This window comes from Acomys minous (assembly GCF_964271855.1).
Source record: "Acomys minous genome assembly, chromosome: 3".
Lineage (NCBI taxonomy): Eukaryota > Metazoa > Chordata > Mammalia > Rodentia > Muridae > Acomys > Acomys minous.
Genome location: NC_140485.1, coordinates 97,316,831 through 97,386,015, shown reverse-complemented (window position 1 = coordinate 97,386,015; position 69,185 = coordinate 97,316,831). Strand labels below are relative to the sequence as shown.

General features: G+C 48.0%; 1 protein-coding gene and 1 long non-coding RNA gene across 5 annotated transcripts; one reads left to right on the top strand and one right to left on the bottom strand.

Annotated features, from left to right (window-relative positions):
* Positions 1-13,352: 13,352 nt before the first annotated feature.
* Positions 13,353-26,372, bottom strand: LOC311595350. Of its 2 annotated transcripts, XR_014778410.1 has the most exons (5): positions 26,283-26,372; positions 18,186-18,278; positions 17,344-17,405; positions 13,799-13,999; positions 13,353-13,580 (listed from the first exon to the last, which is right to left on the bottom strand). It is a non-coding gene; the product is annotated as an uncharacterized lncRNA (long non-coding RNA). The 2 variants fall into 2 exon arrangements; XR_014778411.1 differs by lacking the exon at positions 13,799-13,999.
* On the top strand, positions 25,805-68,743 carry TRAF3IP2 (TRAF3 interacting protein 2). 3 transcript variants are annotated; one of them, XM_084777972.1, is made up of 9 exons: positions 25,805-26,386; positions 38,204-39,001; positions 48,233-48,419; positions 53,906-54,084; positions 56,011-56,099; positions 59,855-59,923; positions 60,987-61,103; positions 65,408-65,482; positions 68,237-68,743. In XM_084777972.1, the coding sequence occupies exons 2-9, from the start codon at positions 38,212-38,214 to the stop codon at positions 68,381-68,383; spliced, it is 1,653 nt and encodes a 550-aa protein (XP_084634098.1). In that variant the 5' UTR covers positions 25,805-26,386; positions 38,204-38,211; the 3' UTR covers positions 68,384-68,743. The 3 variants fall into 3 exon arrangements, with proteins under 3 accessions (XP_084634098.1, XP_084634099.1, XP_084634100.1); XM_084777973.1 differs by lacking the exons at positions 25,805-26,386; positions 38,204-39,001; positions 48,233-48,419; positions 53,906-54,084; positions 56,011-56,099 and adding an exon at positions 58,312-58,439; XM_084777974.1 differs by lacking the exons at positions 25,805-26,386; positions 38,204-39,001; positions 48,233-48,419; ... (1 more) ...; positions 56,011-56,099; positions 59,855-59,923 and adding an exon at positions 60,644-60,739.
* Positions 68,744-69,185: the final 442 nt, after the last annotated feature.

Genomic DNA, 69,185 nt, shown 5'->3' with positions numbered 1-69,185 from the left:
TGGAAAGAAACCCATGTGTAATGCATTTCTTTTTCCACCCATCAACATCCCAAAACAGTCCATAGTGGGAGGTTTGTCTAAGGAAAATGTGCATGTGTATCCGATAAGTATTTAATGTAGACGCATGTATTTTATTTTAGTTTTACTTTGGTCTTTTGGGACAGGGTTTCTCCGTGTAGCCCTCGCTGTCCTGGCCTCACTTTGTAGACCGGGGTGGCCTTGAACTCACTGAGATCCACCTGCCTCTGCCTCTCCAAGTGCTGGGATCTACAGGTGTGTGCCACTGAGTCCAGCTGATGCATATATTTTCAAATGGGGAAAAACAAACCACTGAGGAATCACTATGAATAAGGAGAGCCTGATGGTGAGAAGGGTGCCCCTAGGTCCTGAGGCAGCGCCTCATGGCGTGGCTGAGCCTGGTCAGGACTTCTTTCAACCAATGGGGTTCTCTTGTGCATCCAGTTGTGCGTGCCCACTTCCAGCCTATTCGTGACAATGATCAACTCCCAGAGAAGACGGGGAAAGACAAGACGCCCTGATGTTGAGCCTCGTGGAGACTTTGTTCCATGGATGAATTAGTTAGGTTTTCTGTACTGTACTAAAAGTACCTGAGGTGGCTCACTGGGTGTTCCAAATGACACCAGCTAGAGTCATCCTAGAGGAGGGAGCCTCAGTGGAGAAAATGCTTTCTTAAGACCAGGCAGTAGGCAAGCTTATAGTAGGACACTTTCTTAGTTAGTGATTGAGGTGGGAGGGACTCAGGAGACTGTGTCTGGGACACCCTGGGCTGGTGGTACTGGGTTCTATAAGAACACAGGCCTTTCCAGCCTTGGCCTCATTACCCTGCAGCTGCCTCGATGTCGATGCCTGAGAAGAATTAGATTTCCATCTATGAATACCTTTTTACGGAAGGACTGATGGTCGCCAAGGAAGATGTCCACATGCCCAGACACGCGGAGCTGGCAGAATGCGCCCAACCTTCACGAAATGAAGGCCATGCAGTCTCTCAAGTCTCAAGGCTACGTGAAGGAGCAGTTTGCCTGGAGACGTTTCTATTGGTACCTTACCAACGGGGGCATCCAGTATCTCCGAGATTACCTCCACCTCCCTCCAGAGATCTTGCCTGCCACCCTGTGCCGCAGCTGTCCTGAGACTGGCAGGTCTCGGCTCAAAGGTGCAGAGGGTGAGCGACCCGCAAGATTCACAAGAGAGGAGGCAGACAGAGACACCTACAGGAAAGAGTGCTGTGTCCCCTGGTGCTGACAAGAAAGTTTGAACTGACATGATCCCCGAATTCTTCATTTTCCGAGCACAACACTAGATTCAGTCAAGGAAATCTCAGCATTTTGGGGGTCTCACTACAAGTTAGCCTTATGCAGTATGGGATGGGCAGCGCTTCTTCTGTGGGTTATGAGCAGCGCTTTCTGAGTGACTCTACTGTGCGCTGTGAATCAGGCTTCCCACGAGTAAATAAGCTACCTGCTAAACATTCCTTGGGAGTCCTCCAGCAGATCTGTGCCTTCCTTGGGACATCAGCAGCTACCTGTAAGATGCCTTCGGGGCTACATCTCAATGCCCGGGACTTGATATGTACTCCAGAGATAAGTAGCTGGCAGATGCTGTCTCTCCACGTGTTTAAAAACAGAAATAAAAGTGTGGGATCTGGTTGGCTATAATGTCATCTAGGCCTAGAGAAGAAATTGAGTTTACTGAACGCATGTGAAAATGCTAGTCTTCTCTTTGTAATCCACGCGCTGGAGGCGGAGACAGGAGGATCCGCCACCCCCCACCCCCGGCCCGGGAGGTGGGGTGGAGGTGTTGGTCAGCAGTTATAAGAAGGGGGTTGACTAAGGAGAGGAAGATGACTTCCGGAGGTCAACGGTCAGCCTCCACACGCATGCGCACTCCTGGTTAAGCGCTCCTTTAGCCGTTGTTGAAATGCATTCATCTTTGTCACGCTGGGCGAGGGTGGTTTTTGCATATCTGTGTCCGGGTGCCTGTATGCAGAGGCCGAAGAAAGATGTCAGGGGCCTTGTCACTATCTGCCTTGCTTCCTTACTGGACCTGAAGCTCACTGTTTTGGCTAGGTTGTCTTGCCAGAGAGCTCCGGAGACCTGCTGTCTCTGTCTGGGAATGCTGGGGTTACAGGCATACTGATCATGTATTTTTACGTGGCTGATAGGATTTGAACTCAGCCCCCTTGCACTTGCATAGCATTCTTTTTTTCCCTATTGTTTTATTTTTTTATTTTTTAATAATAACATTTTTATTGAAAATTAAAAATAATTCATATTACATCTCATTTTCTATCCCATCCCATGCATCCTCCCATTCCTCCCTCCCTCCCACTTTCACCCCAATCCCCCTTCCCTATGACTGTGGCTGTGGGGGACCTCCTCCCCCTGAATATGGTGCTAGGGTACCAAGTCTCTTCTTGGTAGTCCGCTATCCTTCCTCCGAGTGCCATTGGGCCTCCCCAACAAAGGGACATGGCCAAATATGGGGCACCAGAGATCCTGTGAAAGTCAGTCCCCAGTCTCCACTTAACTGTGGAGAATGTTCTGTCCCTTGGCTAGATCTGGGTAGGGGTTTGATGATGACTGCCCGTTTTGTCCATGGTTGGTGCCTTAGATCAAGCAGAACCCCTGGGCTCAGATCCACCCATCATAATGTTCTTCTTGTAGGTGTCTAGGACCCTCTGGGTCCCCCTACTTGCCTATCCCCTATATTTTCCTCATCTAGAGTCTCAATAGGATGTCCTCACCTCTATCCTCGTTTCCTGGTAGGTGCAGACTTTCATGGGACCTGTCCCTTGGGCTAGTGTGCAGTAATAAGTGAGTCTATACCATTTGAGTCTTTCTGCTTCTGGGTTAGCTCACTCATTATGATAATTTCTAGTTCAATCCATTTGTCCACAAATTTTGGAAAATCCTTGTTTTTAATAGCTGAGTAGTATTCCATAGTGTTTATGTACCACAGTTTCTTTATCCATTCTTCTACTGAGGGACACTTAGGCTGTTTCCATGTTCTGACGATTATGAATAAGGCTGCTATGAACATGGTTGAGCAAATTTTCTTGTTGTGTGCTGGAGCATCTTCTGGGTATATTCCAAGGAGTGGAATAGCTGGGTCTTGAGGAAGCCCTATTCCCATTTTTCTGAGATAGCACCAGATAGATTTCCAAAGTGGCTGTACTAGTTTGCATTCCCACCAGCAATGAAGGAGTGTTCCTCTCTCTCCACATCCTCGCCAGCATGTGTTGTCACTTGAATGTTTGATTTTAGCCATTCTGATGGGTGTAAGATGGAATCTCAGAGTTGTTTTGATTTGCATTTCTCTGATGACTAGAGATGTTGAGCATTTCTTTAAGTGTGTCTCAGCCATTTGATATTCCTCTGTTGAGAATTCTCTGTTTAATTCTGAGCCCCATTTCTCAATTGGGTTATTTGGTTTGGTGGCATTTAATTTCTTGAGTTCTTTATAAAGTTTGGATATTAGACCTTTGTCAGATGCAGGGTTGGTGAAGATCTTTTCCCAGTTTGTAGGCTGTCGCTTTGTTCTTTTGACAGTGTCTCCAGCCTTACAGAAGCTTCTCAGCCTCATGAGGTCTTGCATAGCATTCTTAACCACTGAACCATTCCTTACCCAGGTCTCTTTCTTTTAAAATATGTGCTATTAATTAGCTCCATACATATCCTGCATGGAATACTCTTCAAAAATGGAGCTGCGTCCTTTGTTTTTCCTTTGCAGCGAGTACAATGCTATGCTTTTCAGTGGGAGGCAGTAGAGAGACAGCGGGGAAGTGGGGTTCCCTGCCCTGGTGCCTGTATGCTCTCCACATCCGCGGTTCTTCAGCTCCTGTAGCACCAGCTCCTAAGAGGCACGGTGGCCAGTAGCGCTTGAGGCCAGCAGTCCCGTGGCCCCTTCCAGTACCTCAGGTTGTACCGCAGAGTGCCTGTGGTGAGCCATCTCACCAGCTTTTCATGTCAGCACAGAGCTGTCTGTGCCTCTACTGCGGCATCCCAGGGTGTCCTCTGCCATCTTGTGCCGAAGCTGTGGCCTCTTCAACAAGGCCTGAGCTTGGCCCTCAAGCGTTCCCCTCAGCCTTCAAGAGTTGTTCCCTGCATGTGACATTCTTATATCTTTTAGACTTCTCTTTACTTCTTACTAACCAATTCTTTGTTGGCTTGATCCCTTATTATAGTGAATAATTCTTTGTATTGTATGTTGCCTGTTCAAATTACAGTGTAGTTTGTCCTTGATTGAATCCAGGCAGACGTAGCATTCAAACATCCTTGGGGTAGAATTCACAGGGAGTCAACGACACTTTAGTATAAAGTAGTTTATTTTGTTTTCCTGGAGCTGGAAAACAGTAAATACCTTGCGGGTGAGCTGGGAAACAGTAAAAAGAAAAAAAGAAAAAAGAAAAAGACCTGACAAGAGGGCAGGGAACTTCTAATAATGAACTTTGCCTGTTTTACATGTGGCCATGGGCTGACAGAACAGTTCAGTTAACACTCTTTATTTCACAGGAAATGTCTCTGGTTCCCCAGGGCACCAGCAAGAGAATGAAGTAGCCGTCAGGGAAGCTACAGCCATGGCAGTTCAGTAAGCTCAGCACATCTGCCTTTGTTCCTTTCTTTCTCAGTCACACATCAAAGCGTGCTGCCACATAAGATGCAGAGTTCCACTGGGCTAGGCTGGCCTGGTCCTCAGCCACACATTAGCCCTTCCAGACAGGGCAGCATCCACTTCTGGCCGCAAAGAAATCTCAGGTCCCTGATCCTTCAGACGAGGAAGTGTCTCCATTCATTGAAGGGTAGCGTGGCCTTTCCCTGGGACACAGGAAAGCAGTTTCTCTCTCTCTGGAAGGTCCTGTGTGCTCCTGGTGTGGGGCTGGAGTAGGAACAAGACAGCAGATGCCCCCTTCCAACTTAAAAATGTTGTACCCATGCATCTGTGCAACTAAGAACAGTTCATACAGAAGTCTCACACGGTGTGGGGGTTTGAACAGGAATGGCCCCGGTGTACACTTGTGTGTTCGCACGCTTGGCCCATAGGGAGTGGCACTATTAGGTGGAGTAGCCTTGTTGGAGTAGGTGTGACCTTGTTGGGGGAAGTGTGTCCCTGTGCAAGTGGGCTTTGAGGTCTCATATGATCAAGCCACGCCCAGTGCGGCACACAGTCCCCTTCTGCTGCCTGTAGATCAAGATGGCGAACTCTCAGCTCCTTCTCCAGCACCATGTCTGCCTGTGTACCTCCATGTCTCCCGCCATAGACTAAACCTCTGAAACTGTAAGCCACGCCCCAGTTAAATGTTTTCCTTTGTAAGAGCTGCTGCCGTCATGGTGTCTCCTCAGAGCAATAGAAACCCTAACTGAGTCACATGGCAAGTCTTAAGTCCTCTCTACTTCTCTCACACGTACTGATCACAAAAACCCCAGCCCTCCCCATGTGGGGTTACACACACACAAAAAAAAATCCCCTCACCATCACTGGACTGGTCCTTGGAGGCGTGAGGCTGTCGTGAGAAAGTCGCTCCACCCTCCTGAGGGCTGCTATCCCCTCAGTCTGTTCTGCTTGCTGCTTACGAGGGACCCTATCCCAGTCGCCCACCTCCACCCTTTCTGCTACAAGATGGAGCGCCTGTTAGCACACGCAAGAAGGAAAATCGGCTAACTCGATCTCTAACCATTCAACTGGCAGCTAATCCATCTACACTTCACTCTATTCCACTTGCCGTTTCTCCCTCGTGCTGTGGTACCACACAAGGCCTCGACCAGCAGGCCCAAGTGAGCTACAGCTGCTTTAATTAGTCACACCCCCCCCCCCCACACACACACCTGAGCTCGATCTCACAGTCGTTTGTCCATCATCTTGGCTACTAAGAATTGTTTGAAAAGAGAGCTGAGGAGAAAACACTCACAGAATCCATCATGATCTAGGCTGATGTTAGTCAGAGAGAAAAAGGCTGGGATATCTATGGTTAAAGGGGGGGCGGGGAGCCATCAAAGCTCCTTAGCACACAATACATTTTTAGCAACCAGAGCCAGAATCTGAACGCGTAATAAAGAGAGGCGAGTGGAAACTGCTTATAATCGTCATATTTTAAATGCCTTCTTTCCTGCCAACCTTACATCCGTTCCCAGAGATGCAAAAGCTGCCCACTCCGCCAGCCCCCTTGCCAGCTGCCAGCTGTTACTTCCCTGCAAAAAAAAAAAAAAAAAGGGTCAGAAGGCTGCTGGGAGCTAATAGCTAGCCAGAAGCTGCGTGTGAGAAATGTCCCTCGTGGTTTTGAGCTGTTGGCTGATTGTCAGACAGGACCTACAAGTTGTGGGTTTAATAAAAGCCAGTTATAGATTTCAAGTCTTCCCTCTCTCTCTCTCTCTCTCTCTCTCTCTCTCTCTCTCTCTCTCTCTCTCTCTCTCCATTTGTGCTCTGAAATTGTCATGCACTCCAAATGGCACTCCATAAGCACATGGGCCTTTGTTCCGCCTTGTTAGGACCAATACATACAGTCCTCTCTAGCCAGTCACTTGGCGGGGTGGGGAGTAGGGTATGGCAAAGTGGGGTGAGGCAAGAGGAGGGGCTGGGAGCTGGAGAAGCCACAAGATGCCCCTTGGCACCTGTACATCCAGGAAGAGGACACAGGCCACAGAATGTTCCCTGCTCGTTCTGGGACACAGCCTCAGATTGGGTGTGTGTGTGACAGCCGTGTGGGGGTGGCCTCTGCTGGCAGGTTAGTCAGGATTTATTGACTGGGCCCCCTGAAATGAATCGAGTTTTCCCAGCCACATGCACCGAGCACAAAATGCAAACCTTCCCCCTGCTCCCCACTGTTGCTATAAGGCAGCAAGCAAGAATTCCCTGCTCCAAGCTCTGTGGATTTCAGGGGGTCAGGCCAGGGGAAGGCGGCTGCACAATGGCGCGTGTGCTCTAAATTCAGATGCGTCAACAGTGAAAAATAAACACCCGGCAGAGGCTGGCTTTGAGTCGAGGCAAGCACACAATAAATTTCAACTGCTGCAATTAATCGCTTGATGCTTGTTGTGAATAATAATCCCAGGGAGAGCGCTGGCTCCCACTCCATCAAAAGAACCGGAAAGCAAGCAGCAAAGCATTTGGGGCCTTTAAGGGGGCGGGGCTTACCTGCCGGCATGTGTTGAGACCAGAAAAATAGCCCCTTCCCGCTGCTGCCCGGGCACAGCTGTGCCAAACAGTGCCTCTGTGCTGGCCCTCCTAGCTCTCCATCTTCACCTGCCCCCATCGAGGAGTCCCCAGGGATGGGCGTGGGAAGGTGCCTTGCCTACAGGGGTAAGAACTGAAAGAACTGAACTCCTCATGAGGTGTTGTGATAAAAGGGATGCTTACGTAGCACAATCCTCACGGGGTTCTTTGTCCACCTCCAAGTGTATAGTTTAGTGGCATTGAGTACATCCATCCAGTATGGCGCAGCCATTGGCGTTATCCATTACTGAAGTACAAATGGTCCGTTCACTGTGAGTCCCCCCATCTCTTTTTCTCAGCTCCTGGCAGCCACTATTTCATCAACTTCCTGTATCTGGGAAGTTGTTGTTGTTACTTGTTGTTGTTGTTGTTGTTGTTGTTGTTGTTGTTATTATTATTATTATTATTATTATTATTATTATTATTATGTGTGTACAGATACTCATGTACCACAGTGCATGTGTAGAGGACAGCTTTCAGGAACCTCTCCTTCTATGTTGGGATCACTTGTGCAGTAAGCATGTTTACCCCCTGAGCCGTCTTCCCAACCCAGTATTTACAGCTCTTCCGTGATGTCACATGAGTCAGAATGCAACTCCTGTTAAAGGCCCAGTCCACTGGGCGCATGCGCCTCATTTTGTTTATCCATCTGCTGGTAGACACTTCAGTGTTCCGCACTGTTGGGCTATTGAGACTGTTGCAGCTTTGAACACAGGTGCACACACAAATAACTGTTCAAGCACTTGCTTTCCAGCCTTTGGGGCTGAGTCCAGAAGTAGAGTTACCAAACTGTTTTCCTGATTTCTATTTATTTATTTTTGCTATAGGTAAATAAGACACATGAATGGTATTGATGTCTCAGTAAGTGACTTGGTTGGCTGTGAGCAAGCCAAACACTGGCAGTGGTTGCGAGAGCATTTCCATCAAGGAAAGGGACTAGGTGACAACGGCCGGTAAAGCTGCAGGACTCTTGTCTTCCTTGTCTGGTGCTGAGATATGGGCCTGAGACCCTGAAAGAGGAGACGGGCTCTGGAGAGAGGGCAATGCCCAGCGGTGAAAGCTGACCTGTGGGGTGCTTGCTTAAGCAAAGATGCCAGCCTGATTTCTAACACCTCACAGTTCATTTAAAACCATTTAATTGCTGTTCTAGGGACCGAAATCCTCCTGTACTGCCCCTTAAAACCTCTAGATAAAATCTGTTGTCTATGACAGAACAGTGATGGTGACCTTGGGCAAATAGGAAGACTGGCAGGAACAGTGAGGCAGGGAGCAGCTTTCAGAGTCTCTCAGTGATGGTGGTGTGGTGTGGTGGTGGTGGTGTGGTGTAAGCTGCGTCCGTATGTCACGGGAGCAGGAACTCAGAGTGGGAGGTAGCTGTGAGGCACTTCAAATATTCTACAGAGAGTGAGGGGGGGGAGGGGGGTGCTGTAGCCTCTTAGAGTGACTTCAGAGAAGAGGAAGAGGAAGATCTTCGCACAGGAAAGCGCTAGCCACTGGCTGCTGCATCTGACCTGTCGGGGAAGTGCCAAGTCATGGGCAGAAAAGCTCCCTCAGTCAGGCCTCACCTGCTGTGAGACAGCTTTGGCAAATGTACCACCTGACAGAGCTGTGTGTGTTTCAGGGCACTAGGAGTCACCTGGCTGCGAAGATTAGCTCTAGCCTCTCTTACTGAGTCAGACCAGGCTCTCCCGGGCCAGGACAGGGCCGTCTCTGACGCATGCCAAAGGCTGGCTCTGGGATGTGTGGACTTACTGAGGATAGACTCACCGCAAGTCTCGGGGAGCATCCTGGATCTGTCATCTCTCAGTCAGGGTGCCTCTGTCTAGGTCGCCCTCCATCCACACGCAAGTGTCAGAACACAAGATTTAAAGCAACAGAAGCCTCATAGGTAAAACTGGTGCTCTATAGTCTGGCTGTGCGCTTGTTGTTAGCACCAAGGTGAGTCCTGTGTGTTCAGGGTGTGAGGTCTCAGCCTGTGACAAGAAAGGTGACGAAGCTGCTGGCTTAGCCGGTCCCCTTCTGCCTGCCCTGCCTTGTTCTCATCCTACGTGGATGCTCAGGGCAGGTGGCTCATGGGTCAGGCCCTTTTTCACAAGGTCTCCATCTTTGCCAACAAGAAAGGATGATGGCTATGAAAAATAAGTTACTACATGTATGTACCTAAATTCTGGAGGCGTAAGGTGGTGGGCAGGGCAGGCAGAGGGGAATGGCATGTTTAGGAAAATATGGCAGTTCTTGGTTGTCCGTTTGGCATCGGGAAGCAGAAACTACAGCTAAGGAATTGCCTTCATCAGATTGGCCTGTGGGCTTGTCTGTGGGGGTGTTTTCTTGATTACTAGCTAATTGATGGGGGAGAGCCCAGCTCACTGTGGGCTGTACCACCAGGGGCAGGGGGTCCTGGGTTGACTAAGGAAGCAGGCGTAGCAGAAGTAGAAAGCAGCACTCCTCCATGGCCTTTGTTTCAGCTCCTGTCACCAGGCCTCCTGACCTGACTTCTGTGGACGATGGGCTGCAATGTGAAAGCGTAAGCCAGCTTGCTTTTTGGTCGCACTTGTTTGTTTTTTAAAGATTGATTTATGTATTATGTATACAGTGTTCTGACTGCATGTACACCTGCAGACCAGAAGAGGGCACCAGATCTCAGTATAGATGGTTGGGAGCCACCATGTGGTTGCTGGGAATTGAACTCAGGACCTCTAGAAGAGCAGGCAGTGCCCTTAACCTCTGAGCCATCTCTCTAGCTGCCTACACCCCCTTGGGGAGGGGGCGTGTCATGTTTTATCAGAGCAACAGAAACCAAAATAGAAGATCTGCTTGATTGCTTGATTGTGAAAGTGATTTTCCCTCACTCCACCACAGCCTAGCACGGAAGCAACATTGCATATCTGTTCAGTATGATGGCAACTCGGGGGCGGGGGTGGTCTTGTGTCACAGGACCCACAGTAGGACAAAAGACGTCACAATAAACTCTAAATATATATATATATATATCAAAGTGACCGGTCCTCAGACTCCCGCGGTGCTGACATTTCAGCATAATTACTAAGACTGTGTTCAACAGAATAGCGACCTGAGTAGCTGAGAATGTGTTAGGGGTCCAGAGTCCCAGGTGGGGATGTAGCTCAGTGTAGAATGCTTACAGAGTACGAGCAAGGCCCTGAGTTCAGTCCTTAGAAACAGGCACGTGCGCGCGCGCGTGTACACACACACACACACACAGAGTGAGAGAGACAGAGACAAAATCCAGTCTTAGATCAACCCTGTCCAGGCTTATGGAACTATAGTCTGTCATCAGCAATTTACACACACACACACACACACACACACCACACACACACACACACACACCACACACACACACACACACACACACACACACACATATCAAGAAGAACACACTTTTTTTGGCTGGGCCACATGCAGATCCCTCACGGCCATTCCCTCAGCTCAAGCACACTAGATTTTGATACAAGATGCTTCAGAGCACTGCAGTGTACCTTTGCCTGTGCATTAGAGTCACATGGGAAACTCTTAAAAATACATATTTGGGGCGAGTGAGATGGCTCAGCAAGAGTTTGCCATGCAATCCTGATGACTGAATCCCCAGAACCCATAGTGGGTTCTCCCCTCCCCAACACCACCCTGGGCTGTTCCCCGACTTCCACACACATGCCACAGTGTGAGAACACACACTCACATACATTCATCACACACACACCCCACAGATAATAGCAATAATAAAACCATATTAGAAGAATGAATATCCATTCTGAGTGGATTCTTGTAGGGGGCACAGGCATGTTTGAGGGGAACCTTGAATGTTTGGCACACTAGATTGTTCCTTCAAGGGCAGGAATGCGCAGCCTGTTTTCTGCCCTGAAGGAGGGGACGTGCTTTCTAGCCTTGTGACTTTTGTACAGTCTGCGTGGCTGGAGACTCTCCCACACTGGACCCTCCTCCAGACCCATCTCGTAAGCTTGTTTTTCTCAACGTATAGAACCTACGTTATAGAAAGAGTCACGTGCACGTTGCAGAGGTTCAGTGTCGTCAAGGAGGTTTAGGTGTGCTTTGTTTGTGAGCGTGGGGCTGGAGCCATCGTTCCAAGAACAGTGTTCAGCATGCCGTGCTGTATTTAAATAAGCCCCAAACAAGCCACCTGGGAGTCAGACTCTCAGAATTTGAACCAGCCCTGGCTACTGAGCTGTGTGGCATCACCAAAATACTTTCTTGCCTCCCTTGGCTTGTGTCTCCGCTGCCTGCATATTCTGACATCAGAACTGCCTGATGGATTCCGATCTGCTTTTCTCTGGCCACGGGGTGAGACATTCACAGACAGTGCTGTCTTTGCACACTGCCTATTCACAGGGGGAAATGTCTGATTTTCAGTGTGTGCCGATTTCCACAGTATAAATATTTCTGACAACCAGTCTGATGTTTAAAGATGCGGAAAGTCAACACAGTGTGGTGATGCTCACTGTAATCCCTGCTGCTCGGGAGATAACAGCAGGGGCATCAGGAATTCAAGGTGGTACTTGGCTACTTAGGGAGTCTGAGCCTAGCCTTGGCAAAACAGAACCCCTTCCAGGTGTGTGTGGCAGCAAATGCCTTGAATTCCAGCACAAGAGAGTCAGAGGCAGGAGAATCTCAGTGAGTTTCAGGACAGCCTGGTCTACATAGCAAGTCTAGGCCAACCAAAGCTACATCCCGAGAACCTGTCTAAAAAGCAAACAAGCAAACAAAATCGTCCACTCAAAAACAAACAAAAGTTCCATTAGCACTTCCTGGGGCCTCTGACACCTACCACAGTGGGCTTTTCGCTCCCCCAGTAAAACCTTGGGGATTCCTTACTTCTGTGCACGACTCTTCCAAAAGCAGGATGGAGTTTAAACATTAACCACGGCGGGAGGCTGACACTATTGGGATCAAATCCATCACTGTGGAGGCAGAGGCAGGTGGATCTCTGTGAGTTGTGGGCCTGCCTACAAGACTGAGTGGGTGCCAAAATGTTTTGTTTTGTTTTTAACAAAATCCTAATTGTTTGATTTTTACCAATGAAGACTCAGGAGCCAGATGCTGGGGTGAAAACTTGCTAGCTCAGAGAGGCAGAGAAAGCACCCAGCTGACCTTCCTACTCAGCTGATGTCCTAGAAAGAAAAAGCCCTTCGCCATCTCCGAGCTGTCCTAAATACCCTCAACTCAATGGCCCTCCTTTGTGTTTACTTATGTCCACTTCTATCAACTGGTTGTTTGCTTTGCCTCTTGACCTATGGTTGACTTTACTTATTTCTTGCTTACAGAAAGTCCTTGAGTTAAAGGTGTGTGTTAGGGCTGAGCCACACCACCATCACCTGTTTACAGTAAACAGAAAGCTCTTGGGTTAAAGATGTGTGTTCCAGCTGAGCCACATCACGAGAAACAGGTTTTTCCAGTTCACAATCTCAGGGTTCACAATGGTATCAAATATCCTGCAACATTTCCCCTTTCTGTCTAAATAAAAGATTCTTTCTCTAACATCAATAAACTATATACTATCTGGTAAAAACTAAGTTCACACTGTCTAATCTATTAGTATTTGGCAAACCTTGGAGAAAGTGCTCTACTATCTGTCCTATCCTGGGGAGTCCAAAGTTCTGCACCTAAACCACTTTGTATCATAACTTGCATTTATCAACCTAGAAACATCTCTTTAGGCCTTAAAATACTTTCTTAAATCCTAAACAACTTAATCTTAACTGTGGGACTGTAACTATCTGGTCTTCAACCCCATCAGAGTCCTGAGGAGGAAAAATATTATCTAGTGACAAGCCATCTGGGACTGCGTAGTGAGATCCCGCCTCAAAAATGTAAAACTTAAGTATGAGCCAAGGTGTTCACACATAAAGGTTCTTATGCGTAGGGGGGAGCTGATGTTAAGAAAAGGCAAGAGATGAAATCTCCGTTTGAACCTTGCCCTGCAAATATAGCAAATATAGCCTGGGTGATACCCCACTTTGAATTCCCAGCTCTTTCCTGAAGCCTGTTATGAACGGTGACTCACTGACAGCACCCAATACCCAATTCTTACCAGGACAGCCTGAGCCCACTCTGGCCTTGGCTTATGGTGATTAAAGGAGTAAGAGAAGAGAGAAGAGAGACTGTACCCTTTAATTCAGGAAGAGAGAGAGAACAGTAGAAATTCATCTTCCTGGGAAAATCCCAATCAGACAAGTAAACCAGAGCTTGGATGGTCCTACAAAAAGATGTAGATTCTGGTATTTTCAGTCATCTTCCATCTTGTCCCATCGTTCCTGGGATGTTGCTGTCGACCACGCGGACTCAAACAGCTCCCTGTTTCATTTCATTTGTGTTCTAGCCTGCCATGGAGGAAGGAAAAGAGGTCAATGTGTCTCCAGAGTCCCCCACAGCACTTCTCAGACTTCATGGATCAGAACCTGTGACCATGCCTAGCCACAGTCTTTCTTCTGGGTAGCAGCTTACCTGACAAGCTGTTCAGTTCCTGCGCCAGGAGTAAAGAGTGGGTATTTGGACTCATCTGTTAGCCTGAGAGTGAAAAGCCAGCCGATCACCTTACCTCCCAGGAGGACCCAGGTGAGCTTAGGGGGTTGATTGGCACAGCGTCAAGGGACAGGAAGCTGTTCCTACAGAGGTTGGAAAAGCCTGGTGTGGACCTCAGGACCTGTTCTTGCTAAACAAGTCAGTACAATACAGAGACTTCTCGTGGGCCCAAAGCAAAAGATGAGGAGAGACGGATGCTTGGGTCTCTGAACAGTTCCTAGAAAGACAGAACTGGACTGAAGAGACAGAGCTTGAGAAAGAGAGAGAGAGAGAGAGAGAGAGAGAGAGAGAGAGAGAGAGAGAGAGTGTGTGTACAGGCATGCATGTACTCATGTGAAGGTGTGCATTGTACATTCATATGTGTGTATGGTACACGTAGAGGTCAGAGGACAGCTTCAAGTGTTCTTCCTTGGTGCTGTCTCCCTGGTCTGAAAACTGCCAAGTATGCCAGGCTGCCTGGCGGGAATGCCTTGGAGAACTGCTCTCTCCGTTTCCTTAGTATTGGCACTGCAACCATGACTAGGCTCTTTTTCATTTTCATTTTATTTTATATTTTGTATGAGTCCTGGGGATCAAATTCAGGTCCCCGTGCCCACAAGGCAGGTGCTGAGTTAACTCCCTGGGGGCCTTTTCTCTCAGTCCAGTTTCCCAGTGGTGGGGGAGTTGTAGGAGCTGTGGGGCTTGGCGGGGGGGGGGGGGGGGGGGCAATGTACAATGTAAAATTAATACAAATTCTCTCCGTGTGTCTGTCTCTGTCTCTCTGTCTGTCTCTTTCTTTCTCAGTCTCAGAGTAATCTTCTTGGCCTTCGGTTTGTAAGCCGCAATTCTAAGAACGTCTCTTTTATAGATAGCATTACTGGCTGTGTTTATTCTTACTTCTCCACGCAGTCTGCCAAGTAGGCAGAGCTGAGAGGGGGAAATCCCTTAAGTGAATGGAATACACAATTTTTCTTCTTCTAGGAAGGCACTGGTCTCCAGGCACCAAGCTTAGAGAGTCAGACGACACTGCTGAATCTCAGGTTTTCAAATTATGATCTCATGATCAGTTTGTCCCCAGGGAGACCACCAGGCAAGGCAGGGCAGAGCCAGGGAGAGGCCAAAGTCCCTCATGAGGTTCAGCTCATGTTACAGGGACACTGGGGTTTCCTTTTGTGGGTTCTTGGTCTCATTAATAAAATAATTTAAGATAGACTCAGAGGGAAGTGCAAGGATTATTTCATTGGAGCTTGAGAGTAAACCGCAGGGCCAGCAAGCTATAAAACCTTGACAGCTGCCTGGGGGAGGGGGAAGGGAGGGGAAGGGGAGAGGGAGGGGGAGGGGAGAGAGAGAAGGGGAGGGGAGGGGGAGGGAAGAGGAGGGGGAGGGGAGGGGAGGGGCTGGAGAAGAGGAAAGGGAAGGACAAGCTGTTTGAGTTAGGGTTCAAGAGAGTAGGCACATTCAGTAAGGAAGGGTTTGGGAGGGGGTTAAAGAAAGTGAGTGTACAGGGAAGACATCAGTGCAACCGGCGATGAGGATGAGAAATTACACTTTTGGAGTTAGAATTGTGGAAAGCAGGTTGTCTTAGCAGTGAAGATCTGTAAATGGCTGAGCTGAGGGAGAAGCTTCTGGGGGTATGTATATACATTATCTCATTAAGGAGATAATTACCCCCCCCCCATCTCTGTAGCATCTACAGGGAAATCTGAGTAGTCTCCTGGCTAGGTGATTGACAGGCCCAACTGGACTCACCCTTAAATGAGAAGACAGCAGTAACGGTTTGGGCAGTTCAGATGGTCAGGCCTCTACCCAAGGCCAGAGAGAGAACTCAGACTCAATTCTTTGGGCCAGCATGAAGTAACTTTCTCCTCATGGGCCTCAACAAAGCTACCTAGCACTTCCGCAAACTGCCTTCTCCTCAGCTGTGTCCTCATCCACGCGGAAGTCTCTGAAATGTGTTAAATTCTTTGACATTCAAGAAATCCTTAGTCAATGATTAGCATAAAATTCATCTCATTGCTATGCATGAATATTTTAGTATTATCTACTGTTTTTGAGTTGAGTTGTTTCTCTCACAGTATTGACTCAGATCTGCTAGTCGACTTGTGCGTGTATTTAATATTTATTAGGGTGATAGTAGTTAATCTTTATTGAGTGAAACACCAGACAAAGCACACAGGGCATTTCATTTACTCTTACAAAAGCCTCAAGGGCTTCTGGGTACACGTGTACAGTCTGTGCTGGCAAGGAGGGTGTGAGAGATTAGGGCTTCAGGCTACACCGTCCCTAGTCTGTAAACTGTGGGCTGGGAAGCAGCCCTGTCGTTCAGCTTCGGGTGGGAGCTCCTGGGCAGCTCCACGAAACCGGAAGTGCGTGCTCAGGATGGAAAAGAGTGGAAAAGCGCAAAGTGGCCATGAAGGCCGGGCCGGGCAAGTCAGTGGCTGCTTTGTGGGCAGTTAGGAATCCAGCTCTGAAACAGAGAGGCAGAGGCAGGAGGCCAGTTTTGTCCCAGCGGACAAAATGGCTGCTTTGAGAACAGTCAGCCGCTTGCTCCTGCAGATGGGCACCGAAAGATGGTGGCTGTGATCCACTGAGTGGCGGAAGCGCGTGGTGGTCAGCAGCACGTGACTGACTGATGGGCAGCCAAGCCCTGGGGGTCCAGTGATGAATTCTTCAGGGAGAAGGGAAGCCCTTCCTTCCCCAGAATAAATGACGAGTATGGGATAACCTTTGATGAAACAGATGATGCCCATTTATTTCAGGTGAAACAGAGACTTATAAACCTTGGGCAGTGGGAGGGGCTTTGAGATGAATGCGTTTGATTGGCTTGGGCTATGGGAGCCAGGATACTTCATTTACATGTAACAACACAAGCAGGGCGTGGTGGCACACAGGCCTTTAATCCCAGCACTCGGGAGGCAGAGGCAGGCGGATCTCTATGAATTCGAGGTCAGCCTGGTCTGCAAAGCGAGTGCAGGACAGCCAAGATATCATAGAGAAACCCTGTCTCGAAAAACAAAAAACAAAACAAACAAACATGTAACAACACAGCCTTATGATAAAAGGGGGAAAGCAGTACTTAATTATCCTATGGGTGGGGGAAGAAATCCTGGTGTGGTTAAAGATCACTGGCTGAAAGCCAGGGTACCAAGACAACTCATTAGCATAGGATGGGAATCCCCAGGTACAACACATTGAACAGGTTTCTTGGCAGGAAAGGGTTGGACCTGTGATTTCCCTGACGGCTATGTGTCTCTCCTCAGAGGACCTGGGGTTTCCTAGATCAGGAGGAGAGGGAACCAAGCAGAGAAAGGGAGTCTGTCATCTTGTACCAAGCTCAGAGGCTATCCAGAAATGCCAGACTTAGACCTTAAAAGTAGGGTCCCACAAAGCCCCCTATTCTGCAAAGGTGACAATCAGATTGGTATATTTGTAGTCTTGGTGATCCATGACACGGACACCTCATTTCTTACCCATGACACAAAGTTAGAAACAGGTAAAAATGTTAAACTTCCCAAGTTTATGCAGGCAGGAGGTGGTATTTAGTCTTCAACCAGGAGGCCCGTGTTAGACACAAGCGCTTACTCTGGGCACTGTGGGCAGTGTCTTTCCTACTCCCTAGGACTGCTGTCTTGAGTCAGAAGCACCTAAAAAAAAATGCATATACACGCGTACACCTGCTCTGCATTACACGTTGTATAGCGTTCTATGCCAGCTGTGCATTAAAAAAAAAAATCATTGCTCAGGCTCTGTGGACAGAGATGTACGGCTGCCAAGCCCAGCTGCTTGGAATTTTATAATGCGACCAGCAGAGAACAGGGATGGAGAGCTGTCAGGAAAATGATACCCTAAGGAAATCAGCCCCCTGCATTCTTTTTCCTGGGTGTGAATAGTTCTGATGACAAACCAGACTCTGGAGTGTGGAAATCAAGAGCTGAGGCTTGCTCAAAGGGGAGGGTCTAACATAAACTGCCTGGCCACTTAGCTTCCCCTGCCTTACACTTCACATCTTTGTGGGGCCCTGCAGATATGCCTCTCCATTAAATCCACCTCCCTCTAGCACAGCCAAAAGCCTCTGTGATTGAATGTGTTTCTTGGGTTGCGGTTGCCCTACCTGCAACTGCTCCCCCCCCACCCTCCGCTCCCTCCCTCCCTTCCTGCTCCCTGATGCCTGAAAGTCCTTCAATATGAAACAAAGCCTTTCATTTCGCAGAAGGTGATGAGGCTTAAAATGCAAGCACCCCTTGGAGAGGCAGCACATTGATTCAAATTCATACCATGTGCTTTAGGTATAAACGAGTGATCGGGCGCCCTCCCTCCCCGACCTGGCAGATTTTGATGAGGGAAAGGGAAGGGAGGAAATATGAGCACCAGAAAAAAAATCAAAGGTTGGAGGGAGGGCACAGAAAAGAGACTCTAGGGCTTACTGAGATCGATCTCTGTGGTGCTGGCATATGCCTGGTGTCCTGAGCTCTTCCCTTAAGGGGGATGGCAGAGGAGACTGAGGCACACAGGGTTGCCTTTTTAAAAAATATATTTTATTAATTTATTCATATTACATCTCAATTGTTATCCCATCCCTTGTATCCTCCCATTCCTCCCTCCCTCCCATTTTCCCCTTACTCCTCTCCCCTATGACTGTGACTGAGGGGGACCATCTCCCCCTGTATATGCTCATAGGGTATCAAATCTCTTCTTGGTAGCCTGCTATCCTTCCTCTGAGTGCCACCAGGCCTCCCCATCCAGGGGACGTGGTCAAATATGGGGCACCAGAGTTCGTGTGAAAATCAGACCCCACATGCCTTTTAACGTACGACTCCAGCAAGCTATCGGACTCCCTGCACCTTAGTGAGAATCACAGAGCCTATCCCGAAGGTCGTTCCAGGATTTCTTTCTTAATTGTGGTGAAGTATACACCAGAAAAAAAAATCCCTATCTAGCCATGTTTAGGGGCACAGTTCAGTAGCATGGGGGCCATTTTATATTTCTGTGACCATCACCACTGCCATATATCCAAAACTCTTTTCATCTGAGGAGACTACTCTAGGCACCTCGTGTACGTAGTGCCTACGATGTTTGCCCTCTGTGACTGGCGTATATTACTGAACAGGTGGTCTCAGGTTTGCGTGTGTGGCACCATGTGCCAGATCTTCATTCCTTTGTTAAGTCTCAACAATATTCTAGTCTGTGTGTGCACTGCATTTTTTTTTTTTGTTACCCATTTATCTGCTTAGGAATCGTGATGGTGTTACTATGGTGCTACTATGAATACCTACCTGCTCATGCCTTAATTCAAATTCCTTTGCTCGTGCACATGTGCACACACACACACACACACACACACACACACACACACACACTTTCTAGGTCATGTGATAACCGTAGAAATGAGTGTGCTGTCGTCTGCAGCACTATACCATTGTACATCCCCACCAACATTCCAAGTTTACTCATATAACCATACTAATATGTATTACTTTTAATTGTACTCTTTTCTTTTCTTTTCTTTTTCTGTTATTGTTGTTGTTTGGGTTTGGGGGGGGTATGTGTGTGTGTGCAACGTCTCATGTTAACCCAGGCTGTCTTTGAGCTTACCAGGGAACCAAGGCTAGCCTTGAACCCCTGATCCTCCTGCCTCCACCTCCCAGGTGCTAGGCCTGCAGCCATATGTCACTATGCCAGGCTTCACCCTAACTTTTTAAGTGAACTAGATAGAGCTGCCTACGGTCATACCCAGAAGTCAAGCAATTGTGCGAATCCAAGTAAAGAAGACTGGGCAAACACAGGACTGGATGCCAGGGCTTACCCAATGGGTCACACACCAAAGGGTGTTGGAGATCCTTGCTGCCTCCTTACACTCTTAGTGTCAAGCAGCTCACGAAAGCCCTCGCAGCCTTGGTGTTCCGTCTCCTCCTCTGCTGGACTCCATGCCATTTGGTCACCTTCCTCCTGCCTCTTTTCTAACACACTTTCCTCATCTGAGCTTCCCAGCTGTACTCAGCCTCCTTAGGAAGCAGAACCCGGGACCTCTTTGCCATTTTTCTTTTGAAGAGTTGCTCTCTGGAATACATTTCTCTATTTCATTATTGAGAAGCCTTCCCTAGATCCCCACCTCACATGGGGGGAGGGGGGACCCTAGCTTGCCATATGGAAGTCAGGCACAGGGCTGGTATTCAAGCATCTTCCGAAACCTTCCATTCCATTCTTGGTGCTGGCATGGAATAGCAACTGTACCACTGAGCAAAGCCCAAGCCCTCTAAGTGCATCCTGAAGGTTTTTAACCTAACCACGCGGTGGTTTTAGACAGAAGCCTGGTGTGTAGGACTCACTCAAGAGACACTGCCCTGAACTTCAGATCCAAGTAACCACAGGAAGCCACCCAAGATCATGTAATCTTAGACTTTCCCCCCACAACTTTAGAATGCCCCCTTCAAGTATGCAAATGTCTGGTGAAAGGCACCCATTGCTGTGGGTAATAGCTTAACGGGCTATTTTGTAGCTTGACAAATCTGCTCTTGCCAGTATCCCCTTTAGTAAGACGAGGAGATGAATAAATCTGAACATGGTAGAGGAAGCTTATCTTCCTGTGTACCTGCATCTGTAACAAATTACAGTAATCCCTCCTTATCTGAGCGTCAGTCACCTGCGGTTATGTGCATCAAATATAGCCTGAAAATATGAAATGGAAATTTCCAGAAACAAACAATTCTTCCATTTTAAGCTGTGCGTCATGGGCTGGAAAGATGGCTTCGGGGGTAAGGAGCTTGATGCCAAGTTTCGATCCCCAGGATGTGCGTGGTGAAAGCGGAGAACCAACTCCCAAGTGTTGCCCTCTGACCTCCACGGACATGCGCACATAAACAAAATAAATACATGTCATTTAAAAAAAAAATCACAACTGTGCCTCATCTGAACAGTGTAGTGAGATGGTGACCTGCCTGTTCCATCTACCTGTGACTCATCGGTTTCTCTAGCGTCCCTTGCTGAATATTCAACATGCCCATAGGTCACTTAGTAGCCTAGTTATCAGATTCTGGTCGTATCATGTGGCAAGTATGTGGCGTACTCTTCTTGACACTGTGAGAAAACACCCAACAGAAGCAACTTGCAAGAGGAGAGGACTATTTAGGGTAAAACCCATCACGGTGGGGAATCATGGTACCCGGGGCTCTCAGCAGCTGCTCACTGTTTGTGGCACATCAGGAAGCCCTGAGATGGGGAGGGAAACGAGAAAGGTTGTGGCTCTCAAAGGCCTGACCCCAGTGGCTCACTTCCAGAAGCCACACATGCCACACTAAAGGCCCCACTACTTCCCCAAACAGCATCTCACGTTCTAAACCAAAGGTTCACATACGGGGCCCTGTCACATCCAGCCATCTTTGTTTTACTTGACAATGACATCAAAGAATAAAAACAATGATGCTGGTGATTTTATAGGGCTATATGTTCTATTTTATTATTGTTAATCTCCTACTGTATGATCGCTTATAAGTTAAGTGATCATAAACATGTATGCATAGAAAAAAAACCCAGTATATACAGGGATTGATATTCTGTGGTCTCGGGGTTTAGGAGTTAGGATGTATCTTTTGTGGCTAAAGGGGGCAATTCTAGACTGGGTAATTTATGAACAATAGACATTCCTGTAGCAGAGTTTGGGGGGCCGGGGGATCCGAGAATAAGGTGCTGGTTGATCCCATGTTTTCCTCAAGGGCCTTCTGTCTCCTCTCATGGTGAAAAAACAAAAAGGACACACGTCCCCAATCTGACGCCTCAGAGCTCTGCCCTCAACATCATCCCTTCCTGACACCATCGCATGGACAGTTCGACCTGACGATGTGACTCGTTGAAGTCCTGCAAACCCTCTTAGGCTGAGACTGACCCTTCTGCTTTGAGACTGTGATACCAAGCCCTCTGTTATGTTCCGGAGGTCCCGACTCAGTCTGCCCAACTAACTGGACAGGAAACAGACGCAGAGATGACGTCAGCAAAAGGAAGGGGCCACCTGGGCAGGTAGCAATGGGAACCAGGGCCAGGTGGGGATGGCAGAGGTGGGCTTGTCCATCTGCCTGCGCTGGCTTCCTTCCTGAACTGAAGCTGCTAAGCAGCGCAGGAGAGGATCTGCGTGCAGTGGACCCTCTCCCTGTCCAGTGGCTAGTCAGTGGGAACTGCTGCATTGTCACCACCTATCCATCTGAAGGGGACCCAAGAAAGTGTTGAGAAGGTTCTACTTGTGTGTCCAACACCCAGTGGATGTCAGGACCAAGGCCTGAGCTTTCTGAGGGTTGGGAACCTGGGGTGGATGTCCAGCACGGCACAGATCCTGGAGGAATGATCACTCTCTTCTCTCTGGGGAGTCATCCAGCCCATGACTGATGCTCAGGACCCTTTGAACAGGGCCGTTCTCAGAAGACAGCATGAGGGTTGCTGCCTCCCTTTACACATGGTGGGCCAATATATTTCACCCTGCTTTCTCATGATTGTAATTAGAGCTTTTAATAATGGGAAAAATCAGGTTTGTAAAATAATAATAATAATAATAATAATAATAATAATAATAATAATAATAATAATAATCCTTTCTTCCCCCTTTATTCCATAGATTAATGCTGAGAAGAAGAAGAAGCTATGGTTTGGTTAGTTTTATGGGAGTGGAGGAAACTGCCTTTATTTGATACATGCAAAGCTGCCAAGGGTTATAAACTACATTCTTATGACTGTTTTATCTCTCAAATTCACATGCTGAAATCCCACGCCGGCTTCACATAATAGCCATAGGAGGTAGGGTCTCTGAGAGGCAACTCAGTTGAGGCAGCAAGACCTCATGGATGTGAGCACCCCTGTGAAAGAGACCTGAGAACCCCCCCAGTGCTCCTCCACCAAGTGGACCACAGCAAGAAGGCCACCTGGGGACCAGGGGGACAGGCTTTCCACGCAGACACAATCATCTAGTGTCTTGATTGTGGACTTCTAGCCTGCTAACCTTTAAGCAGTAAAAGCTTATGGTTTAAGCCGCCCACTCGCTGCTGTTCTCTCACAGCGACCCTGTGGCGGGTTAACTGAGAATGGCCTCCATAGGCTGGTAGCTTTGGATACTTGGTCCTCTGTCATGGAACTGTTTGGGAAAGATTACGAGGCGTGGCCTTGTTGGAGGAGGTTTGTCATCTGTGGGCCTTGACGTTTCAGAAGACTTGTACTGTATTGGTCAGGGTTCTCCAGAGTCACAGAACTTGTGGAATGAATCTCCTCTCTCTCTCTCTCTCTACACACACACACACACACACACACACACGGAATTATGTATATATGTATATGTGTATGCATATATGTATATATACATATATATGTATATGTGTATATATACATATATTTGTGGAATTTATTGGAATAATTTACAGGCTGCAGTCCAGCTAATCAAACAGTGGCTGACTGTGAATGGAAAGTTCAAGAATCAAGTAGTTGCTCAGTCCCACAGGACTAGGTATCTTAGCTGGTCTTCGGTATATGCTGGAATCCTGAAGAAGTGGGCTCCAACGCCAGTGAAGGAATGGGTGTGCTAGCAAGGCTGGAGGAGGCAGGCACAGAGCACTAGGTTCCTTCTTCTGTGTCCTTATAGAAGCTTCCAGCAGAAGGTGTGGCCCAGATTAAAGGTAGATCTTCTCCCCTCAAGTCCAGATCAAAGACCCGTATCTTTCCACCTCAAGATCCAGATCAGAGACGTGTGTCTTCCTACCTCAAAGTCCAGACTAGAAGTGGATCCACCCACTTCAAACCAAGCAGAGACGATCTCAGCCTCTCTCAGGTGTGCCCTCAATTTCTGGATTAGAGTTCATTCCTGATGTAGCCAAGTGGACACGCAAGAGCATCCATCACTTGTACTATTCCCATCTCCCGCCCTGCCCCCCACTCCTCTCACACTCACTGGCTCAGCTTTCTTCTCATTCATCACGCTGTGAGCTCTCAGGTGTGTCTGCCAACGTGACTTTGCTCGGCCCCCATGGATTCTCAACCTCTAAAACAGTGAGCTCAGATCAAACACTTTGATTTCTGAGTTGGCCCTGTTGATAGTGTCTTCTCGCAGCAAGAGAAAAGCAACCAAGACAAACCCTAACTGACAAAGACATAGACATCCCTAGAACCTGGCAAACACAAATCCTTCACTTCTGGCCTTTATTTATTTATTTATTTATTTATTTTAAACTAAAAGGGAGATGGTTGGCCCATACCCTGACTCCATGGCCTGCTACTTTCTACTCTTGACAGCAGCAATCTATGTGTCAACACAGACCCAGAGTGGCTGGCACAGACATGGCCCTGCCTGTTTATTGCTTCCTCCCTTCCCTTCCCTTCCCTTCTTGAGCATTGTCAACCATTATGTAAAGAAAGCAAACTACCTAAGTTCCACTCAGACACATAGAAAACCCAGGCCAGAGCTGAGGGAGGAAAGCTACCCAACAGGAAGCAAGACAGCTCTGAGTTTGACAGCTCCTCAAATCGCCTATGCGCCCTTCAGGAAGCTACTAGATGTCTTGAGTGCTAGCCACTGTACCTCACTGAGGAACGAGTGTGTGTGAAGGTCCTCAGGGAAAGCTGCTCCCTAGGAGGTTGCACGTGAGCATCTGGACAGCATTCCTGGACGGTGTTTATGTCCCAGACCCCAGGCATGCCTTCTCTCATGCAGTCGATGCCCACCAGGCATGCTCAGACATGTTTCTCTGTGCAGGAGGCTCACTATCAACAGTTTCTTCCCTTGGGCTGCTTCCCAGGAGGGGCCCAGCAGAGGCTCTGAGCAAGGAGTCATTATCCTATTCCCTAAGTTCAGGATAGATTTGGAGAGGAAGGTCACCCAGCAACTACAGACAGTACTCGAGCGCTTGGTGCCTTTCCCGCAGACCGGCAAGTCTCGGCTCTCCTTGGGTGTAGACTGGAAGAAAAGGCTGTCCTGACTCCTCATGGAAAGGGTTCCAAAGGCAGAAGTTTCCAGAAGCACCCTCTGAGGCTCTACTCAGCCCATTTAAGGCCAACTATGAGAAATGAAACCATGTTCTCTGCTACGCCCCACTCCTGTCCTCTTTCCTCCCATGCCATTAGTCTCTCCTTTCTGTTCCCACCTCTAACGCTGGCAGCTGCCCCCCTCACCCCACCAAATTATCCTGGTTTCAACCATTCCACAAAGAGTATTATTTCCCCTAACCCCCAAGTTCTTATAATTTTTGAGGCAGAAAGTTCAAGGCTGAGCTAACAAATATGAGACTATCAGACCTGTGCTGCCAGGTTAAGCTCTAGGTATATCTGACTTGGTCATTCACCAGCCACGTATATAGTGATTGCCTACGATATCATGGGTGGTGTCCTACATGCTGGGGACACATCAATCTCACGCTCTCTCTTTCTCTGTGGTGTGTGTGTGTATGCGCGCAGTAGAGAGAGCTCTGCTGGCTGGTGACCTCACTGAGTTGGCTCAGTGAGGCTCCCATCACCCCCTCCCCCACAACCAATGCCTTGGAAGTCACCTGGATTTATTTACTTATTTAGTTAGTTAGTTAGTTTTGGTTTTTCAAGACAAGGTTTCTCTGTGTAATAGCCCTGGCTGGCCTGGACTCGCTTTGTAGACCAGGCTATCCTCAAACTCAGAGACCCGCCTGCCTCTGTGTCACCTGGACTTATCCGCACACACTGCCGTGGCATCGTCCTGCCTCCGGGACAAAAATCTGTTGGCTACTGAAAAGATCATGAAGTGAGAAGCCAAAGGTCAGTGTGTGTGTATGTGTGTGTGTGTGTGTGTATGTATGTGTGTGTGTATGTATGTGTGTGTGTATGTGTGTGTGTATGTATGTGTATGTGTGTGTGTGTATGTATGTGTGTGTGTATGTGTGTGTGTATGTATGTGTGTGTATGTGTGTGTGTATGTGTGTGTATGTGTGTGTGTATGTGTGTGTATGTGTGTGTGTATGTGTGTGTGTGTATGTGTGTGTGTATGTGTGTGTGTATGTATGTGTGTGTATGTGTGTGTATGTGTGTATGTGTGTGTATGTGTGTGTGTGTATGTGTGTGTGTGTGTGTGTGTGTTTATACACTCCTGCATAGGGTTGTAGGCAGTGACTCCTTGCTTCTTGCAGCAAATCTGTTTTAGGGAGTTAAAGGACACAGTAAAAAGCTCTTGCTTCATATTCCTTCCCATTATGAGGCCCTGCTCTCGTTTGAAGCCGCTAAGGAACACGCAGCTTGAAGACTGAAGTGCAGTCTCCTTGAAACACCTTCTCAGGCTCTGCAGTAACCCTAGGCCCGGGGCATTCCTCACAGCTTCTTATCTGGGCGGTAAAATCAAGACTCGGCCTAATTGGTTGCTGACTCTCTCTGGTAAATGAAGGAGGTTTCTGTTTTGAGAAATAAAGTGACTTCTCAGCGGCTGATTCACTGCCCACAGGGAGACTGCCTGCCTGCCGAGTAAGAGAGGCTTCCTCTCCCTAGAGATTTGCATACGGCATCCACTTCCTGCTTTGAGAGCCTGCTCTACCACTTACCTGGACCTGGAGAGGGCGAGGGAGGTCTGAGCAGCCCAAGGTGGAGCCCCGCGAGCTAGAGCTAGCGACCACCCCCTGGGGCTGTCTGTGTGTGGACATCTTAGGTAAGTGAGCTCCCTGGCGCCCGCCTGCTCTGACCTCTTTAACCACTGACCGGGTTTCCAGTTCACTGCTTTCTCCGGTTGCCAGAACGTTCTGGTGTCGTACTTTCCTCCGCCCCTCGTGTCCCCACCTTTACCTTGTTCATCTGGAGGCCAGTTTGAGCTGAGATTTTGACAGCGCTCCAGCAAGAGTGCGGCGCTGGTTTAGGGTTTCAGGCAGGCGGGCTCCCGAGCTTAACTCTTTAAAGGAGAGGCACGCACAACTTAACTACCGGGCTGGGGGGTTTGAGTTCTTGGTGTTCAGGGTTCCATCAAGAAATCAAGCTACACAGTGAGTTCAAGGCCAGCCTGGGCTACGTACAAGACCCTGTCTTTAAAACTAATCAAAACTGTTTATTCAAGGAGGGAGCCTTGGTAGAAAGGATTAATTGGCTTCCAGTCGCAGACCAATGACAGAGCCGGAAGGCCAACTCCCGGGCTTTCTCTGTCCTGGTTTTATGCTGGCGAAAAATATCAACGCCAATTCTTGGGTCAGGAAGTGCTCTACACCCCCACCCCTACCCACACCCTCTCCCTCACCCCCACCCCCACTCCCAGCCCCTCCTCAGGCCTCCACTCCACTTCGGCCAGGCTTTTACTGAGTCTGGATGGTGCCACGGGGAGAAACGGGTGATCTTAGAAGCTGCCTTCTTGTGACTTCCTAGTTCAAGGTGGCCTCTCAGACCACAGAGACTTTGTTGTTTTTGTTTTGTTTTAGGGACTGAGTGAAAAGAGACCCAATTAATAATTTAAAAAGACCACAGAAAACTTGGCTCCATGTTGTCTCTCTGCTTTGTGTGGGTCCTTCTCTTAAGCAATTCTCTTTGGCTCCCAGAAGCCTGGATTTCCTCATCTGCAAAGTGTGTGTCAGCGCGCGCACACACACACACACACACACACACACACACACACACACACACACACACACACGATTATGTCTAAATTCCTTTCTAACAAAACAAGGCCAGGGCAGCCCCAGTAGGGTACCGTAATGGGTGGTCTCTAAAACTTGTTTTGTTTACTGATTATTACACATATAAATTTTAACCTCTGCTACTGGTCCATTAGGAAGCCCTTTGCGTCTTATAGTTTCCCAGCCCCCAGAACTTGGCATGCCATCAAACTCCGCAGAGGTACTCAATCTCCTGGCACTTACACTTGAAATTTTTCCTTCAGTTTCCCTCATCTGTTTTCCAGGCCGAAGGTAGAGCAGCTGTGAGGCCAGGCAGCCCCGCTGTGGGGGTAGGGGTGGGGTGTCAGCTGCACCTCTGCAGGAGGGCTGCCTAGAACCCAGGCATCACTTCTGGCTTTAACCACATAGGGGGAAATGGGGTTTCTTGGGTTTAGCTCATGTCCCCTGTGTTTGCTGAGAGTCAAGGCAGGCTCCAGAGCTGGCAGGCCATCCTGCTTCAGAGGCCAGGGGCTGGAGCAGGGAGGTGCTCCTGGTCCCAGCAGTCAGTGTGTGGGCCTTTAATGGGAGGGCAAAGGGAGCCGTGAGACACAGCCCAGTGCCATGTAAGGCTGGGGACTGTGGTTAGAGTCATTACTGCTTGGCAGATACACTGGGTCCTTAACCTTTTCCAAACCTCTGCTTTAAGAAACATTGTTACTGTTTCTTTTGAGCGATTACTCAGAGGCAGTACAGTTCCAGAAGGTTCTGGCTGAGGAGATGTGCTGATTTGGAGCTTTGGGTCTTGCTTAAGGCTCTGGTATAAGGCCTCATGGTGTTTGTAGATAGTTGTCTGTATTCTGGAATAAGGACAGTGGACTTCAACATGCTTGCTCGTGGGTGAATTCCTGGTTCTTACTTCAAATCCCGAAGCATTCTCGTCGGAAACCCTCGGTAGTGGTTGTAAGGCTGCCAGGCTCGCTTGGATGGTAAAGGCTCCATCCACCACATCTACTTTGATCTGGTGCTATTCCTCCAAGTCATTCCACACACGACAGGTGTGAGGAGACGGATGATGCAGCCATTCTGATGTGTTCACTGCCAGGGGCTGGCTAAGCAGGAGTCAGGTCTGAACAACGTGACAGGTTGCTGGAGGGAAAGCTTCCTGGCCAAGGGATTCTTACAGGGGACAAAGCACACCGCGTTCAAGGCCTGGACCTCCCAGGACGAAGGGGTTCGTGACATGCAAACACACCAAAAATTAAAAGAGGAGGAAACCATATTTCCGGGCATCGTTTAATGGGCGTTCAGCAAGACAGATTACGGTGGCGTAGTTTGTCTAAATTAAATCAACGTTTTACACTTTGCAGGATGGAAATCTCAGATAGATTCGGCATTCAAATCATTTTCTGCTGCAGGCAATTTTAGATTAGCTTTTAAAGATGTACACGTATGAGCTGTCGGCAACCGCTTATAGGGAAAGAGCACAGGCAGGGGTGGGGGCACCAGGGTGGGGGCGGGAGGGCGGTCAGCTTCCAGTTCCTTTCATATCCAACTAAATGGCCCTTAAAGTTGGATCCTATTTCCTTATCAAAGCAGTCCAGCTGGCCTTACACAAGAAGCAACTGCTGGCTGGAATCTAGAAACTGTCCTGCAGGCCTCTCCTGTTTCTTCTCAGTGCTCTGTCACCCAGATATTTTTAGTTCATGAAACACAGGGTTTCTTCTTTCCCGTCCCACATTGCCCGTCTCCTGCCCAGCACGCCTCCTAGAGCCCCCGTGTGCTCCGACCTCCTCGGCACCACGCTGCTGGTGTACACGTGTGCCTGCAGGTCTGCCCACAGGCCTGCCGAGGAAGGGCGGGCCTTCATCCATGTGCCAGCCCTCGGCATGCTGCCATTTTGGCTTGACGCACTGATGACACTGCCCAAATCAAGCTATTTGCGTAGGCGGGAGACCCTCACACAGCCTGCCCTCCCCACCCCCACCCCGCACTCCGCAGACCTATTCTGCATGGGATCTTGGCCACTCCTTCAGTGATGAAAGAAACCTGGCTCCCCTGCCTTATTGTAGTCCTGTGCCCAGCCTCCCAGGCTGTACCTTTCCTCTCGGTTCAAGGTTAACAGGCTTCACGCCCATATCTGAATGCTTCCTATCCGCAGTTGTCTACGGAGACATCCTGGCCACTGGCTCTGCACACTCACGCCTTTTTCCTGTGAGCATCCCCCTGCCCCTGGACCTGTAACACATAACAGATTACAAGGTCTTTCTTTCTCCCATACCACTAAGGGTTTCCCGGCTTCCTTCTCTCTTCACGTACCCTTGTCATCCTCTCTGTCCCTTCCTCTTCACTCTGTGGCCTGAACTGAATTAGGAATCACAAAAGGCGCTTTAGACAGACAGACCACCTTAGGTGAAGCAAGCAAGCAAGCAAGCAAGCAAAGCGCCTGAGCTGGCTTGATGTCCTTCTTCTGAATGTTTCTGTTGCCAGCTTTGGATGCGTAGGCAGCCTGTTCCGAGAAGCCTTCCTTCCCCCCCTGCAAAGCGCATCGCCGGGGAGTCCCAAGGCCACTGCCCCACGTCAGAGCAGAGAGCATAAGGCCTGTGAGTCTTGCTGTGCAACGTTCAGCAAATGTCCCCTTGTCTCCAAGGCTCATACCACCTCAAAGACTCTGGCAAACCCTAATGGAACAACTTCTCTCTGGGGGAAGTTCTGGAAGAAAGCTGGGATGTATTTGCTCACTCAGGCTTGAGTCAGAGCCAAACGGTTTGCTCCCAACCCATCTTCTACCAGGCAAACCGATCTTATGATAATTTGCACACATTTGGGCAGTAAACAAAGAAATTAATGAGTTTATAGATATTACGAAAGATCTGTGATTTTTTTTTTCTTTTTAGACACACTAAGTTACTCTTTGGGGGCCAGCAAGATGGCTCAGCTTGTAAAGGTACTTGCAACCAAGCCTGACAACTTGAGTTGGACAGGAATCTACATGGTGGCCAGGGAACAGGTCCCTGCCCAGTTGCCTCCTGGCCTGTCTATGGATGCCATGGCACTGCAGATGCACCATACCAACAACAAATAGATATAAAAAGAAATTTTCTTTGGAGAGAATGTTGGAAAATGTTCTCTGGAGGGTAAATCTGTAATTGAAAAAATATCTGATCCCAATTTGATTTGAGGATCCTCTCAACTATAAATGTACATAATTATCTCTTACGTCCACTTGAAATATTCATGCTGTATGTCTCTCGAACTCTTCAACCCTATCAGTAACCCCAAAAGTGTTTTAAGACAAACAAATAAGCAAAATTTGGGGCTAGGAAGATGCCTCTGTGGGGTGAAGTGCTTGCTGCCCAAGTTTCAGGGCTGGAATTCAGATCCACAGAGTCCACCTAAGAGCCGAGTGGGTGTGGCAGCCCAGCTAGAATCCCAGTGTGCAGGAGGTGGAGACAGGGAGACCTCAGAGCAAGCTGGCTAGCCAAGCCTCCCACAGTGTTGAGGTAAGGAGATACCCTGGCTCAAAAAAAAAAAAAAAAAATATATATATATATATATATATGTTCTACACATATGCGCCTGCAATTGAGGAAGACACTCCATGTTGATTTTACACTTTCACAAGCATGTGCGCACATGCACACCTACCCCAAACTCAAGCCAACACACACATACTTTTTTTTTTTTTTCAAATCTAGCCTCCTATAGTGGGGCATGCCTATAATCTCAGCACATAGAAATTGAAGGCAGGAGGGTCAGGATTTAAAGGCAAGGCTAGGCTCCATGAGACGGTCTCAAAAAACAAACCACAAATCCAATCAGTGTGTGATCAGCTAGTCTTGATTACTTAGGAGCTGTTTATGCCATTTATTAATCACTCGGGCTGCTCACTCCTGCCCTTCCTCTGTCCCTTGCTGTACTATTTGTCTTCTTGCAGGGACACAAATGGCCTTCATTAAACCCCATCCGTCCTTCCCTCAGAGATGTCCCCAGGAAGATCTCCCCTTTCTAACTGCATTGCCATTTATCTTCATCCTTTGTTTGTGCTCTGTCACGCAGGTTTCAATTTATTTAGAATTCAGTTTATGATTAAATTTTAATGAGATCCAATCAAGGGCTTTCCCCCCCCAAAATCAGGATGCCTCTGCAGTCTCATCGCACCCCCCATTGTAATGGCATGAGGGAAAGACAACCAGCATCCTCCTGGTGACACGGTACAGAACACTGGAGGTGTGTGTCCACGCCCCTCCAGGTCAGGGTGAATGCGCTGAAACCTACCTATCCCAGAGTTGCTAGAAGTTCCCGGATGGCTGCCTGCCTCTCCCGGACAAACATACCATCATTACAGGCTCTGGGGCTGAACTGCTACTGGCCAGAAGGCCTTGAGAAAGTTCTTTCATCTTCCTGTACCTCAGTTTCCCCATTATGAAGCAGAACCAACAGTAGTCCCCATCACCTCAGGTCACAGGGAGAACTAAATGAGTTACTGTGCATAAAAATCTCGTACGCCAGGCATGGTGGCACACGTCTTTAATCCCAGCACTTGGGAGGCAGAGGCAGGCAGATCGCTGTGAGTTCGAGGCCAGCCTGGTCTACAAAGCGAGTCCAGGACAGCCAAGGCTACACAGAGAAACCCTGTCTCAAAAAACAAAAAACAAAAACAAAATAAGACAAACTCTTGTAACTATTTTACACATAGCACCATTCAGTAAACATTAACAACAACAACAACAACAACAAAGACAGGTAAGGGAGGGGGAGGGCAGCATTTCTTAACCAGATCCATTTTATTAGGCTTGCAGTTTGCCACATCAGCATAATCTTTATCTGCAGTTGGCAAACTATAGCTCTTGGGCCAAAGGTAGCCCATGAAGTCTTTTCCTAGTGCTAAGAATCATTTTTATAGTAATTACATTTTCTTTTCTTTTTATTGTTTTTTTTAGTTGTATGTATATGTGGGGGGGGCAGGGGGCCAGAGTGGTAATATGCATGTGAGTGTAGTTGCCGCTAATGGACCAGATCTCTCTGGAGCTGCAGGTAATTACAGGTTGTGAGCCATCCAACGTGGGTGCTGGGCCAGCATGCAGGTCCTCTGCAAGAGCAGGAGTCATTATTAACCACTGAACCATCCCTCCAATCCCTAGTTTTACATTTTTAAAGAGTTATTAGGAAAGAAAGAAAGAAAGAAAGAAAGAAAGAAAGCAGGCACTAGTAGATGGCTCAGTGGGTAAGAACACTTGCTGTACAAACATGAAGGCCTGAGTTCAAATCCCCAGCACCTGTGGGAAAAAATATGCATGGCTGTGCACACCTGTAGCCCAGTGCTGGGGATCTGAGACAGGTGGATTGTAGGGCTTCACCTGCTAGCCAGGCTAGGTTCAATGAGAGACCCTGTCTCAAGGGAATAATGTAAAAGCAAATTCTCTATTCTCTGCAGGTGTACACACCCCCCCACATTCTCACACTCACACACGCTCTCACACATGCACACTTATGCACACGTGCACAAGTGTACATTTATTTGTGCATATAACACACACAGAGTGAAATACAAGAAGGAAACAGCACATGACCCATAAAGCATAAAGGATGCACTGTTTGGTCCTTTGTAGGAAGAATTTGCCAGCCCTGGATCTCAGTGATTTGTGGAAACTGCTAGATCCATAGGTAGATTTGCCTTCACCACTCTCTTGTGTGGCTTTGGAAAAGCTCTTTCCTATGTCTCACTAAGGAGTGGCAGAATGGTTCCTCTCACCTGCCCGTGGCGCAGGACCAGATGAGCGGATGGGAATGGACTGTGGTGGGAGGCCTCTCAGAGACACTTGCTGGCTTCACAGCCACAGTCTCCTTACGCCAGGTTCAGGTGACACTCCTGGTACCCAGAATACCCACAGGGGATGGCGTCTAGAAAACCTGTTCCCAAGCCCAGTGCCTTGCTGGAGTAAAAGGAACTGTTCTCAGAGCTGGATGTGGACCAGGCTCTGCACTGGCCACGCTGTACCTTTGCAGCCTCATGATAGCCCTTTGGGAGAGCTGCTATTCCCTCCTTTTTGTAGATGAGAGGAAAACAAAACAAAACAAGACCCAGAGAAGTTAGGTAACTCTGTCGTGGTCATAGTATTTAATTACAAAGCTGGTAGAGAAGCAATCAAAACCCAGACATCTGCATCCGGAAGCAGTTAAGTTCCTTATAAACGTCGCACCAGAGGAGCGCGTGTTGATTTGGGGTAAGGCCACAGGCACCTGCGAGCATAGCATTAGGCCAGTTAACGTGTGTCCTGCCAGAGACTTGCTTCTCAAACAGGAAGGGGAAGGAAGCTGTCTGATGGACGTGCAAGAAGGGAGGCCAGTGTAAGCAGAGGGACAGAGGCCCTGGTGCTGGGAGGGCTCATGGGCCTCTTTCTGGGAACGGTGAGTTAGGTACCATCTGCTTCTGTAGGAAGATGGTGTTGGGGAAGGGATCTGAGCTGGTGGCGGCTCTGGGAGTCTGGCTGTGTATGGAGGGGGTGGGGGGAGGGGAGCGTGCACAATTCTGTGACAGGGAAGCCAGGGACACATTGTCAGCCCAAGTGTCAAAGCTTTTGAATGCTGGGTAAGATCAGCCCTGCTGGGGTTGGGGGAGGGTAGAGGCTATCAGCCTCAGAGCTAGGAGGGGAAAAGGCGATATAGAGGTTTGGGAGGGGATGGAGAAAGTGACAGAGAGATGAGGGGACTGAAGAGCGCTGGAGAGATGGCTCAGTGACTAAGAGACTGCTGGTCTTGTAGAGGACCCTGGTTCGATTCCCGACACCTCCTTGGTGGTTTCGCCGTCACCTGTAACTCCAGCTCCAGGGGATCCAAAGTCCTCTTCTGACCAACAAGGGCACCAGGCACAGATGCGGTGCACAAATGCATATGCAGGCAAAACACTCATTCACATAAAAGATAATTTCAAACAGAACAAACCATTGCGCCCAGCCTTTCCTTTGCTTTTTTTTTTTTCCCCACAGAGAGAGTCAGCTAGATAGATATCCACCCAGGACAAATTGGTATCGTGCAGGAGGTTCTGAAAAGTGAATGTCCCCTCTCTTCCCTTCCCAGAGGTAGCCACCATTCGACTTCCTAGGAGACGGACATGCACATACATGTACAATTTTCTGTCACGTACAGCCACGTGACACACTGTCCTGTGCTTTTACTTTTTTTTTTTTTTAACTTAGTACATTTGGAGTTCTTTCCATTTCAATTCACACGGCACTGATTTATTAAAAGAGTGTTAATTGTCCAGATCCACACACTTTTTAAACCCAGAGCCATTTTGTTTTGCATCCTTGCTGCGTTGCTTGTCTTTATAGACTTCATTTGGAACGATGCGTGCATTTCTCTGTAGAGGAGATTCTTAGAAGCGAAATTACTCTGTCAAAGGGCACAGACTTTTACAATTCTGATAGTTAGTTCATTCGTCTTGGCAAAGCAAAGGAGAAATCTGTTTACCCGAAAGGCTTAAAAATCAGACATGGAAGCCCGGCTGCATCATGGTCGCTAAACCTAAGCCCTGGGGGGCTGCGCTGGGAACCCCAGAAGATTCCAGCCAGAGCCCCACCCACCAGGTTTCCACATAGCCCCGCCCTATCCACAGCTTAGGCCGCCGCTGTGTAGCAGGCACGCTCTTGTTCTCCAGGCCTGACAAGCCTTGGCTTCGCATTCTTCCTGACCTGTCCCAGCCATGCAGGCTCCAGGGTTCCCACGCGCTGACCACCAGGCCTTCTGTCCGCTCAGAGGTCAGGTGCTTTCTCCCCAAGGTCAAGGCTGGTGAACTGTGTCAGTCCGGACTTGCCTTGAGTGAGGGTCTGGAGTACAGACCACACCGGGGTGAGAGTCACGTGATTACAACATGAAGAAAACACGAGAGGTGGAAATGGTTAGCAGTGGTGAAATACTGGGCTGATTTTATATTTTTACACCATTTTACTACTGTTAAGACTGCATCTTTGATAAACCCCATTAACCCATGTACAGCTGCTCCCTGTGGCTGTCGGGGAGGCGGGGCAGGGCTGGCTGTGTTCTGCTAGTTCTGAACAGGGCTTGAACTGGGAGGCTCCGAGTCTACAAATGAGGGTTTTGCCAACGCGGCCTGTCCAGCTCGAGAGCAGAGAAACGCTTTACTGAGCGTCTGCTGCCTGGTTCTAGGTGTTGGGTCTCAGGCTGTGGGGGTCGTGCTGTCGTGGAATTATACTCCAGAACCGGATCAGATATTTACACCCTGTGTCTTTGTGGGATGTGTCAGGTGGTGTGAGAGGAAGGAAGAGCAGAGGTGCGTGGGGGGTGAGGAGAGAGTGTAAACACTTTCTCAAGGGAGCCCAGAGGGACAGCTTTTGATGGGAAAGGAAGGGAGCCATGCGGGCGTTTGGCCCTGGAGTGGGCTCCCTTGGCTTTGCTGTTTGCCTTCTCTCAAGGGACAAGCAGACAGAGCATTGCTGTCCATGTCATTAGGAATATTTTTTTTTTAATTAGGCTCACTGTCTAGCCTTTCATCTTTCATTCTGCATTACTTGTAGATACTTAAATTTTTAATTTTTAATTGAGCTTACGAACATGGAGTAAGGGCTCGCTGTGTATTTGTGACTCATTTAAACCCTCAAGCGCCCATTTGGATTTTGTAGTGATTACTGATGCTACAGTTTTACTGAGAGGGTTTGCATTGCTATGACGGGTTTACCTGAGGGGTCACGGGCCCCTTTACAGAGCCGGTTTAAGTCTTGTGAGATGGTTACACTTGGCACCTGTGACACCAGCATCCGGGTAGTCCCGGCAGACCCCTGAGCTGGAACCGTCAGATCTGCGGCTTTGTCTTTTGCCAGGACGTACTTCCCAAGTATCCACATTCGACAACCTGGAGTGGGGGTGGGGGTGGGGGAGGAGGATGTTGGATAGAAACATTTGCACCTGAAGTGTTTGACATTTGAGCCAGGGATGTGAATCACATGACAAGAGCTGGCTCTCTGGCCGCCTGCTCTCACCCTCCCACTCACTTGCAGGCTCACAGCTCGCACACGTGCGGGCAGACCACACAGTACTCAGCCACCCTTGAGAGACGCCCTGTTTCCCCGACCGGCTGCGCCAAAGAGCACGTTGCACAGCGTCTCCCAGTTTGTAGCTGTAGGCAAACTGTATGGACAGCAGGAAAACGGCGTGCATTTAAAAACTAGTTAAATGCTGGAGTGTTTTCTACCTTTGGGTAGGTTCTTAGTCATTTTTGAAAGTTCTAATGAATTTAGAGGATGGGATCTCTCCCAAGGCCACGCACTGCACACGACAGCCTGGGAAGGGAAGGCTAGGGGCAGCTGGAAGCTGAACGTGGCGGCCTGTGTGCCAAGAACCGGGGCACGGATTGCAGCGGCGGCGCTCCGAGTTTAGCTCCTGGGCTCACGTGGGTCTCCTGCCTCGGCCTCCTTTAATAATTGCAATTAATATGCATGCGCCAACATGCTTGGCTTTCTGTAGACAGTTAGGCCCACTGGATAGAGAGACCACAGCTCTAGTTCGGTAGGGGATGTTTGCCTACTGTGTGAAAAGCCCTGGGTTACGTCTAGAAGCAAACTGCTGGTCTAGCGCTGTGAAGGGGAGCACTGCAGTGCAGGCTGCCTTCTTCGGCCGCTGGAAGAGGCAGCACAGTTCTATTCTCCGAAAGCTGCCTTAGAACAATAATTTATGTACTCTGTGACTTCGGGCACAGTAGGCTCTCAGTAAACGCTGGTGGTTGAAAGGCAGCATAGATCCAAAGTCGGAATTTAACACTCGGCACACAGCCCTTTTCTCTCTAGTATTTGAAGTGCGCTGTGTACAAAGGCCCTCTGTAGAAGAACCCGCTGCGGTTTCCCACACACACTTGCCCTCTTACAACACTTGCTCTGCGGCCTCCTGTGAGCCCCCAGTGTCCCCACAGCGCCCTATTTCTAGGCTTTCCTCGATTTGCCCTACAGCTGGGCATCATAGCAGTGAGCTAATGATTAGACAGACAAGGGGAGCTCCCCGCCCCCCCCCCCATTGTGTTAAGTCGATTTTTAGAGATAAAAGCAATATTGCTGGGATGGTAGGCTTGGCTCTGGGGGTTAAAGGACAGTTTAACAAGCCTTTGGGCATGGCTACCTTCATTGCAGGCACAGCGCCCAGACGTAAACACATCCTCCAAATGACCCAAGTTGTTAAATGGAAAATGTCACTGTGACCTGTTTCAGTGCGTTTTAAGCTCGTGCTTTCTTTTTTAAAGAAACTTTTATTTAGTTTTCAATTAAGCAATAGCCAAACGGAATTAAAACAACAACAACAACAACAAACTAGGTTCAAAAGGTAAAATTCTTCCTCTCGCTCCTGTCTACTGCCTTAGTGTGGGGACTGTGTACGTCACACATTCTGCAGTCACATAGGAGGATATGTGCACATAAGCATAGACATAGTGGCCTCATACCATAGTGCCCTGCTTCTCACCCTGGTTTTTGTTTTTTTGTTTTGTTTTGTTTTGTTTTGAAGCAACCAACACCAGGTCCTGGATATTGTCTCATGTCAGTTCCCGGGATTTTTTTTTTTCCATCATGCATTCCAAACACAAAGCAGCCCCTTTATGTCAGTGCCTCTCTCCTCAATATGTGGCAGCTGATTTTCAATTCCTACCACAGAACAACTTCTGGTCAGATTTCTTCAACTGCCTTCCAGATAAAATATCTTAATAAGCATAATGCCTTTGCCTGGAGGATAAGTAAACATCTTTAAGTGATTGGGGCCCTGCAAGCACAGTGCTGTCACACTACTGTTAATTTAAACCACATCCTGAACCGGGTCCTTTAAGGTCATAAGATGGGGACTCCAAGCCCTGATCTGTCTTCTGAGACTGGCATGTTTTTCTTTTGTTCCAGAAACTAGGATGAATCGAAGCATTCCGGTGGAGGTGGATGAATCAGAACCATTCCCGAGTCAGTTGCTGAAACCCATCCCAGAATACTCCCCGGAAGAGGAATTGGAACCACCTGCTCCAAATACAAGGAACATGGCGCCCAGAGGCTTGTCTGCACTGCGACGCCCTTCCCTGAAACTTGCCAATCACCAGCCTGTGTCACAGCAGGTCGCCTGCCTGCGCACCAAAGTCCTGGAGGAGAGTGAGGCCAGTTTCTTTAGAAGGCACCCCGATCCTGGCAAAGGTGTTTCCTCGTGCTGGTCCGAAGCCAGCGAGGCTGAGGCTGAGGCTGAGCTGGGAGCCCTCTCTCCAGAGCACCGGTTTCCACTTACGGAAAAACGCACTGGATGGCTGGGATCTCAGCTTTCAGCAGCTTCTCCGGACACTGGCCACGACTCAGACAAATCGGACCCAAGTTTATCTAATGCTTTGGCAGACTCCTCCAGTGGTGGCCAAGAGACGATGTCCCGGCCTCGGCCCCACAGGACCAGAGCAGCCCCAGATGTGCCCACGATAGACACCGGGTATGATTCCCAGCCCCAAGATGTCCTGGGCATCAGGCAGCTGGAAAGGCCGCTGCCCCTCACCTCCACATGTTACCCGCAGGACCTCCCTGGACCTCTGAGGTCCAGGGAGTTCCCTCAGTTTGAACTGCAGAGGTATCCAGCGCATGCGCAGAGGCTGCCTGTCGGTCCTTCCCCACAAGCGCCATGGGACTATCAGTACCATTGTGCCGGAGGGCCCTATCACCAGGTGCCATGTAAGTGATCTTCGTCGCTTCTGGACGTTCTGGGCTAGGGGCTGAGGAAACAAGACCTCGCAACACCGCCAACATGCAGAGTCCAGCAGTCAGGGAGTGTCCTCTGGTGCAGGGCCTTTGAACGCACAGTTGATTTGGGGAGGTGGGCGGGGCCGGGAAGGGGTGGCTAAGGCCGACCTCACTTGACTCTCTCTGTAGGTGGCTTTTAGGATAAAGTGGATCCCCATGTTGAGCAATTGAAACCTGCCTCGAGGCAGAGAGAGGACCCTGATGACTTCTAGAAAATTCATTCGTCCTAGTTCTTGGGGCTTCTTTCTGGATTTCCTTTCCTTTTCCTGTTCTTTTTCCATCGTCTTAGTCGACAGAGAATGTGGGCGGGACCGACCTGAGGCCTGCTGAGTGCAGAGCTCAGCACAGGTGTGGTGGATTTCTTACGCTTGAGTCATCGAGAACTGAACTTTGGTAAAGCAGGTGTTGGGTTTAGTTCTCAGAAGTTTCCAGGTTACTGTAAAAAAAATCTTTTGAAATTCTGCTTCTCTGTACTTAAGGTAACTTTCCTGACCACAAGAGCTGTGTGTGTGTGTGTGTGTGCATATTCCCTTCACCCATATAGACTCCTATTAAAGTTTAAAAACAATATATATATATATGTACTTTCAGTGGACTTAAAAAAATCCTTTGCATATATACCTAATATAAGATACTTGGCAGTGACACGTAAGTGTACTTCTTCCAGCATTTTTTAAAATAGTTGAATTGGGCTAGTGAGATGGCTCAGTGATTAAGGGCACTTACTGCCAAGCCTGCCAACCCACATAATGGAAGGAGAACCAAACTGTCCTCTGGCTTCCACGTGTGCACGGTGCCACCCAAGAACTAACCCCGCCCCGTGTGCATGTGTGTGTGTGTGTGTGTGTGTGTGTGTGTGTGTGTATGAGTGTATGAGTGTGTGTGAGTATGTATGTGTGAGAGTGTGTGTGTATGTATCTATCTCTGCCTCTGTCTGTCTCTCACACACACACTGTAAAAACTAAATAAAGTGTTTAGACACTGAATTGTATCTCATTAGATATACTGCTAGGTTATCATTAACTTGTTCTCTTTGTCAGACATTTCAAGTTTTTTCCAGTTCTCTGTCTAATAACCAACACTATGACAAACGTTCTTTGTAGCTGCATTTCTGATTGACTCCTTAGATAAAGGCGCAGAAGTGTGACCCCTTAGTCAAAGGCCTTTTGAGTCCCAAGCAGCTGCCTTTCCCTGTGGCAGGAGATTGCTGCAGTGTGATAGCACAGCAGGCACCGACTCTGATAATGAGAGCCCCAGGAAGACCTTCCCCTTGGAAAGTCCTTTTCCTGTTGAAGTTGGGGGTAAGCATTGCCCCCTTGGGCAGCCTCCTTTTAAGACAGACATATCCAAATGGGGACACTTCATGTCCCATGCCTAAGAGCTGGGTGGCTTTCACCAGCGCACTTTCCTCTTGCTCTCTGTATTATTTCTTCTACTGAGGATGGTTGGAAGGAACCTGAGTTCAGTTCCCAGCCCACAGTTGCCTATAACTCCAGCTCCAGGGGAATCCCATGTCTCTTCTGGACTCTGAGGCCACCTGCATTCACAAACATGTGCACACGAGTGTATACACACACACACACACACACACACACACACACACACACACAAAATAAAAAATAAAAAAGGAAATGCAAAGAATTTAATGACACATTTTATGTAATGATGGATGCAGAAATAAAAACCTCACGCATACTGAGTGGGTATAAGGCAACGAATAGTTTTTGTATACTCTTGTTGAGAGCAGAAATTGGTGCAATTCTGGAAGTGATTCATTAGTTATCAAAATTTTATGAGTCGTTCAGTGTTATTTTTAGTAACTTATCCAATAGAAACACCAAACAAGCAAAAATATACATAAGCAGCATGTTTATTAAAAACACTGTGGTGGTGGTGGGGGGGGGAGGCAGTGCTACAGAAGTGGCTCGGGGACTCAAAAGATCACTCTGCTCTTGTAGGGGACCCAAGTTCAATTCCCAGAACCCATATCAGGCAGCTCACAACCACCTAGTACAGCTCTAGCTCCAGGGAGATCTGCTGCCTCTGGCTTCTGCAGGCAGATGCTTTCAAGCCCACAAACCACACACCACCTCACACATTATTTAAAACAAAACAGAACACCCCAAAATGCTGTTTGTGGTGGCTGGAAAGATGGCTCAGGGATGAAAAGTACTTACTGCTTGATCAAGAACATTAGCGTTTGGATCTCAGCACCTAAGTATGCCAGGTCTGAGAGGGTCTCATGTTCTTTTCTGGCGTGTGTGTGTGTGTGTGTGTGTGTGTGTGTGTGTGTGTGTGTGTTGCATGCATGCATGCAACACACACACACATGCACACAAGTAAATGATATCTAAAAAAATATTGTATGAAAGTAGACAAATAAACTACTACCGCCAACTAATAAGGGGCCAGAACAGTAGAGATGCTCCTGATTTAAGAGTTTAACCTCAGGGCGGTATGGAATGACGGATTGGGCTGAGACGGAAGAGAGCCACAGTGCCTGGTCAGCCACAGACCTCGAGGTAAACAGCCCATCCATTACAGGGCGCTCTGCTTGGAAAGTAATGAGGCCATGGGGGTGAGGCACCGTAAATACATTTTGACTTGACATTTGCAGTTTATAGTGAGTGTGTTGAAACTCACATAGGTTGAAGAGCACCTGCGTGGTACGGTTTCTTTATACAGGTCTACTGGGTTCCTGATGTGTAGCATGCAACAGTATAGACACTCTGACAAAAGGATTAAAGGGGGAAAGCAAGATACAGTGTTGTTCCCACACATGTTTATTCAAGAAGAAACTACACATGACTGCATACACCTCTAAAATTCCTGCACTAACAAGAGAGGAAGCAAGGAATTAAGAGGGGACAAGGGTATTTTTCCTTATAATTTTATATACTTTAATTTCTTATACCAAACATTACTCCTATGATTAAAAAATAAAATCAAAAGGAAGAAAAAAAGAATGCATAACCCTGAGCTTGCTGCATGTCCTTGACCGCTCCTGGGAGCCCTGATGGTAGGAAGGGTATGAGGGTGACCCCGGAATATTAATGAGGTCCCCAGCAGCAAGGACTCCCAGGAGCTTGCCTTGAGGACTAAATGCAATAATGCACTAAACACTCCAGGAAAGTGGCTGGCTTAGGGCAAGGCAGGCGCTCAGTGCCAGCCGCTCTTAGCATCGCTGTTGTTTGGCAACGGAGCCCACAGCCCAGCCCTGTGGAGGAAGCCCTCACTCTCAGATTCCTCTCGCTGACGTGGGTTTTAAACATTCAGGACAGCTACACAAATGCTTACTTTCATGTCAGGACTATAACTGCACTTAATTGCCAACAAAACCACTTCAAAAGAACTGTTCACCTGAGGGAGGCTGTGCAGTGGAAACCATGGCTACATGCTTTTACTCGGCTCTAGAAGAGCGTTGCCTCCTCGCCTGTTAATGAATATATAAATAAATAATGACCGCCATGCAAATGGTGTATTTTTGCATCTTGCAAGTTAAAGCAAAAGTAATATGACTGGTCACCCTTTTCATGTAAAAAAATTAATAATAATAATAATAATAATAATAATAATAATAATAATAATTCAAGTAGATAAAAACAAGAATTGAAGTAACCCTCAGTTTTCCTCACTATGGCTCCAGGAGAAGTTAGCCTCTGTTGTCTGAGAACCCTTCCATTGAAGGTCACCAGATGAAGCTTAGGGCTAAGCAAGGCAATCAGGCTCACAATACAAATATCTTTGGGCAGAAGAAAAGCTGAGGTCTAATGAGCCCCTACGTTTTATACAAGTTTTGCTTCCTTTATTAAGGAGGCCAGAGTAAGATAACACAGAGGGGACATGCTCCGATGGACAAAAGGGGAAGGAAAAAAATAAAGAGGGCTCATGTGCTTGTCTGCATGCTAGAATGCATGTACCGCCGAGGCAAGGGAAGACACACCAGATGGAAGAAATGAGAAAAGGAGGAGCTGCCTTGCAGAGAGCACAGCTGCTTACAGCTGTGGGAGTTCTTTTTAACAGTTTATGTTGGCCATTTTGTTTCCTGGCTAACCTGATTGCATTTTATCATGATGTTTTTTTGACAACTTGAAAATCAGATTTTATTTTCTCCCTCATAAGCTCTTTTACTACCATTCTTAATAAGGGAGAAAAATGTTGACTGTTTTCCCTGGTACATGGAAAACCTCATTTAAGGCTTGGTTTACAATTCCAAGTTGGTCAGAGAGCCCAGTGACGGGAAGCCTGTCTGTACTGGGGCCAAGCTGCTCACGAGACTTGACAAACAACAGGCGGTGCTGGGTGCTCGTTCGGGACTGTGCAAGCTTTTCATCTGTGCTGTGTCCATGTTGCGCTCAACACGGCGAGTTAGTCTGCTAGCAAGTCATCTGTCTGTCACATCACCCACCTTCCATCTCTTACGGCGTAAACCCTCGCGATGGAATTTTAGGCACAGGAGACAAGTCTGTGCGAAGCTATTTTTGAGCAGCGATTCTCAAGTAGGTGGCTGCTGCTTCGTATGCCTCCCTTTCTCACGGACTGACTAGTGTGGGTTTGTGTTGGAAAACAGACACCTACAGACACACAGATTTCTCTCCGTCTCTGTTTATCTTGCGCTGCATAAGGGAAGTGTATCGTATTTATCTTTGTTCCCCGTGTGCCTGGGAGGAGAGGTTCTATAAATATTTGTTGAATGAATGGAAGGAAGATGACTCTACCTTCTGGGGGAAAGGAGAGCCCTCCAATCGCTGGTAGAGTTTTTGTGACATCATGTCTTCTTCGAAAGGCCATCTTTAATTGTGTAGCAGGGAAAGAAAGGAGGAAAACGAACTTGCAAATGGAACCTGCCCGTTCATTTATCAATTTACTTAGTAAAAAATTGCCATGTTGTCTACTAGGCACTACATAAGATAACGTCAAATCCAACACACTGGCTGGGGAAACAGAGTCTAAGTTAGAAATACGCATGCAACATGACAAAGCATGTATGCTAGAGGGGAATAGCAGGGGTTGGAACGGATATTAATAGGCAGGCAGCCAGAGTGGATCTCACTGAACAGACAGTGGAGCTGAAAGCTAAAGACTAAGAAGGGTCAAAGACTCACGGAGCTTGACGTTGTTAAGGTGCCAAGAACAAGGCAGTGTGGCCAGAGGAGGTGGGGCACGGAGACCGGGGTGCCCAAGAGGGAAGGATGCAAGGCAGCGGGAGGAATCTCTGTTCCGTTCTGAGTCAGACAACTCCTCTCTCTCTGGGGAGGAGACACTCGAACTCGGTCATCCTGTGTGTAGAGCACCTGAGCAAGCAGCTCGAAAGGCCTGCTCATGACAGTGCGACACAAAAGTTACCACTTGAGCAGTGAGGGCTGGCGATCTGGCTCAGCTGGTGAGGGTGCCTGCCTCTAAGCCTGACCCGTGCTTGGTTCCCGGGGACCCCCAGGGTGGGAGAGGACCAATTCTTGCAGGTTGCCCTCTGACCTCCAGGAGTGCTTATGTCGATGTACTTGTGCACATAGACACAATAAATTAAAGTGTAAAACAAACAACCGCCCCCCCAAAACAAACAAACAAACAAAAAACAATTAGAGGAAAAACTCGAGCAATGAAAAGATGGTTATTCATCTAATAAACATACTTTTTAATTTAATAACTTTTCTATGTAGCTAGCCAGTCAAAAATGGCCCAAGTCCCACGTACAGAAGGAAAAGGGTTCATTTGGGTCGAACCCTCTGGTTGTCAGACTTTGCTTTAAACAAGAGGACGACACAGAGGGTTATTTTGTTGGGCCTCTAACTTAAAACCCAACAGGTGGATCGAGTCATCTGCTCGACTACACTGGTGTACCCTCTTAGCACAGGCGGCCATTTCGGCAAGGAGAGTTACAGCTAGTCAAACACTCTGCCCACGTGCTTAGCGATTTTAACGATACGCTTTGTTGCTATGAGACAAAAACATGTTGTGCGTGGGGGGGGGGGAATAATCTGCTCGAAATCATCTGACCTTGATTCAAAGGCTTTTGATTAACAGCACTGACATCCGCCTTCTGGAAAAGGAACACACCCTGCGATTAGAGCTTGCTGGTCCTTTTAAAGCAAATAAAATGTCATTAGGCACTCGCTAATGGATATAGGAAGCAAAAAACTGGCTCCGAATAGGGAAAACTTCACTTGAGTTGACTTTTCAGCATCGCCCTTGGAAAAAAGCTTTCAAGGCCCTGGCAGTTTCTCCTCGTTGACCTTGTATTTCTCATTTCTGGAGGGCAAAACTGATTTTTAAAAGAATGAACAGCGAGCGGACTCGAAGTGGGCAGCCTAGCCAGCCGAGACTTAGCAGGCAGGCTGTGCAGTTAGTTCCAAATGGTTCCTCTTCTGTGTGTGTGCTGGCCTGTAACTAGCTCTTTGTTCCTTGTTTCCTGAGCACGGTAACAACGTACAAACCCTTCCCAGTGATGAGGAAAGTAAGGCAGGGAAGGGAGACACAAACTCAGAGAGAGGGGGCTGGGGGTGGGCTCTCCTTGAACAGGTGGAAAGAGCCCTGGAGTTGGTCTGTGAAGATCTAAGACAAAAATCTTCCTTAGTAATGAAGCCAGTAAGCTCAGATCCCAACGCTGGGGAACAGCTTGGGGTGTTCAAGATGACGATGGTGTGGGAGATGAGATCGTCACCACCAGGGACCTGGTCCTGTGGGCTGAGTCTGAAGTGCTGTAGAGTGCTGGAGGATGGCAGATGCAGCTGTCTCTAAATCCACGCAAAGCTAATCAGAAGGCAAGCTGGACTCCTGCCTGGTGGCATATGACGGCAGGACCACTTTTTGTCCTTTTTAGCCTGAGTAAGCAGTGGTGACCTGCCTGGTTGCCCTGAAACTCACACTGGCACTCTAGACCTCCTGGAATTGATCTGGTCTGCCTTAGAAAGGCTGTCAAAGCAAAGCCTTAGTGATGGGCCTTGTCCTAGACCACAGAAGACCCCCGTGGTCCTGTCTCCCCATTCTTAAAGCTCCCCCAAGTCCTGCTTTCCAATGCCAGCCGTGCGTAGGGACAAATCTCAGCAAATCCTTTCCTTCTCCTTTTTCTCAAACCTTCCATTTGCAATGGTCAGGGCTTTAACAAGCACAGGACAAGGGTCATGTGTCAAAGCCAGTAGATAGCCTAGGAGCCTAGGATGGAGTGGCATGGTCATTTTTTTTTTTTCTGCAAGAGGAAGAATAGTTGGAAGGATACAGCTGATAAGAGAGTCACGGCAAACAATGAAGTGGCCCCAGGGAGCTTGGCCAGGCATGAGAGACTAGCCTGAGTTAATTGCCAGGGTCACCCAATCAAGTTTCTGAGTTTAGACAGTGGGGACTTGGAGACAGCCACACTTAATAAATACACGTATTTGTTTGCCCTTCTGTACTTGAAGTTGTCATTCGCCTTGAATGATCTCTTCAAATCATCCAAGGCTTCTCACTGCCCACCAGACTCAGGACATCGCACCCTCCCTGTTCTGCTACTTCGGAGATGAGGTCAAGGACAGCAACGTGACCATGCCAGGTGAATCCTAACCGCTCCTAGTGATGTCCCAAGTTCCTGCTTCTTGGCCATTTGATCTCTCTGTGTCTCCCTCACAGGTTACCCTGGCAGACAGACAGAGCTACTCCTGTTAGTTGGGCAAGGATTTAAAAACCAATGATCGCTTTTTAAACAAATTGCCTTTTGTCCTAACCGGTCATATGACAGCTTGGGCCATGAGGTGCTCATGGCTTCTCTCGTGGAGGTTCACACTTGGTTCTCTCCAGTTCCCACACACCTCTCAGGTTTCTCGGCGTGGCCCCCTGTGCCTGAGTAATGCCCACAGAGCCCTCCTTTCTCACCCCCTCTCTGTGTCCTGCATCCCCCCTGGGCATCTATCTTCCTTTTCAAATTTTTATTTATGAGTGTATGCCTGTGTGAGTGTGTACCACACGTGTACCAAAGGCCAAAGGATGCTGCTGAGTCTCCAGGAATGGGAGTTACACGTCACTGAGAGCTGCCTGACATGGGAGCTGGGCCCCAGACTCAAGTCCTCTTAGCTGCTGAGGCATCCCTCCCAGCTCTGAATTTTTCTTTGTCTCACCAAGTCCGCTGTTATGGCCTTCTCGTGGGACCCTGTTGTTCTGGGGGCTTCCGGGGACCAACTCTCTCCCAGGTGATGTATCCACATCATTTCCTGTTAGCCTTAGCATTGTTCTAACCGCTGCCCTTTACAAACAGTTAACTAATTGATTTTTGATGTTCATATACATATATGCACACATGTGTGTGTCTATATGTGTGTGTATATATTATCCATACACACACACACATGTGCATGTGCATGTAGAAGCTACAGGGCCATGTCAGATGTCTCCCTCAAGAAGACATTTGCCCCATGCCCAACTACATATATATGGATGATAGAGGCTTGAACTCACACTTACACAGCAAATACCTTGCTGACTGAGCTTTCTCCCCACTCTCCCATACTTTTTCTACCATCCTGGAGCCAATTGCACACAGGCTCTAATAAGAGAGAGTGTGAAGTTAAAGGGTGTGGCCGCCTCCTTCCCAGAGGATGAGCCAAGGTTTTACTGTGTGTGTGTGTGTGTGTGTGTGTGTGTGTGTGTGTGTGTGTGTGTGTGTCCATTTAGTGGCATAGTAATTTTGTTGTTCTTTGTTTTTGAGACAGGGTTTCAGTATGTAGATCAGGCTGGCCTTGAACTCACGCTCCCAGTGCTGGGATTAAAGGCGTGCGGTACCGCATCCAGCCCAGCACAGTAAACTTAAGTCTGTCACAAGGATAATTCTCCTAGCCCTGGCTTCTAGCTATCGGGGAATTATGGTAGGAACCGTGGTGGGAGAGAGGCTCGTCATGGTTGGATTAGCCTAAGTATTTTATTAAAACAGGATTTAAAAACACTCTTTGAGTTCTCTAATTAGAATGTCAAACATGTGATATCACAGATGTTTTACATAGAAAAAAAGTATATCGGTTTTATGAATATTATGAAGTAATTAGTGGTATAGAAATATGACAAATAGCATGGAGGGGGGTTGATATTTGGACCCCTCGGTTGGTATCAGGAGAAAATCGTTCAGTGAGCTTACGTTGCCTTTCACTTGAAGGAGCTGGTGGCAACCTCCTCTGCTGTTTCTGTGTTCACCTACAGATGGTCATGGGTACCCTCCAGCAGCCTACCAGCAAGTCATCCAGCCTGCTCTGCCTGGGCAAGCCCTTCCTGGGGCAAGGGTGAGAGGTCAGCACCCTGTGCAGAAGGTCGTCCTGAATTATCCCAGCCCCCAGAACCAAGAAGAGAGGCCTGCACAGAGAGACTTCTCTTCCCCAAGGCTCCTAAGGTATGAGTAAGGCAAACCCACCCAACACATTCTGAGATGAAAAAGACCGTTGGCACCCCGAGACGCATGGAGAGCCTCTGTAGGCTCACCACGCACATCAGCACAGCCACACAGCGAAATACCCGCTACGAACTTTTCAGGTCGGAGCACAGTAGACAGTGGTTGACGGCACCCTCCTTTCGCACCGTCTCATCTGGCTTCTTGTGATTTTTCTGTCGTAACAAAACCGTCCGTAACAAGCTGACCTCTCTCACGCTTTTTCCAGAAAAATAATGCTGGTCTTTCGACAGTTCGTCTAACCCTTTGCTTTGGTCTGTTTTCCGTTGCTATAACAAGGTCACTGAAGCTGAGTGCTTGATAAAAGATACTTCATTCACTCAAAGTTCCAAGACTATGTCACCGTCATGGTGGATAGCACCATGGCAAGAGGATGAGGTAGAGGGAAAAATAGCACGGTATGCTGCGAGAGAAACCAATGGGGAGCCAGCCTTCCTCCACGTTTCCTTTTTCAGATTAAAAAAAAATTTTTTTTTAATAGATTCTAACAACCTAGCTTCAACCTGGTTGAACCCGGCTTTGTACTCACCATATATTGCCCTTGCTGGTTTCAAACTCGTTATCCTCCTGAGGCGCCCTGCCATCCCAAATAACATATACTACTGTACCACACTTTTAAAAATATTTTCTTTTTGTTTTGTTGAGACAAGTTTTCTCTGTGTAGCCCTGGCTATCTGGAACTCCCTTTGTAGACCAGACTGGCCTTGGACTCACAGATCCGCCTGCCTCTGAATCTTGAGTGCTGGGATTAAAGGTGTGAACTACCATGCCTGGTATATTTTTAACATTATTTATTTTATCTTACGTGTATTGGTGTTAGGGCATCAGATCCTCTGGAACTGGAGTTAAAGATAGTTGTGAGTTGCCATGTAGGTGTTGGGAATTGAACCTGGGTCTTCTGGAAGAACAGCCAGTGTCTTTTGTTTTTTGTTTTTTGTTTGTTTGTTTTGTTTTTGCTTTGGTTTTTCAAGATAGGGCTTCTCTGTTTAGCCTTGGCTGTCCTGGACCAGGCTGGCCTCAAACTCTACCTAGTGCCTGCCTCTGCATCTTGAGTGCTGGGATTAGAGGTGTGCACCACCACCCCGTCCCAGACAGCGTTCTTAACTGTTGAGACATCTTCCCAGCACGCTTGTTGTTTTATTACAATGCTCACCTGATTTAACCCAGATTCCATGCTCATACTGTCATCCCTTAGTGGGTTTTCTCCTTGTTTTTATTTTTAAAATTCCCCAACTTTACTTTTTCTTTTAAGTTATGTCTCTAAAACACACAGAAGTGGAGTCCTGTTTTAGAATAAAACTGGGATGAAAGTAAATGAGATGTTCGCTTCTTTTCAAGCACAGCTTTCATATAGCACTCAAAGCTGCGTTCTGGCTTTATAGAATGAAATCAGATATGGAAATCCTAGTTAAATGGATTTTTTTCAGAGATAAAGAAATTGGCAATTGGCTCAAACTTTTATTCAAAGGTGGGAGGAAGCCAACTTTATTACGAGTGGCAAATAAAGCCCATGCCTGTTTCCCCTTACTGGAAGGTCCACAAGTCTTTGTAGGCTTTCCAGATAGATCCTTCATTTTCCTAAATACAGAGTTTAAGTAAAGGAATTAAGTAAAATGTGATTTCATAGCAAGACATACTCTTACAAAGAAATACATAAAATCTCAAGAAACCATGCCAAACAGAAGCATTTCTACCAAATAATTTGGGGTTGAATAGAGGATAAAATCATAATTTTTCAAGTAAACTTTAAGAAAATAATTTCTTTCAATAAACTCACAAATAAAAACACAGCTAGGTTAAAGTAGCTCCCTAAAAAACCTCACCCAGCCCAAAGGCCATGCACCTTAGTGAACTTCTACACAGTCGGGGCAGCCGTCCTGAGGGCAGGAGCTTCACTTACGGTTTTATACTTTTACAGTTGTTATTATTTTCTGAGATAGCAAGTCTCACTCATTAGCCCAGGCTAGCCTAGAACTCACCAGCCTAGCCTGGCCTCAAATTCCTAGCAGTGCTCTGTTTCAGCCTCCCAAGTGCTGGAATTACAGATGTGAGTTACCACACCAGTTCTAAAATAAACATAAACCTTTATTTGGAAAAAAAAATAGATTTATAGGGGAGTTGAAAGGTACTACATAGTAAATGTTTCTAAGCATCAATTTAAGCCTGGTATCCCGGGTTGTCATTTTAGGATGATGAAGACTGCTCAGCTAACTGGATGGAGAACTTTAATACCAGAAGTTTACTCTCACTAACCTCATGACACTGTGTTTGTGTGTGTAAGTTTTTGAACGTAACTGTCTTAGTCAGGGTCACTATTGCTGCGATGGAGCAACATGACCAAGGCAACTTGGGGGAGGAAAGGGTTTATTCGGCTTACACTTCATATCCCTGTCCAGGACAGGAACTTAAACTGGGTAGAAACCTGGAGGCAGGGATTTTGTCACAGAGGCCTTGGAGGCTGCTGCTTACTCACTGCGTGCTCATCATGGCTTGCTCAGCCTGCTTTCTATAACCCAGGACCACCAGCCCAGGGACGGCAGCACCCCCAATGGGCTGAGTACCCCCCCACCAATCACTAATTAACAAAATGCCCTACAGGCTTGCCTATAGCCAGAATTTATGAAGGCATTTTCTCAGTTGAGATTTTTCTCCTTTCAGATAACTCTAGTTTGTGTCAAGTTGACATAAAACTAGCCAGTGTAATTATGAAGATTTTAACATTTCTTTATCCAATGCATTATCATCTTTTATAAAAATGAAGCAACTTTGTATATAAAAAGATTTAATATAAATAATAAGGAAATGATCTCTATTAGTTGGAAGTACATTTTAAGAGGCCCTATTTGCTTGGGTGTTTATGAAAAGATAAGATAAAATAACTTATTTCCCTAAACATCCTAAATTTATCAAAGTAGTTAAGATTTTCTGACTTTTTTTTAAAAACAGGTTCTAAGTATATTACATAGAACTTTAAAAAGTTTTAAATTACCTTTGGGTGAAAACATAAGTAACAACCTATTAAAGTTAGACATGGACAGAGACTTATAATAATAGCATTAAAAATCTATAATATGAAACTATTGAAAATATAAAATAAATGACAACCATGGCCCCACTACCCTGATTTTTAACATATTCTCATATTTGCCCTCCAATTTCTAAAAAGAAATGAACATTATAGGTGTAGTTTTAAATTTTCCTATCATAAATAAGTTAGAGAAAAGAGGACTCACTCTAGCTGGTGTGCTTCCTAACTGCTCACTTGTGTTCCTGTGTGTATGTGCACCTGCGTGCCCTAGCACGCACGGGGACAGAGCATTTGTGGGTTGCTTCTCTCCTTGCAGGTCCCAGGGATCCAACCCAGGTCGCGACCTCAGCAGCAGGCACCTTACAGCTGTGCCATCTTCCCTGCTCACTTGTAGCTGTTTTAGGCAGAGGGCGTCTAATGTGGGAACTGAGTGCTTAGAGAGGAGGGTCCGAGGATGATGCACAGAATGGCGCCTCCTCCTCAGGCAGCACTACTGCAACTGATGCAGATGGTGGGGCCACTCCATAGCCGCTGGAGTGTCGGTGGCAAGCGGGAGAAGCCACACACACTGCCCTTAACATCTGGGGACACTGGGATGCTTCTGCAGAAAGCACACACCTGTGATTATTTGCCAGTGGAAATCAGAGAAGCAGCAGAAACGAGTCCTGTGTTTCCTTTGTTTTCTAAAGCTCACAGGAGTGCGTGCCATTGTTTCCCCCAGGAGACAACACTCACAGGAATGCTGGCAGGCAAAGCAATAATAGAGATGCCATGTCACCAGGCAGGTCTCCGCTTACAGTGAAACAAAAGAAATGCTTTTTTTTTTTAAATTAATTTAACTTATTTTACATCCCGATCAATGTTTCCCCTCCCTCCTCTCCCCTTAGTCCGCCCCCCCCTTGCCCCCCAACCCACTTCTCCTCTGTTTCTCTTCAGAGCAGGGCCAGCCTGGATGGATATCAACCATCCACGTCCTATCAAGTTGCAGTAAAACCAGGCACCTCCTCTTCTAGTAAGGATAGACAAGGCAACCCAGTAGGAGGGAGGGGTCCCACAGGCAGGCAGCAGTGTCTTTGTCAGCCCCTATTCCCACTGTTAGGAGTCCCACAAGAAGACCAAGCTACACAGCTGTAACATACATGTGGAGAGCCTAGGTCCATCCCGTGCAGGTTCCCTGATTGGTGGTTCAGTCTCGGGGAGCCCCTATGGGTTCAGGCTAGTTGACTCTGTGGGGTTTCTTATGGTGTCTTTGACCCTACAATCTCTCATGGAATTCCCCCAAGCTCTGCCTAATGTTTGGCTGTGGATCTCTGCATCTGTCTCCATCTGTTGCTGGGGACAGCCTCTCTGAGGACCATTGGGCCAGACATCAGTCTATGAATATAGCAGAGTTTGGCAGGATATCTTTTTTCCCCCCAACCATTTGTGTTTGGTTCTATCTTGGGTCTCTGGGCTACTCAGCCTCTGGCTCCTGGTCCTCCAGGCAGTGTCAGGGGTGGACTCCCTCTCAGGGCATGGGTCTCAAGCTGGGCCAGTCATTAGTTGGCCACTCCCACAATTTCTGCGCCACCTCTACCCCAGCACATCTTGTAGGCAGGACAAATGGTGGGCCGCAGGTTATATGGCTGGGTTGGTGTCCCAGTCCCTCCACTGGAAGTCTTGCCTGGTTACCAGAGATGCTTCGGGCTCCGTATTCCCCATTACTAGGAGTCTTCGCTAGGGTCACCCTAATAGTTTCCTTTACCCTAGGTTTTTAGCTCATCCCAGAGATTCTGCCCCTCCCCCCACCCCCATTCCAGCTGTCTCTCCAGTACTCTCTCCCGCCATCTTGTTCCCATCCCATCTCAGTCCGCTCTCCCCGGTCTACTCTTCTGCTCCTCTTTCTCCGTGAGATTCACATTTCCTTGTTACCAAAAGAGAGACTCTTAAACCTACACGGCAAAAACCAAAACCAAAGACCAAGCAAACAAACAAAAGCTTCTGAAACATACTCCAGCGTTATCTGTCATGAGCTGAAAGTGGTGTCTTTTCCATCGGAATGCCTCTGACATCAGCCTTCTGTGTCCCCCACCATGGTATGTTGTTTTGCTGCCGACCTTGTCTGACCTGTACATGGGATTTATTTTCCCAATTAGACAGACCCTGAATTGAGAACTCAAATCCTGCTTTCCTCTTTTGACCCCTAGCGCGGGTCCTCACATATGGCAGCCAGCTGCCTTGTTTATAAAGGAAACTCCACGGGAACCCCCTCTTCCTTCTGTGGGTTAGATAAGAAATGGCTGCAGAGGGGAGATGCGTGTGTTGGTGTGCTCCCACAGTTTGTAAGGTCTTTCTGTCTCCCCGCACTTGGCCTCTGTAATAAAGATACACATTTGCTGTAAACGGATTGGTTCCCTTGCAGGGACCAGCTCTACCACCCACCTTCCAATGGAGCTGGAACGCCCGAGCAGTCCTTGGACCATCCTGCAGAGCTGAGACCACACGGTCCCCAGGCAGCACCCCCAGCAGCTGTGCCTAGACCCCCTAGCAACCCGTTAGCCCGAGGAACTCTAAAAACCAGCAATTTGCCAGAGGAATTACGTAAGTTGTTTGCAATGTGCTTTCTTCTTGTGAAGGTTTCAGGCTTTCAGAGTTTGCTTAGTCGCGCATCCAAATTCTCGGTTAGACTTTAGGTGTAGAGTAGAATTTACCTTTTCCTTTTTTGCTTTAAAAACACCCAGGTGTTTCTTAGTGGTTTCTGTGATCCGACCCTCACAAGCCATGTTCCCAAACTGCTGATCACTGGATTTTCCTTAACACGCAGAAAACAACAGACAGTGCACTTCTGTGATGTGGCCCTGGGTAGATGGATAGGATGCTCATGCAGCCCTGGGTAGAAAACCAGTGTCTCACTGTAAATTAGCACCAGCTCTCAAGAACAAGGTTGTTTTCTGTAGGAGTGAGCAGTCTTTTTTGAAAAAAACAAAAACAAACAACAACAACAACAAAAACCCTGTTTCTCATTTCCCGTACTGCTTCACAGCCCACTGCAAACTAAGGCTTTTATCTAAAGAAATCTCCCGTTCGGTGTCAGGTGGTGATTGGTTTTTCCATGTTTTGCTGCTAGATCCAGAAACGTTGAAATATCATTAAAATGTTCTGAGTGTGAGGCCAGCTAGGAGGCTTAGTTCCGGGAACCTTGAGAAATCAGTCCCTACTTAGGAGTTGTTAGCTGGAGAGGCTCACTCGTTCCAGATCTGGGACACTCAGAACAGAACCTCTGGGGCCTTTGCTTGGCTAACTGCTTTTTATCAAAAGCAGTTACAGCTCTGAAAGACTTCTATGACAGTGATCATTATGGTTTTCGTGCAAAAAAAAAAATGTTCCTGAGCATCTTAAAATCTTATGCACTTCAATTAAAAAACAAAACAAAACAAAACCCATCTGAGTGGACAGACATGGTCTTACATGGTGTATGGCCCCAATATGCTGTCACCTTACCATGGTCCTAAAATTAGTACATATGGGAAAGAGTCAAGCGCCGCCCGCAGGCCTGGCTGCTTGGTTACTACTTCCGGCACACGCAGGGCACACCCCTCCATTTGAGGGCCGAGCTTCCGGTGCGAGGGGTCTAAGCGTAGCTGAATGCACATAGATCCATCTTCTCTTCAGCATCTCTTTCCTCTTTACCCTCCGCCTCAGGGTTCTTGAAATTTAACTGGTTCATTCCAGACCTAAAAGACAACACATAGAGATTATTTGTCTACATAGGAGAAACTGCTAGCAGAGCAATTTCCCCAATACTTTATTTAGTCTAAGAAAACAGCAGCTCTGGCTGGGTTGGGAAGCTTATCCGGATGGTTCTGTCTGTGGCTCCATGCTAGCTCGGGGAGGGACGAGGAAGCCTGCAGTGCTGAATAGCCCTGAGGCACTGCCTCTCCCCTTTAAACTGCTGAAGCCGCACTAACATTTTTGATCTGGGGCATCAGTCTACTCCTAGTCCTGACTTTTCTCCAAAATAAGTCGCTGGGAGGGGGCGGTGGGGGGGGGTAAGGAAACACTTTCTCCCTCACCCCCTACTTGGTCTTGTCAGACAGGAGTTCAGGGAGGCGTGAGATCAAAAGCCGACACTGCTGGGTGGCCCCTTAGCAAGCCTTAGCTCCTTAGCCTGCTGTGAGAGTGTTTTCCTTGGGCACAGGGCCAAGTGTCTTTAAGGAACAAGGCAGTGGCTTGAACTCGAAGGACAGACGTGACCACTGTGGGTGGTAGGCTTTGTAACATCTCGAGTGCTGTTCCAGAAGACCTCTGAGGCTTGTCCCAGCCTGCCATTACTCTCCTCTGTCCCTGCTGTCTTTTGTGCACTCCCTTGGACGGGTCCCAGCCCTTGTCACAGAGGAGAGCGATCCACACCACTGCAGGCGTAAGCCCTTGGACCACCCTCCAACACAAAAGGCAATGCGTACTGCTTAGAACTGCGGGGTAGAATAATTTGATTAAATTTCAACAACTCTGAAAACTTTCTCTTAGGGAAGGTCTTTATCACTTATTCTATGGACACGGCCATGGAGGTGGTGAAATTTGTGAACTTTCTGTTGGTGAATGGCTTCCAAACTGCCGTAAGTATTTTCTTCAAAGACAAAACTGGACTGTTCAATTGAACGCGATGATGGTGATGATGGTGGTGATGATGATGATGATGATGATGGAAAAGTATAAATAGTTGTTCATATTATTTATGTGATTATGAACTAAATTCTTATAGATTGAGATAGTTGTTTTCTCTCATCTACTTATTAATTTGGTGCTGGGAGTCAAGGCCAGGGCCTCATTCATGTTAGGTACGTATTCCACCACGTTTTAAACTACCCCAAGTCTCCAACACTCTTTCTCCCAAAATCCATGGTCGTGGTAATTCCCACCTTTGGTCCTGCTGGCCCTAACTGAAGGGAAGGCCTGCCTTTGGCTGCACTCTCTACCTTTGTCCCTTCCCAGCAGCCATACCCACCGGTGCGGCTGCAGCCGGATTATGAGGTTTGAAGTGGGAAGCTGGGCTGCCCACTGCACAGAGCTGCCCTTCTACACCTGGTTTCAGGAGTGAAGATTCTGGACAGGGAAAATGTGGGATGGGGTAGGTAGGTAGGGTAGATGGTCCATGGCGATCTTGGCCCCGAAATTCTCACGCACATAATCTTTCTGTTTGCCTGCCAAGCCCTGAAACAGTGCAGCTTAGAGCCAGGCACATTCTTCCTTAGGATAAACAAAATACCACAGGTTGCTACTGGGAGGCCTGGCTTTCCTCAGACATGGAGGTTGTCCCCTTCCCAGAAGCCTCTCCGAGGCAGTGGGCAGCAGTGAATTCCAGAGAGGAGTGAAGAACCAGGAAAGCAAGCATGCTGGAGAGGAATACAGAGGTTGCTTAGCAGTAATAGTTTTGGGGTTCATTTTGTTTGTTTGGGGTTTTTTTTTTTTTTTGGTAGTTTGGTTTTTCCACACCAGGTTTCTCTGTGTAGCCCTGGCTGCCCTGGAACTTACTCCATAGATGAGGCTGACCTTGAACTTACAGAGATTCGCCTGCCTCTGCCTCCCAAGTGCTAGGACTGAAGGTGTGCACCACCACTGCCTGGGTGTTTAATAGTTTTTGTTTGAGTTTTTTCTATAATACATTAAAAAATTGAAGTACTAAATGTTTTAAAAAGATGCCTACACTTTATGTGACTCAGCTTCACAACTCTATATAGTCTTAACACTTCAGTTCCCCGTTTCCAGGATAAGACGGTGCTAGCACAACTGTGACAAAAAAAAAAACAAATTATGAGACATGAAGCAACATACGAGATCTTATTTTTCTTCTTCCCAAATATAAATATACAGATTCTGACGGCCCCTGGAGACTAGGCACGGTTTCTAACCTTTAAAAAGCTCAGGGGCAGTTCAGGGGAATTTAAATGTACCCTTCACTCTTGTCCTGTAAAAGCCTGTGCTTGCGAACAGCTGTGTGTTACAGTTGACACACTGAGATCCTCTTAGTGAAATGAAACAATGAGTCATTTAAGGGGAGTTTAATTAAAACAACAGCAAACACAGCATAAAGGTTTGGGTAGGTTTTAGGAAAATCCGTAGGGAATAGTGTCATGTCCTGCTACCAGCAGGACATAGTAAATAAAGAGACAGGGAGATGCTGCCTGATACCTGAAGACACTGGTTGTGTGAGTCAGTCATAAACTACTTCTATAAGGGCCTTAAACAGAAACCCATTTGCAACAGTTCTGGAGGCTGGCAGGCCAAGAACCAGGCTTGGGTTCATCCGGGTTCCTCTCTCCTGGCCTTGAGATGACCATCCTCTCTCTGTTCGCGCATGGCTCCTCCCTGTGTGCACACAGAGCTGCTTCCTAGTTCTCTCCTCTTCCATGAACGCCAGTCCTATGGGAGCAGGGCTCACCCAGCACCTCATTTTATCAGAATTATCTTGAGAGGCCCCATCCCAAGCCCAGTCACATTATGAGGTAACGGGAAAGCGTCCGTAAATTAATTGTCATCTTATTTTTTGAGACAGGATCTCACTTTCTTGCCCAATGGTGAGATTACATTGTAAACCACTGCCTCCAGCTAATTTATGCATTTTAGGGACATAATTTAGCTCGTAACAAGAGCAGCATGGAAAACTTGTCTTGACAGGCACAGGAGACTCTGATGGAAGTCTAGAGGCACACACCGCCCAGGATGTCTGTGTCTGTAGCATGCCGGATAATAATGGCCGTTTATGGTGTGTTAGCATCACGCCTGGCATTATGATGCATGTCTTTTCTATGTTACCAGTAAGTTCTCATAACCACAGTCATGACAGGGTAAAGCAGCAGAGCCAGGAGTGCAACCCAAGCCGCCCATCCTCAATCTGAAATGGAAATGGACGACTTACACCATCACAGATTGCTGCAGTCTTTGGCCAGCACATAACCGTATTATCTTGTGTTTTGTTTGGTTGGTTGTCTGGTTTTGTTTTTAAGATTTTGAGACATTTTTCAGTGTAGATCACATTAGCTACAAACTCTCAAAACTTCCACTTCCTGGATACTAAAATAGCAGGCCCGTGCCACCATGTTGGATGGTAACACACTAAAACAAAATCAAGCTGGCCTTGGTGGTGCAAGCCTTTAGTTCGACCACACCAGAGGCAGAGGCAGGTGGATCTCTGAGAGTTCAAGGCCAGCCTGGTCTACATAGTGAGTTCCAGACCAGCTAGAGCAACAATGAGACTGTGTCTGGGGAAAAAAAAAATCATCCAACCCAAGGGAAAGCTGTTCCATTTCTTAATGTTTATCAGGAAAGGAATACATTCCAAGTTTGTATTCTGTACCCTATAGGTGTGACAGTTAAGTAAACACACGATCTCTTTCTATAGGGAGCTGAGGAGGTCATAAATGAGAGTGAGTAAATGAAAGAATGCTATACTGTTCTTTTTGCTACTGGTGGCCGTGATGCACAAGAGTTAGGCAATGTGAGGGAAAGTCAGTGTGACTCACAGAGCAGAGGGGTGTATGCTGTGCTGTTAGGGTACAGGAGAACCACTGTGGGTGCAAAGTAGACAGGGCATGTGGGGGAAGGACAGTCGCTGGTCCAGGATGCTTGGTGGATGGCTGGGACTTGGTGTGGTCAGTTCTGAGCGGCAGGGTCACACTAGGATAATGAATATGGATCCGGTGAGAGAGACTTGGCCTTCTATCAAACACATGATTTGATGTTTCTGCATTTCTGGTACCTAAAGTATTGACTACTCATGCTAACACGAGTCTTAAAGTTCTCTCGACTTTTATCCTTAACCCCTCCCCACCAGCTAAGTAATTGTTTTTGTGTTTGCTCCTTGGATTTCGCCCAAATTTCCTACAATCCCTTTGAAGTGTATAATTGAAGCCTGACCTAATACTGTAATCATGACCGGATTAACACAGGTCAGACACCACAGTTGTGTCTCGGCATTTGCACACTACATATCCACTAAAGTTTCAGAATCTGCCTTTCAATTTTTCAAATGACAGATGCATAATGTACTATTTTTGCCTTTGTGGATGTATCCAATTTAGTGATATACTGTGTCTTTCAGATTTTTGAACATATAATTATTGCATAGCTGCAGACACGTCTTGAAATGAACCACTATATCATAATTATGGATATTATATACTTAAATATCTATGAATGCTGAAATGGGCGCATTTCACAAAACCTGTGTTTCATTGTTTGGACTCACATAGTCCTCCTTATACAAAGCACTAGTGTTAGGTCTGCAAATGGATGTAGCTTCTCCTGTTTTCTCGAGCTCTGCTCTCAGAGAAAGCTGTCACTAAGAGCACTTCCTCACATCCTTTTCTCGTAGATTGACATATTCGAGGATAGAATCCGGGGTATTGATATCATTAAATGGATGGAGCGCTACCTTCGAGATGTAAGTATATTCCATAATTCTGAGGATGTGTACTGGTGAGGAAAACAATTAGCTCGTGAGGCTATTTCATAGAAGAAACACTGATGCTTCCCCCCCCCCACAGCCCCCCACCGAAGTCTGAGCCTGAGGAAGTCTGGCAAAAGCCTCTCTTGTTGGAAGCTATGCAAAGGCTTGGGAAGGAAGGGATGGGGTCACCCTCCTGGACATGCAGAGGCAGGAAATAACGGTCAAACCAGACACAGGTGGTTGATAACAATCAGCGCAAACAATTTCTAGACCAGAATAGGAAAGGAGGAAACGGGGGTGGGGGAGGGGGGTGGGCAGCAGAATCCAGTTGAGTTGGAGGCCTTTCCAAGTGTTTTGTAGGACTGGGCTAAGGAGGTTTCTGGGCTGCCTTGCAAGTGTGCCACCCCAGGGCACCCACTTACAGCCCTGTGATTCGTTTTCCACAGACAGAATCTATACTGGCCACAGGGACACTTTGTGCTTTAACAAGATAGAAATTGATTGCTGCCAGCATGTCCATGGCTAGGTGCTTCGTTGGGCAGGAGTGGGCTTGGGGGCGGGAGTCTGAGCGGGCTGGGGTTTTGCCGCTTTCCTTTTGTCTGCAGCCTGGTGTTTGCTTTGTGCTGAAGGGTCTGCTCCTTCTGGCTGTGCTAATGTGCACAGGAAAAGCAGGGCCAGTGGAGGAGCCGGGTGACTGACAGCTCACATCAGGCTGTAGGGAGGGAGGGCACTTCTCCTGCAGTGGCGATGCCTTTCCACCTCCGTGCAGATTCAGTGATTTAGGCTTTCGTTAGAAGTTTATTAGAGAAGGTTGTGGAAGATGCTCTGCTTGTTTGTAGGGTGCTGGGCATGGGGGCGATGGGGGAGGGGCGAAGAGGACTGCACGCCTGTGTGGGCGGACTGCTGCCTCTTGCTTTCATGGAGAGAGGGGACTGGTGTGTACCCGCCAGCAGGTCAGGGACCACTTACGGTCCTGCTGGCCAGTTTCCAGCTGCTCTCCACCAAATGAACCACACTTCCCGCTCCCATAAACATGCTTTTCTCCTTCTCATTACAGAAGACAGTGATGATAATCGTAGCAATCAGCCCCAAATACAAACAGGATGTGGAAGGCGCTGAGTCGCAGCTGGACGACGACGAGCACGGCTTACATACCAAGTACATTCATCGCATGGTGAGTGACAGGGGACCACAGAGCCTGGCTGCTCCTCCGGAACGGGCGCCCCCTCTCGGTAGGGCGGCTGCTGTTTCACTCAAGGTGGCAGGATGTTAGGGAAAGGCTTTCAGACCTCCTGCATCAGGAGAGCTTATTTCAGCTATGGCCCTGTGTACTTTGAGACCCATGGAGAAACACACCACTCCTCTGCCTGGTACTCAACTGGTCCTGTCAGCGACTAAGAGATCTCAATCACGCTTCTAGAAGGTAGAGCTTTGCTCACTTGGCTATCCACCAACGAGTGTGAAGGCTTCATAGGGCAGAAGAGTGAGTGCTGAGGTGAGTGGGCTATTGTAGCTGTTACCTTCTGCCCCGTGCTTTTCCAGAGAAGCAAGGTGCAATGTGGGAAGGATGCTTCCATCACAGAAGAAAAGCATGGGTCCCGTGAGTCACATTGACTTCCTAAGTCCAGGCTGCATGACATGCCCACATACTCACATCTTGCCCTTCTGTGGCCCTGTTCAGACAATGGATCACTAATATGTACACTGCTGCGAAGATAAATGAAGTAATGGTTGAAGTATTTGGCACCCAGAAAATACTTAACCAAAGGGATTGTTCTTGGTCTGTGATGGGTGAGGAGCATCTGCCAGCTTTAGAACCGGCAGTTTTATGGCCTAGCTGTCTTCTCGTCCTTTGTGGGTTTAGAGATACCGTGGTGACCATTTCTGCTTAGCCAGGAAGCCGGACTAGACCCCATGACCTTCAGACGCCTCTGTGGAATCCTCAGTCTGAGTGGGGCCTGGCCCTGAGCCTCTAGAACCAGAGCTGGTTTCTTCTCTGGCTTGTTTGTTTATCAAGGATTCTGAGATTCGAGAAAGAGAAGGGGAGATCACTGGCTTTGAACTCACAGCCTAGCCTGAGTTCTCATGCTGAACGAGGATGTGGCATACTTATCACCGGAAGTGGCCCCGATGCAAGGGCTAAGTAAGCAGCACAGGGCAGGAAGCAGTCAGGTAACCTCAGGCCACCTTTACCTCAGAGGAAGCGAAGCTCAATGCCATCCACCCCAGAGCCTGAGAAGAAGATAGGGTGGGTGTGTAAGCAGCACCCTCATTTCTGTCACCTCCTCCACCAAATGAGGGCCACCTGTGTGACTTTACAACCCGAAGCAGAAGCTGAGGCGAGGTGAGATATTCTAGGGCCTGAAGTTAGGTCGGCCTCCTGTCCAGTCTTACCCAGTGCTAGCCTGTGGTCCGTTCATGACTGGCTCTGGGTGCTTCTATCCCTTAGTGTTCTGTGTCACACCTGCACATTCCCAGAACACTGACATTCTGTGTATATCCCTAAGAACCTTCCAGTCCCAGGAGCCAGCAGCTGGCACTTGGGAAGGATTCCAGGTCCCTACCACTTCCTGGAGGACCCTGGTTAGTTGTGCTAGTATATGGCAAGGCCAGCCAGTCACACACACACTTCAACCCAGTGCCTGTGCCGCCTATAACCACGTTGTCTCCAAATTTGGTCTCTTGGCCCTAATGTCCTTGGCTCTTCCTCATCACAGGAGGGACTGAATGTGCCATCCGTGTCTCCCTGTCCTCAGGCTGACTTCCTGGCCTCCTCCACGCACCAATGAGTTCTTACGACACAAATCAAACTCCATCGTTAAGAAAGCCAGGATCTGAAGGAAGCATGAGAGAAAATAAAGGCACCCTGCTGAGGGCTAGTCCTTGACAGACCTGGGGGCCTAGTGGACAGGCCAAATAGCACACAGTGCCCTCAAAGTCGAGAAAGAAACCCAGCTGTCCTTGTAACTTAACAGCTCCCCGCGCCCTTCCCTGCGGGGGCTGACTGTGCCCTGGCACTGGAAGTGCACAGTCCCCTGGCCAGTGTGGTGTCTGCTTTCGGCGCTGTCTTCTGTTTTGAAGGGAGTCAGCCCTCCAAAGAACCCCAGTGGCAGATCTGTGTGGGGCGAGTCTGTGAGAGTGGGTGTTGGGGAGAGTTGTCTCTCTCTTCACGTTCACTTTGCTCTCGTTTTTTATTTTCGTGCACGGCAAAAGCCTCTGTTATAAAAATCAATGGGAGGATAACCTTGTTCAGGATATATAATTCCTTGTTCTCTTTGTCAGATGGCTGAAAGCTCCATGCTGCTCTTGGAATTCGGAAAACTTTTAACTCCCCTGACATCGAAAATTCTGATTTTAATAGGGTTCTTGTAGCTAAATCCTCTCAGATGAGCAGTGTGAAGTCTGATTGGTCTGGGGGAGGGAACTTCAGGCGTGCTAGAGTGGGCTCTTCCCAGCCCGACCTCCTAGCCCACGGCCAAGCCCATCTGTATCCCAGAAGAAGCGGGTGGGTGGGTGGTTCCCGCCCTTCCTCATCTCCAGGCGCGCTTTCTCTCTCTGCTCTTGCCTTCTGGACACTTGCCTCTACCTGAACAGAACCTCCTTCCTGCCTGGGGATCCCCCCACCCCCAACCCCCAACCCCCAACTACCGCCCTCCTAAGTCCCTGATGCAGATCAGAAAGGCCCTACCTATCCTGAGCTTCCACAGCAGCGGCTCACACGCCATGCTGTCCTCGGGTTAGTGATTTTCCTGCCTGCCAGCTCACTACATCGCTAGCTCTGGGGGCGTTGCCTGAATCGGATCAGTGGTGCTCTGCCAAACAAACGAAACCTCCTAGGACTCAGCACTTGCCTCATTTCCATCTTATAACTACTCTCATTCTTGGCAATTGAAAGCTAATAACAAAGTCATTGACTACAGCATTGGAGGAGGGACACATAGCCTAGTCTTATGAATGAGGTGACCCAGCCCCTGCGCCCTCCTAGTCTTTAAAACCCAAAGCCAACACTCAGGAGGCTTACAGTGGAGGACTGCTGTGAGTTCAAAGCCAACCTGGGCTACATAGTGAGTTCCAGGCCAGTCTAGGCTAGATGTGACAGTCTGACTGAAAAACAAAACAAAACAACAACAACAACAACAAGAAGCAATCAACAAAGGAATTCAGCGACCAGGCCAGAATATAACTTAAAAATTGTATTCTATTTATTTATTGTCTGTCTGTCTGTCTGTCTGTCTGTCTGTCTCTCTCTCTCTCTCTCTCTCTCTCTCTCTCTCTCTCTCTCTCTGTGTGTGTGTGTGTGTGTGTGTGTGTGTGTGTGTGTGTGTACACATGCACATGAGGAGAACTTGCAGGAGTTAGTTCTTTCCCTTCCACCGTGTGGGCTCCGGGTTAGAAACTAGGCAGTCAGACAACAAGCATCTGTAACCTGCACCTGCTAAGCCACCTTTCTGGTCCCCAGAATGTGATTTTTTTAAAAAATAGGTCTTCACTAAGTGGCTGTATTACTCAGGGTTCTCTAGAGGAACAGAGGTCTGTCTATATTTACAGACTTACAGAAGGAAGAGTTTATTGTGGGCTTGTGGTCCAGAGGGATGAGACCCATCACCACCATGGCAGGGAGGTGTGGCCGCAGGCAAGCATGGCACCCACAGCTGGAATCAGAGCTCCGTGGAGACAGTGTGTGTGAAAAAGGGAATTTATTAGAATGGCTTACAGGCTCTGGTCCAGCGAGCCCACCAATGGCTGACCAGCAAATGAAAGGTTCAAGGATCCAGTAGTTATTTGGTTGGTCCAGGAAGCTGGATGTGTCCGTTGGGCTCCAGCCTACACTGGAACCCTGAAGAGCTGGGCTCTAATCTAGTGAAGGAACGGATGTGCTAGCAGGAAGGAGAGCAAAGAGAGACACTGCCTTCCCCGTTTCTATAGGTTTCCAACGGAAGGTCGGTCTTCCCACCACAAAGATCCGCATTAGAAGTGGACCTTTCCAGCCGGACGGTGGTGGCGCACACCTCTAATGCCAGCACTCGGGAGGCAGAGGCAGGTGGATCTCTGTGAGTTCGAGGCCAGCCTGGTCTACAATGAGAGTCCAGGACAGCCAAGGCTACACAGAGAGACCCTGTCTCAAAAAAAAAAAAAAAACAAAAAACAAAAAACAAAAAACAAAAAGAAAAAAAGAAAAAAAGAAATGGATCTTTCTACTTCAAATGGTTTAATTAAGCAAAAATCCCTCCCTGGTGTGCCCACCCATTGTTAGTTTTTAGTTCATTCTTGGTGCAGTCAAGTTCACAACCAATGATAACCATCACAGTGGCCATACAAACAAAATGGCGCAGTGTGAATAGGGAGAGCTTAGCATTGTAATATGGCACTCAAATAAACGACTCAGAAGAGAGTTGCCGCGTGGGATGGTAGTTTTGTTGGCACATCAGTTTCTCACCTTTGTCCCTGGATTAAGTCTTCGTATTTGCTTGGTTTTAGATGCAGATCGAGTTCATAAATCAAGGAAGCATGAATTTCAGATTCATCCCTGTGCTTTTCCCAAATGCCAAGAAGGTAAACAAACAAACAAACAAGAATCCTCAACTCTATCGGTTTCAAATCTGTTCTGATGGCTTCCTGGGATGTTAAGTTGAAAATCTTCTCAATTCTCTGACGGTCCTCGGAGATCACAGTGTCACCAGGGAGCTCAGCAAGTAAGAATCGGAAAGGTCTGCAAGTGTTGGCTGGCAGGACCCAGGCTGTCCTAATGGCTCAGTCTGTGCACACAAAGGCCTGGCTGACACATAATTACTTTTCCATTGCTGTAATCAACCACCAGCAACAAGGCAACTTCTAGAAGGAAGGGTTATGTATTGTGGTTCCAGAGGGATAAGATCTGTCACCACTGTGGTAGGAAGGTGTGCCAGCAGTGTGGCATTAGAGCCAGAAATGGGGCTGAGGGCTCAAAGCTGGCTTCCCCCAGCCAGGCCCTATGTCCTGAGCCTCTGGGAACAGTATCACCACCCGGGGATGAAGGACTGAAGTGCCCAAGAACACGAGAGCATTTGCCATCGGATGCTTCTTACATGGTCTGCTCCACATAAATATTTGCTCATAGTTCAGTCCTCGCAGAGTACAGGCACTGAGTCCACACAGCTCTCTAAGTGAATCTTGCTGGGATTCACATGAGGGGTTTTTATCATATTCCAAAGGGTATGCTGACAGCTTTAGAGAACGCAAGCCAAGCCTTCAGAGAGCATGTTTCCAGGCCTGGCAGCGGGAAGACAGCAGCTAAGTAAACAGCTTGCGGCTCAGACCAGAGCACTCTGAGCTTAGGCACAGCCTCATTCTGGAGTATTCTTAGACGTTAGAACTGCGCCGAAACCTCTGCCCCGCCTGAGGGAGAGCCCAGGCTATGTGAACAGGGTGCACTAGGGCTAGGACCCCCTCATCCTCGCTGGTCCTAGCTTGTGCAGGGACTAAGTGCAGTCATTGTGTGTCAAGTCTCTTTATTGGTCTCCTCATCTCCTCTGGGACCCTACGCTAGCCACCTTCCTCTTTTCCATCAGAGTGCTCCAGTCTGTATCTCACATTTCCCACTGACTTCAAGACATCGCTGTCTTCCTTAGCACGACACATGGGGCTCTTTGGAATAGGGCCGCGTCCACTGACTCGTCCTCCTTGTGATCACCTGGTGGCCTAGGCTTTGGTTATAATAACAGGCCGTGTCAGCAGGCCTCACTCGTGTGCCTCTGTCTCGGTGTCTTTGCCCGGCTGTCCTTGCTCCTTCAGCTGCCCTTCCACAACTTGCTGCCCTAACGGACTCTTGCTTATCCTAATTCTAGCAGCTTCTCCAGCCTGGGAGGTTCTCCTTTGCCTCATGCCCAGGTGAAACATTGTCTGCGTGTGTGTGTGTGTGTGTGTGTGTGTGTGTGTGTGTGTGTGTGTGTGTGTGTGTGTATTTACTATTGTTTTTAAATTCTGCTTGACAGTCTTTTTTTTTTTTTTAAAGATTTATTTATTAGCTGGGCGATGGTGCCGCTTGCCTTTAATCCCAGCACTCGGGAGGCAGAGGCAGGCAGATCACTGTAAGTTCGAGGCCAGCCTGGACTACAAAGTGAGTCCAGGACAGCCAAGGCTACACAGAGAAACCTTGTCTGGAAAAACCAAAAGAAAATTGGTTGATTTATTTATACAGTATTATGCCTGCATGTGCACCTGTCCACCACAAGAAGACACTAGATCTCATGTGGTTGCTGGGAATTGAACTCAGGACCTTTGGAAGAACAGCCAGTGTTCTTAACCTCTGAGCCATCTCTCTAGACCTTGACAGTCTTCTTATTGCCAGAGCTTGGGACATGCTAGCTACTTGCTATACTATTACCTGGAAAATAGTTTCTGGTGTTTTTTTTTTGTTTTTTTTTTTTTTGCCTCCATATGAGGATGACTCCTCAAGGCAGCTGTGTCCTTTCCCTTCCCCACCTTCTACTCTCAACATGAGTGCTGGCTCTCAATTTGTGCGCCACCCCTAGGGCAGCTCATCTCAAAATGATAACCAAAGGCCTTACAGTGGTCTCCAGGCCTTCTCTGACAGAGCCTGCTTGCGTCCTGGCCGTCTTCACCTGCTCACCCTTGCTTGCCCTGTTCTAGCCACCGTGATCTCGCTGCTTTTGAACGTCCCTAGCACTCTCCATCATGGTGTGACTTTTCCTAAGCCCCCTCCTCAATGCCGCACACTCTTCATGCGACACCAGCATCCACATTTCCTTGCTGTCCTTGCCTCTCCCCACCAGAATGCGTTCTCCTCAGGGGCGGGCCTGAGGGTGGTCCTGAGGGTGACAGAAACTGGCCTGTGGAACCGCAGCCTTGCTGTTCTGAGGTCTGGCCTGCTCCCTTGTCTTCGGGCCAGACCTGAGGTTGGAGTGAAAGAACCAGGAATTAGATTAAGCCCACAACCTTGGCATCCTTCCCACCCCCTAGAGCCACAGGGGAATTCACATCATTCAGGGTGACCTCTGGCCTAACCCCTTTCATGTGAAGGTGTCGAAAAGCGCGTTGACATGCAAAGGGCAGGTAGCTTGGGAGTCTGACAGAAAACGCTGCACACATGTGCTTTCCATAATGAGATACACAGCCTGCACCCGAAGCCAAACGTGCTCTTTGCGTGTTAAACTCTTCGAAAGGAGAACAGCAGCTCCCAAGGCGGCCTGGCGGGAACGCCCACGAAGGGCAAGCCAGAGCTGTTGGCAGCTGAGCCCTGGATCTGGAAGGCCAGGCTTCTCTCCTTTGACCTTTGTTTCCCCCCCCCCCCCCTCCTCTCCCCTATAGGAGCACGTGCCTACTTGGCTTCAGAACACTCATGTTTACAGCTGGCCCAAGAATAAGAAAAACATCCTGCTGCGGCTCCTTCGAGAGGAAGAGTACGTGGCTCCTCCCCGTGGTCCTCTGCCCACCCTTCAGGTGGTGCCTTTGTGACACCAGCCATCTCCGGCTCAGCTGGCTGGGGGCACGCAGGCCTGTTTCCGTGTCTTCCAGGGGAGGGGCATTCAGGCCCCAGAACGCCTCTTCTGCAGAGTTCCCTGCTTCCTAACACTTCGGCTGCTCCGTATTTCCTGCCTTAAAAAAAAAAAAAGGGTGCCCATGTCCTCCTGAGGCTGCACTGTCCACGCTGCGTTCCCAGTCCGTTAGGGAGGTGGCCGCTACAGGCGACGGCAGCAGACGCCTGTGACCACAGACATCCTCCTCTCACTCCAGCCACTTCTGTGAGCTGGCCAGATGCTGCGTGTCCGTCCTGTCTGATTCATGCTCAAATAATAAAATGATCCCTCTTTGTAAGGACGTGTCTCATGATCTCAGCAGACCCAAGCATATTAATTTATATTGATATGGGCAGCTGTGGGACATCAACAAAGCTGCTTAGATAATAATATTAGATAAATGTGACGGAGTTCTCTGTGCTGAAGGATTAAAACCAGAGAGTTTAGAAACATCCTTATAATATAATAATTAAAGGTTCACTCTGGCAGTTGAGGTTTTTTTTTTTTTTTTTTTTTTTTTTTTTTTTTTTTTAACAAAATAGACCTGGTTGTAAACAGTGTAATTGGGCAGGGAGTGTAGCTCAGTGGTAGAACACTTGCTTAGCATGCAGGAAGTCCAGGGTGCAGTTCCCCACACTGCAAGAAGAGACAAAGGTCTGGCCACTTATGTAAAAATAACTGAGTATATGTATGAAGTCACAGGGGATGTGTCACACGGGCCGGAGGTGTGGCTGGCTTTC

Excerpts from the sequence above, each read along its gene's own strand:
- TRAF3IP2 (XM_084777972.1), top strand. The coding sequence starts at position 38,212 with ATGAATCGAAGCATTCCGGTGGAGGTGGATGAATCAGAACCATTCCCG. Across the intron at positions 61,104-65,407 it reads CCAAGTACATTCATCGCATG|ATGCAGATCGAGTTCATAAA; the intron begins GTGAGTGACAGG and ends GCTTGGTTTTAG. Across the intron at positions 65,483-68,236 it reads TTTTCCCAAATGCCAAGAAG|GAGCACGTGCCTACTTGGCT; the intron begins GTAAACAAACAA and ends TCTCCCCTATAG.